Source organism: Lonchura striata, chromosome 34 (genome assembly GCF_050655825.1).
Source record: "Lonchura striata isolate lonStrDom1 chromosome 34, ASM5065582v1, whole genome shotgun sequence".
Classification (NCBI taxonomy): Eukaryota; Metazoa; Chordata; class Aves; order Passeriformes; family Estrildidae; genus Lonchura; species Lonchura striata.
In genome coordinates, this window is record NC_140736.1 from 1,140,418 (window position 1) to 1,211,957 (window position 71,540).

The 71,540-nt window shown below is 49.8% G+C and overlaps 2 protein-coding genes across 2 annotated transcripts; both read right to left on the reverse strand.

Annotated features, from left to right (window-relative positions):
* Positions 1-8,305: 8,305 nt before the first annotated feature.
* On the reverse strand, positions 8,306-11,117 carry LOC146764392 (olfactory receptor 14J1-like). The gene has a single exon (XM_085564747.1). The coding sequence runs from the start codon at positions 10,567-10,569 to the stop codon at positions 9,637-9,639; it is 933 nt and encodes a 310-aa protein (XP_085420873.1). The 5' UTR covers positions 10,570-11,117; the 3' UTR covers positions 8,306-9,636.
* A 6,290-nt stretch (positions 11,118-17,407) lies between these two features.
* LOC146764393 (uncharacterized) lies at positions 17,408-20,093 on the reverse strand. The gene is given in 1 exon segment (XM_085564750.1): positions 17,408-20,093. A coding segment is annotated over 1 exon segment (1,695 nt). The 5' UTR covers positions 19,370-20,093; the 3' UTR covers positions 17,408-17,674.
* Positions 20,094-71,540: the final 51,447 nt, after the last annotated feature.

Below are 71,540 nucleotides of genomic sequence, written 5' to 3' on the forward strand. Positions count from 1 at the left end.
CAGCTCCTCTGGAGCTCAGCACAAACACGCTCTGCTCCAGGCACTGCTGCTGCCCAGCCCGCTCCTGGCTGCTTTAGGAGCAGCCCTGGGAACTGTTTGTGTTCCCTCAGTGGCACAACATCCCTGTTCTCACCCTGCCAAAGAAAGCTGCTGATGCCAAGTGCGGCCAGGATGAAACATGGCTGGGACTGCAGCCCCTCTCTTGGGGCCCTACAAACAGCGCTCCAAAAGGAGCCTTGGAGCTCTCCTGGGCCAGCGACTCCCTCTGAGTGGGGCCTCTCCGAGCTGGGAACTCTCCCGTTTGCTGCACTCGGGGATCCCCAACAACGAGGGAGCCTGGGCCGATCCCCCCACTCCTCCAGGCTCAACCCTTCCCCGCTGGGGAGATGCCAAAGCATCCTCAGGGAGCATTTGCCTGCCCTCAGGGGAATTTCTCACAGGTGCCTTGCACTGACTCTCTGTGTCTGTGTGCACACAGGAGTGCCTGTACTGGGGAAATGTGGCAGAAATGCTGATCCCTGACAGCTGAGCCAGTCAGGCCTGTAAGTGAGGTTAAATTATGAGGTCTAAGTTAAGTTAAATGCTTCTGGGAGTTGTTGTTTTGAGAGGTTGTTATGTTTAATATAAGCTATAGGCTGAGTTAAATACTGTCACATATTATTCCTCTGTTAAATTGCTAAGTTGTAGGTAAGAAGTTGGGTTAAATGCTGTTAAGCTCTTCTCTTTTGCTAAATTGTGACTGTGAAACTATCATTTAAGGTTTAGATGTAAGTTAAGTCCTGTTAAGTTGGAGCTCTGTTAAGCTTTTAGGCCATATTCCTTTTATCCTTGCCCTCACTGCCCTTTTGTCACACACACACACACACACACACACACACAGAGTTCTCAGTTCATTTCTGGTGTGATTGCCTGGATTTTGTTTGGTTTTGTTGTTGCTTTGTTTCCTTGCTGTGCCTAAAGTGTCTAGTCAGGAGCAGAGTGACTCTTGCCAAGGAACTTTGTGCTGCTGTCACTTAATGTTAAATCTGGTTTTTGCTGGGGATTTTTTCAGCGCTCCCAAGCCCTCGTTGGTCACAGGGCGAAGGAGCCCTGGCCCAGGCTCTGGCCCTGAGGGACACAGGGACAATGCTGGGGGGTCCCTGTCCCCCTGTCCCACCCCCACAGCCCCGGCCCCCGGCCCCGTGTCAGGCTCTGGGGTCGATCTCGTGGAACATCCTCTGGGGGAGGCTGCGGCGCCGGGGGCGGGGGGACCCGGGGGGACAGGGGACCCCGCTGTGCACGAGCAGCGTTGGATTTCTCTGGGGGAACTGGGGGGGGAATGGGGCAGAGTGACCTCCCCAGTGACCTCGCACAACCTCTGAGATGTCACACAGCCCCTGTGATGTCACACAGCCCCTGTGACATCACACATCCCCTGTGATGTCACACAGCTCTCTGTGATGTCACACAGCCCCTGTGATGTCAAACTGTTGCACTAGGACACAAAATACCTCGCACACTCATATTAAGATTAAAAGAGTAAAAGGACGTAACTTTTTTTTTTTAATTTCTATAATATATGAAATTTACAAAGTGGCACTGGATTGGAGGATTAAATTGCTACTTCTCTAACTTATTCTCCCTTCTTATAAAGAAAAATGCACAACAATTATTATTTACATGAACAGTGCATGACAACTCTAGAAGAAATATGTAAATCTTCGGAGGCAACGAAAACTTAAAAGAAATTTAAAGCATTTAAAACAGCAGGGTGATATTACACAGCCTTCCTGTGATGTCACATGGGCATTTCTGTGATGTCACACAACTTCCTGCGATGTCACACAGATCTCTGCAATGTCACATGGACATTTCTGTGACATCACACTGACATCTCTGTGATGTGACACTGACCCTGTGAGGTCACACAGCTGTTTGTGATGTCACCCAGGAATTTCTGTGTTGTCACACAGACATCTCTGTGATGTCACACAGACTTCTCTTTGATGTCACACAGCCCATTCGATGTCACTCTGTTCTACTAGGACACAAAATAATTCACTCACCCTTATTAAGATTAAACGATTAAGAGGAAGTAACTTTTACTTTGATATTTGTAGTATATGAAATTCTAAAAGCGGCAATGGATTGGAGGATGAAATTGCTACTTCTCTAACTTCACTGGTTAAAATAACAGTCCATCAATTCTCTCTTCCTATAAAGAAAAATGTACAATGATTATTATTTACATGAACAGTGCAGGAGAACTCTAGTAGAAATATGTAAACACTAGGAGGCAAAGAAAACTTTCAAAAGAAGTTTAAAGCATTTAAAAGAGCAGGGTGATATTACACAGCCTTCCTGTGATGTCACACACCCCTATGACATCACAGAGCCTCCAGTGATGTCACATGGGCATTTCTGTGATATCACACTGACTTCTCTGTGATGTCACACAGACCCTGTGATGTCACATAGCTTTTTGTGATGCCACACAGACATCTCTGTGACATCACACAGACATCTCTGTGATATCACACAGATCTCTGTGATGTCACACAGACATCTCTGTGATGTCGCACCAACATCTCTGTGAGGTCACACAGTTCTCTGTGATGTCATACAACCTCCTGTGATGTCACGCAGACATCTCTCTGATGTCACAATGCCTCCTGTGATGTCACACAGCCTCTGAGATGTCTCACAGCCCCTGTGATGTCCCACAGGCATTTATATGATATCACACAACCTCCTGTGATGTCACCCAGGCATCTCTGTGATGTCATAATGACCCTGTGATGTCACACAGCTCTCAGTGATGTTGCACAGTCATTTCTGTGATGTCATACTCTCTCTGTGATTTCACACACCCCTCTGTGATGTCACACATACATCTCTGTGATGTCACACTGCCCCTATGATGTCACACTGCTTCCTGTGATGTCACACAGCCCCTGTGATGTCATAGAGCCAACTCTATGATGTCACCCTGTGATGCCATAAAGCAGTGCTGTGATGTCACAGAAGACTCCATGATGTCACAGTCACCCTGGAATGTCACAGTCTGTTCTGTGATGTCACAGCCTGCTCTATGATGTTACACAGCCACCTGGTGATGTCACAACCCTGTCTCCCATGCCACAGAGCCACCCTCGATGATGGCAGAGCCTGGTCTATTGAATCACACCATATGCTGTGACATCACAGCCAGCTCTGTCATGTCACAATTGCCTCAGTAATGTCACAAAACCCTCAAGAACTCAGTTACATTGAAACACTGAAGTTTCTTGTACTTTGAAAATATCCGTGTCATGGAAACAACTGAGACAGTGTCCCCAGGTTCCAGTCAGAGCAGAACACTGGGGGCAGTGATGACAGCTGGGCACAAGCAAGGGAAAGGTGTCTCTGGTGCTGAGCAAACCTGGATGTGTTTCAGGAGTGCAAAGGGCCCAGGCCTGAGCCCCAGCCCCTGGCAAGGCAGATCCTGTCCCTCCCTCATTGCTCAGGGCTCTTCCCGGGATGGGCACTGGCATGTGGGGATGTGCCATGCCAAGGGCAGGACCATGGGGCGGCCCCTGCCAGGCTGCTGAGCAGGGACAAGGAGGCACTGAGGCCCCGGGCTGCAAGGGTCACTTGTCCCCTCGTGGCCTCAGGCCCAGGGGCAGCAGCCATGGCCAAAGGGCTGCACAGGTTGGCTCTGTCAGGGCCTTGCAGCTGCTGCACATCCCTGAGCCCTTTGCAGCCCAGGCTGTCCCACGGTGTCCCTGCCCTGCGCCTCTGTCCCTGCAGGCTGTTGTCATCCCCCTTCACATGAGTCTTTTCTTTCTCTGGCTGTTCTCTGCCATGTCAAAGGATCCACCACCTCTGGAACCACCCTTCAGTCCCTCCCAGGGCTCTCCTCAGCTGTCCTCAGCCTCCACCCCACTGAGCACAGAGCTCCTGTGTCCTTCTAGAGTGGTCAAGTGCATGAAGCCAAGAGAACCCGGACAAGAGGGACAGTTCTTTTCTACAGGAAGGAAACCACAGGGCCCCAGGGTTTTGAAAGCACATGAGAAGCAGTCACCAGAGGCCAAGGCAGGCCAGACCTGTCTGTCCTTGCAGCTTTTGTCTGAAAGGAGCCTTTAGATATATGGGGAGCTGTTGCAGAATTTCTGAGAGAAAGAGGGCATGATTTATGTCTGGATTAAGAATTGAGCTACCCCTCAGACTAGGCCCCTGATAAGTGGCCTTGGTGGGGCCTAGGAGCCTTTGATGCAGTAGGAATTTAATTGTGGCACAGTTTAGAAATTATGTTAAGGTAACTACAACGTAATGAGCTATCTGAGTGTGAATTAGGGTAGAGTTGCAGTGTGAAAAGCCTGACCACCTTAAGGCAAAGGTAAACAATGTTAACTTGCCAATGAGAGTGCCTTTGTAAACTGTAAACTGTATGGAAGTGTATATAAACCACCATCTTCTCACTAATAAAGGGAGAACGTAGCTTTAACCATATTGGTTCGACCAATGTTCGTCCTGTCCAGCTTTCCTGTCTTATGAATACCCTGGCTTTGGGGAGTTTTGGGGGTGGAATTCCATTTCAGCCGTGGCTCCTGGAGTGGAATGACAGTTCTCCACAGGAAGGAAAGGGTGCAGTCCCAGTGTTTCAAAGGTTGATTAGAGGCAGCCCCAAGCAGGCCAGGGCCAGCCAGGCCTGTTGTCAGGTCCAAGGAAGGAATCCTTAGACAGACAGAATTTGGGAGGCCAAACCCCACTGTTTTTTAGGGGCATCTGGACGAGAAGGACATTTCTGTTCCACAGGACGGAAAGTATGGAGCCCCAGTGTTTCAAAGGCAGATGAGAGCTGTTCCAAGGGAACTTGGACAGTCCTGGCAACTTCTGCCTGGGAGCTATCCTTGCATATAAGGAATTTTGGAGGTGGATTCTCAATTTTGCCATGGATGCCTGGATGTAAAATATGTTTTTTTTTCCATGGGAAGAGAAGCGCAAGCCCCCAGTGTTTTAAAGGCAGATGAGATGTGGCCCTCAAAAGGCCAAGGCCAGCCAGAGCTGTCTCTCCTGGCAGGTTTTGTATGGGAATAATCCTTGGATATAATCAAATTTAGAGGAGGAATCCTAATTTCAGCCATGAACCCCTGGGGAGAAAGACAGTTCTTTCCCACAGGAAGGAAAGCATGAAACTCCAGGGGTTCAGGGGCTGATGAGAAGTGACCCACAACATGCCAAGGTCAGCTGGACCAGTCAGGCAGCCCCCAGGAGGCCCATCCAACCAGACCTGTTCCATGTTCTTGGATCCTTGGGGCCCTGCAGCATCACAATGGCCCCTTGGTTCCATCAGGCCCTGTAGGATCACAACAGATTTTTGGTTCCATGAAGCCCAGTGATATCACAATGGCCTCCTTGGCTCCACAGTGGCACAATGGCCCTTGCTTCCATGAGGCTTTGCAGTGTCACTATGGTTTCCTTGTTTCCGTGGGACTGTGCAAAGCCACAATGGCCAATGGTTCCATGAGGTTGCAGAGTCTCAAAATGGCCCCTTGGTTCTATTGGGTTCTTCAGGATCACAGTGGCCCCTTGGTTCCACCAGGTGTGGATGTGTTACACTGGCCCCTTGCTTCCATGGGGACCCGCAGTGTCACAGTGGCCCCTTGATCCATGAAACCTTGCAGTGTCACAGTGGTTGCCTTGGTTCTGTGAGGCCCTGTGGTGTCACAATGGCCCCTGGGTTCCTTGGGGACTTGGAGTCTCAGAATGGTCTCATTGGTTCCATGGAGCCCCACAGTGTCACAATGGTCTCTTTTGGTTCCACAGTGTCACACTGGCACCTTGGTTCCCTGAAGCCCTGAAGTACGGAATGGCCCCTTGGTTCCACTGGGCTCCACACTGTTCCACGAGTCCTCAGTGCCACGGAGCCCTGCAGTGTCACAGAGCTCTCCTGGGTTCCATGGTGTCACACAGGGTCACAAGGGCCGCTCAGTTCCACAAGGCCCCACAGTGTCACAAGGGCTCTTGCTCCCACGAGGCTGTGCCATGTCACAATGGTCTCATTGGTTCCATGAGGCCCTGCAGTTCCACAATGGCCCCTGCAGTGTCACAATAGTCTCAGCGGGTTCCCAGCTGGTTCACAATGGCTCCTTGGTTCTGTGATGCCCCGTTGTGTAACAATGGTGCCCTGGGTTCCACAGGCAGAATGGCTCCATGGTCTCATGGAGCCCCACAGCCCCTTATGGAGCCCCACAGTGATCCTCTTGATTCCATGAGGCCCTGCTGTGCTACAATGGCCCTTTGGCTATACAAGGTCCTGCTGTGTCACAATGGCCCCTTGGCTCCAGTGGGTCCTGAAGTGTCAGAATGGTCTCCATGGTTCCATGAGGCCACACAATGTCACAATGGACTTTTGGTTCCATGAGCTTTCATACTGCCAACAGCAGTCTCCTTGGTTCCCCAGTGTCACAAGGGACCCTTAGTTCTGTGAAGTTCGGTAGCATAACATGGACACCCTGATTCCATGAGGTTGTGTAGTGTCACAATGATCTCCTTGGTTCTGCAGCCCTGCTGTGGCTGCTGTGTAACAATGGACCTGTGGTACCATGAGGTTCCACAGTGTCACCATGGTCCCTTTGGTTGCACAGGGCCTTGCTGTGCCACAATGGCCCCTTGGTTCCATGAGGTTTGGTACTGTCAACAATGATCTTCTTGGTTCTGCAGTGTCACAATGGACCCTTGGTTTCATGACACCCCAAAGTGCCATAATGGTCTCCACAGTTCCTTGAGGCCCCACAGTGTCACAGTGGATCCTTGGTTTGATGGGCCCTCCTAGTGTCACAATGATCCCTAAATTCCATGGAGCCACACAGTGTCAGTACCGTCCCCTTGGCTCCATGAGGCTCAGCAATGTCCCAGTGCTCTCCATGATTCCATGAGTCCCCACAGAGTCACAATGGTCCCCGGGTCTCACAGGCCCCACATTATCACAATGGTCCCTTGGAGAAGCCATGCTATGATCTGATCTTCCTGACAGTCCTGGTGGAGGTGAGCCTGTTGGCCAGCGCTGCCTCGCTCAGCTGCCTCCCAGCTCTCTGCCCTCTCGCAGCCGCAGCTGCCTGGGACGGTGTCCACGCCCTGTGCTGCTGCCTGGTCCCCGCCCTGTGTGGTTCTGGGCTCCTGCTGGCCGGGTCGCCTGTCACTGCCCTGTGCCTTTCAGGTCCTCGAGTGCCTGGACTTGAGTAAATGTCGTGGCAGCGCTCTGGAGACCATGTCAAGGTACCTCTGGAGTGAATGCTGTCACAGGCATTACCTGGCGTTACGAGGCCTCGCGGTGCTCACCAAGGATCCTTGGATGGTGAGAAGGGGACAGTGGCTGAAGCTGCGCTGGGCAAAGCAGCCCCTTGGGCTGGCAGGGCTTCAGGAGCTGAGGCAGCTGCTCCCAGCTCTCCTGCCTCACCTGCCCCAGTGCTTTGGGACAGGACTGCGGCCACTCTGTGATGTCACACTGACATCTCTGTGATGTCACACAGCTCTCTGTGATGCCACACGGACGTCTCTGTGATGCCACACTGACATCTCTGTGATGTCCCACAGCTCTCTGTGACATCACATTGCGATCTCTGTGATGTCCCACTGACCCTGTGATGTCACACAGCTCTGTGATGTAACACTGACATCCTTGTGATATCACACAACCTCCATTGGATGTCACAGTGACATCTGTGTGATGTCACTCTGCCATCTCTGTGACATCACACAACATTCTGTGATGTCACATTGACCTCTCTGTGATGTCACTCAGCGCTCTGAGATGTTGCACTGACATCTCTGTGATGTCACACTGATGTCTCTGATGTCACAAAACTCTCTATGATGTCACACTGACCCTGTGATGTTACTAAGCTTTTTGTGATGTCACATAACATCTTTGTGAAGTCACACAGACATCTTTGTGATGTCACACAACCTCCTGTGATGTCACGCAGACATATATATGATGTCACACGAACATCTATGTGATGTCACACTGACCCTGTGAGGTCAGAAATCTTTTTGTGATGTCAGACAGACATCTCTGTGATGTCACAGATCTCTCTGTGATATCACACAGCCGCCTTTGATATCACACTGACATCTCTGTGATGTCATACCGTTCTCTGTGCCATCACACAGGTCTCTGTGATGTCACACAGCTCTCTGTGATGTCACATTGAAGCCTCTGTGATGTCACTCAACTGAGATGTCACACTGACATCTCTTTGAAGTCACCCTGAAATCTCTGTGATGTCACACAGCACTCTGTGATGTCACATTGACATAACTGTGATGTCACATTGACATAACTGTGATGTCACAAAGCTCTCTGTGATGTCACAGAGACATCTCTGAGATGTCAAAAAGACATCTCCGTGATGTCACACTGAAATCTCTGTGATGTCACAATGACATCTCTGTGATGTCACAAGGACAGCTCTGTGATGTCACAAAGCTCTCTGTGATATCACACTGTCTCTGTGATGTCACACAGCTCTCTGTGGTGTCACACGGACATCTCTCTGACATCACAATGATATCCCTGTGATATCATACAATCTTGTCCAAGATTTAAAAAAAAAAGTTTTCCAATTCCCATCTGAGTAGGAGTTGCCTTGGGGCAGTTTTCCTTATCTGCTGTTAATGGCCCCATCAATGCCTGGCCACATGACTCAGAAATAACACTGTCCAGGAGGAGGAGGTAATTAAGGACACACCTTGTGACTCATAATAACCCATTGTGAGATGCTCTGCCCAAGGGGAGGAGCTAGGCATTCCCACCTGGATAAAAGTGGAGATTTCTAGACAGAGGAGAGCCTTTTCACAGGTTCTCTGAGAAAACACAGCAACTACATCTGCCATCCCAAGAGGACTGCAGCTGCTCCAATTCAAACTGCTACCAGCACGCTGGCCAGGTTGTATTCTGACTTTGTCAGTAGCCTTTCCCTTTATATTATTGCATGTATTTTTCCCCTTTTCCCAATAAATTGTATTTCTGACTTAGAGTCTCTCACTGGTTTTGCTTTCAAACCAGATCAAATCTCCTGTGCTGTCACATGGACATCTCTGTGATGTCACACAGCTCCCTGTGATGTCACACTGACATCTCTGTGATGTCACATGGACATCTCTGTGGTGTCACACAGCTCTCTGTGATGCCACATGAACATGTCTTTGATGTAACATAAACCGCCTGTGATGTCACCCAGACATCTCTGTGACGTTACACTGAACCTGTGAGGTCACATGGCTTTTTGTGATGTCACACAATCATCTCTGTGACTTCACATTGACATCTCTGTGATGTCACACTGACATCTTCGTGATGTCACACAACCTCCTGTAATGTCACAGAGACATCTCTGTGATGTCACACAGGTCTCTGTGATGTCATACGGACATCTTTGTGATGTCACACAACCTCCTTTGATGTCACACTGACATCTCAGTGATGTCACACAGCTTTCTGTCATGCCACACTGCTCTCTGTGATGGCACCTCAATGGCACAAACAATGACATATCTGTGTGGACAAGCTGAAAAAACTAAAACAACGAAAAAGAACCTCTGAAATGAAACAAACAAGAAGTATCAAAAATTACTTTTATTACAAGTGATTTGCAGAAATTGGCCAGCAGTTTAATGTTTCTGAAACCATCCAGTCATCAGTCTCCTCACTGCAGCCTTGAGCTCCTGGTTCCTCAGGTTGTAGATGAGGGGGTTCAGGGCTGGAGGAACCACCGAGTGCAGAACTGACACTGACAGATCCAGGGATGGGGAGAAGATGGAGGGGGGCTTCAGGTAGGCAAATGTGGCAGTGCTGACCAACAGAGAGACCACGGCCAGGTGAGGGAGGCAGGTGGAAAAGGCTTTGTGCCATCCCTGCTCAGAGGGGATCCTCAGCACAGCCCTGAAGATCTGCACATAGGAGAAAACAATGAACACAAAACATCCAAATCCTAAACAGGCACCAACTGCAATGAGCCCAAGTTCCCTGAGATAAGATTTGGAGCAGGAGAGCTTGAGGATCTCTGGGATTTCACAGAAGAACTGGCCCAGGGCATTGCCATGGCACAGGGGCAGGGAAAATGTATTGGCTGTGTGCATCAGAGCATTGAGAAAGGCACTGGCCCAGGCAGCTGCTGCCATGTGGGCACAAGCTCTGCTGCCCAGGAGGGTCCCGTAGTGCAGGGGTTTGCAGATGGACACGTAGCGGTCGTAGCACATGATGGTCAGGAGGGAAAACTCTGATCCAAGGAAGAACAGAAAGAAAAAGAGCTGTGCAGCACATCCCGTGTAGGAGATGTTCCTGGTGTCCCAGAGGGAATTGTGCATGGTTTTGGGGACAGTGGTGCAGATGGAGCCCAGGTCGCTGAGGGCCAGGTTGAGCAGGAAGAAGAACATGGGCGTGTGCAGGTGGTGGCCGCAGGCTACGGCGCTGATGATGAGGCCGTTGCCCAGGAGGGCAGCCAGGGAGATGCCCAGGAAGAGGCAGAAGTGGAGGAGCTGCAGCTGCCGCGTGTCTGCCAGTGCCAGCAGGAGGAAGGGGCTGATGGAGCTGCTGTTGGACATTTGCTGTGGCTGCACATGGGCACCTGTTCATGGAGAAAGGACAGGGACAAGTCAGGAGAGGCTGCTTGGAGCCAAACCTTGGCCATTCCCTGCAGACTGTCCTGCTGCGACTCACCCACCTTTGTTCCTGCTCTGGGAAAACCTTCACCCAGGTCCCTGCCTGAGCTCCAGTTGTGCTGGCTGAGTGTGCCAGGAGCAGCCAGGGCTGTGTGTGGGGGCTCTCGAGGAGCCATCCCTGCCCTGCTGCCCTGGGTTTGTGGCCATGTTGCAGAGGAACAAGTCTGGATATTCAGGTGTTGTCAGGGGAATCACTCCCAATACAGAAAGGCTTGGTACCATCTGCACTCACATTTCTAAAGGAAACAGATTGCAGGAGTTGGTTTTAGGAATTGTTTTCTTACTCACACATCATTCCTGGCTCTCTGAGGTCAGAAATCCCCAGCATTCCTGCTGAACTCAGAGTTTGCCACTGAGAGCTGTGAGGGGAAAAGAATTCCCTGTGGCCGAGGGAAGGTGAGGGGCTGGATGGGCTTGTTCCCCCAGCACTGCTCTGTCCAGCCCCCTCTGCTTCCCTGAGCATCTCCCTGGGCCTGGACATCCCCTCCTGAGAGGTGCCTTGTCCCTGCCAGCGCTCACAGAGCCCATCCCACCCTGTGTGCCCTTGGCCCAGCCCTACAGAAACCTGCCTGTGTGCAGGGCCCTGGCTGGGGCAGGCTCCGTGTGCAGCTGGGCAAGGGCAGCTCAGGAGAGCCCTGCTGGGCCCTGCAGAGGTGATGCTGCTGCTGCCCAGGGCTGAGGAGTGGCTGAAGGCCCTTTGGGAGGCTCCCAGCAGAGACACTGACCACCCAAAGTCACAGTTCTGGAGTCTCTGTAAATGTTCAAACATTCCTTTGATCATCTCATGTGTCCCTTTCAACTCAGAATGTTCTGTCATTCTGGGACTACAATTCCTGTTCTGCTTCTCTCATCCCCCTGTTGTCTATAATCAAAAGAGAAAAAAGAATCCTTGCAACAGTGTTAGAACAGTAAAGCAAAAATGAGACCTTTATTGGAAGCTTCCTGGTGTCCCAGTGGGTATGGGGCACACCAACCTCTGATTTCAACAATTAATTAAGGTTAATTAAATAGATTATTTAACAGGAAAATCCAATATGAGATTCAGCTGCACCAGTTACATAAACTTGGGTCAGCCCCTTGGCGTATGCACAAAGGCTTTTTGCATGTTTTTTTTAGGACTGGTCACATTCTGGTCAAAAACCAAAATGTTCACCTTGTATGTCCTCTTCCTGATAATAAGACTATACAGTATTTCAGGAATGTATTTAGACAGTTTATTGTTCTAAAATCAAAGAGAAAGGTAAGGAAATGTACTAGAGTAAAAGATGACAGTTATATAAGTATATAATAGTATTTTAATAGAGTCAATTAGGGTTTAATAGTTAAGTAAGGATAATTATTTTAAAACTATATAATAGTAATTTATAGAGCTACGGTCATCTGAAAAATACATGAAAAGCAAAAATCTTTTTCTCAGCAACCACATCTGTGGAAAAAATGACGGGAGACAAGTCCATTCTATAATGTCAACAAGTCTCAGTTTATTTCAAGCACACATGTATAGTTATACCCGTTATAATGAAGCTCATGCATATTGCAAAATTTAAGCTCATCATTGGTGTATGAAAAACAGGTCAACCCCACCTTTGGAGTTTTCTAAGCTTGCTTTGTTTTCCCTTACATTTATCTTTTTGCTGAACATTCTACTGTTGTTGGGAACCAGCTTAGCCAAGGACATAAGATATTATTGCTACATCTGCTATTGCTGCACTGTGCAATTTTCAACTACTGCTTCACTAACTGCACGTAGTCATGTCCTTTCTCACGAAGCCATTCTTCCACAAAACTCTCCATATTTCTCCCGTTTTTGTTTTGGACCATTAAGTTAGTTTTTCACATCTTTTGAATTATGCGTTCCACCAGCTTCTGAAGACAGTTAAATAGGCAGGGCAAAATTAGCAAGAGTAGTAAAACAACAATCAAGATTCCTACTGCATACATGATAAAAGTTCTTAGCCAAGGACTGATTCTTAAGCTTTTAAGCCATTCATCTATTCTCAGACCATCTTCTTCTTTTAATTGATGAAGGCCCTGTTGTAGTTCTTTAATCTTAGCATGTATTGATATAGAATGATCAGAGAGATTTATGTAACACATTCTTTTAAATTCTTTACATCTATGTCCTTGGGCTAACAACAAAAAATTAATGGCTGCTCTGTTCTGCAGTACAGCATGATTTACACTTTGTACATCTATAGTAAGCATAGATAAAACCTCTGATGTTTTGTTAAGTTCATCTTTAGTCTAGCATCCCAATTGTTTAGCTAACACTATAGCCTTTTTGGCAGCTTTTCCTGGTAACAGGGTTGCTACTATTACCTGTTTTAAAGTACTCTAAAATTGAGGTTGTCCAATCTGATCACATTTTAAGTCATGCACATCACGCCTCTTCTTTGTCTTCCCTAGCCTGTCCCATTGCATTAGCAATGATATATTAGGATGGAACAGCGCTAGTTTTCCTAGGTAACAGGGTCCCCCTTGTGGTTTTACCGGTATTTTATTCCAAGCTCTATCTCCACAGATCAAAAATACACCCTTTGGCAATCTTAGGGGTTTGTTTATCTTGGAACCATCACAGTTAGAATATAACTGAGATGATATCTTTTCTGAGTCTAGTGAAGAGTCCAGAGAAGCCCATTTGTTTCTTGGGTTATTTATACTCTGCAAATTCAATGAAACAAAGCTAAACCATCCTCCTGTTGAAACATTCCCTAAACTAGCATTGGCACTTCTAAAGAGATCTAATTCCTCTGGTGGAGATTGCAATGTTTCTTTAAGTGACAGTATCAACAAACATTGCTTATAGCCATCTCTTTGAGCTTCTGTATAACTAATATTCTTGTTTGGCCCTTTTACCTTTGCAAAATTCTTGCAAAGTGTCTGATTCCTTATCAACCCACAAAATTCCTCTGGTCTCTAGACAGGAACACCTGTTAGGCAGGTACGAAATGGATTTGTCACTCTTCCTAAGCTAAGGTATAGTGAACTTTGATTAGTCATGTTAGCCAAGGTTACCCAAATATTTTCTCTGGGCTGATTAAATTGTATTAGTCCATAACAAAGATTAGTCAAAAGAACAAGATAGATTATCCACCTTATCGCTCTCATGATTTCTTCTGCTTGGATTTTAATTTTAATGTCTGCACATATTTAATAAGCTTATCTAATTCTATGTCTGGATTTCCTACTACTGGTTTTCCTAAATAAGATCTTATAGATACCTTCACTTGCTTTTGACACCTTGTTGATAAAACTTTTGAATTTGCTTGCTTAATTAATCTATCACAAGCGTGTTCTGCTTCTCACTTATAAAAAGCTAATATCTTTTGTTCTGGTGCTTCAAATAACTGTAAAGCTATAGCAACTCCTAAGCCTGTGTCTCGTATTAAATCTCTCTGCCAAGAATCTCCTCGTTTTTGAAAGTCACAATGTTTACACCAAAAATGTTGTTTTAAAAATACTTGATCTTCTCAGTATGTTTTTCCACAACCCCCACAAACAAAAGCAATCCAACTGTTACAATTAAAATTCCCACAACTAAGACACTCAGGATTCTTTGGTCCTGGAATATGAACAGTCTGTAAAGCCTCAATAGCTGTAACAATTGCCGTAAAAGTTAACTCTGAAGGCAAAAATTGATCAGTCACTGGGGAAAGTCCTCTTATCTCTTGAAGAATAGGTCTCACTGTGCGAATCAGCTTCTCTTCAATTCTCCTCTGGTCCTGATCCGTCAGGCGAGCTAAGAGACGACTCATCCAGAGCTGGTTTAGTCCACTTTGCTGGCACCCAGAGTGAACCTGTAGGGGTGGAAACACAAAGATATCCCCTTCTCCAATATAGGACCTTTGCTGGGTTCTGCCAAATACCTGTTTTAGGGTCCCTATACCTGACCCATACTTCTTTGCCCTTTTTTCTCATTTCTTTTTGTCCATAATGTACCATTGCAGGTGGTGCCTCTGAATCCCCAAATACACACAAATGATTAAGAACAAAGAGCACTTTCATTAATCTTTCCTGAACATCTCTAATCTCTCTATGTTTTTCTAGATATCTCTTCAAGGTTCCATTTGCCCTTTCTACAATTGCTTGTCCAGTGGGAGAATGTGCTATTCCTGTAATGTACTTAATTCCCCATGATTTTAAAAATCTATTCACCCTGCCACCAATGTATGCAGGACCATTGTCTGTCTTAATCTGCTTTGGCACTCCCATTACTGCAAAACAACTACACAAATGCCTTATAACATGTAATGCTTTTTCTCCAGCTTGAGCTGTTGCCCAGATGTATTTACTATATGTATCTATAGTAACATGAACATATTTCAAGCGACCAAAACTATTTACATGAGTAACATCCATCTACTAGAGTTCATTAGATGAAAGACCTCGTGGGTTAACTCCCCATCCCATGCCATGACCCCCATTATGATGACTACAGATAGGACAAGCTCTCACTATAGCAGTGGCATCTGCATGGGATATTCCAAACTCCTGTTGTAACCTTTTTGCGTTCTGATGAAACATAGAATGTGCCTCCCTAGCAAGCATTTGCCCTGATAAAGGAGAAGTTTGAGTCACTGTGACGAGCTTATCTGCCCAGGCATTACCCTCTCTTAAACCAATTTCCCATTTGTGACTTCTTATATGAATGATAGCATAAGGATGTTCTCGGATTTTTACTGCTTTTTGAAGTTGTATGAACAGTTCAAATAGTCTCTGATTTCGTACTTCCTTGATAGCAGCGTCTTCTATTCTTTCCACGACACCAACTACATACAAGGAATCTGTAACAATATTCAAAGGTCCCTTCAGGACTGTCAGAGCCCAAAACACAGCTGCTAACTCCAAGGTCTGAAGGGTATTTGAATCATTTGCAGTAAGAATTTCATGATTCCAGACTCCCTGCTCCTGCCACGTAATTGCTGCTGTTCTTGACCTCTTCCCTGCATCTGTGTATGCCGTTATTGCACCAGGAATCGGCTCCTTTTCTCACTGTGGCCGAACCATCCAACTCAATTTTCCAATCCACTGTAATGGAGGATTTTTAATACTTTCAGTTATGACAGCACCTCCTATTCCTAGCAGAGCTTCCTGCAATTCTTCACTATTGACCAGATACCATTGTAAAGAGTCCTTTTTCATAGGAATCTGTATTAGTTCAGGCTCTCGCCCATCAACCTGCAAAATTTTCTCACGACCCCGTTTTATCAAAGCTGCTAACAGTTCAATTTTTTGAATTAAAGTTTTTGTTTGCTGAAGTGGAGGGGATAGCCATTCCAACACCCTTATCTCCCCCGTTTTTGTTTCTAGCTGTGTTAAAGCTCCCAGCAAATGTTTTTCACCACACCATATAGTGAGATTAAGCGGGATTCCCAGTATTCGCCGATGTACACGACCCTGAACCACACAGTTTGTAATTTGCTGAAGAGTTCTTTTCTGCTGAGGATTAAGGGTCACTGGTGCTGTTGGGTCTGTGCCTTTCAATAAGGGTTTAAGAGAATCTAACAGTTCATTTGGAAGGCCCACTATAGGTTTAAGCCATTGTAAATTACCTAGTAATTTCTGAGCATCATTTAAAGTAACAATCTGTGTTTTCAGTTCTAATTTCTGAGGCGTTACCAAACTTTGAGACAATGTCCATCCCAAGTATTTCTAAGGAGAAGTTAACTGTATTTTTTCTGGGGCTATAACAAGTTGAAAACGTCCTAGTAAGTTTTGTACATGTTTAACCTGTTGACTTGTAAATGACTTAGGCTGAGCAATCAAAATATCATCTATATAGTGATAAATGATAGCTTGTGGCCACTGTTGCCTCAATGGTTGTAATGCAGAATCTACGTAAAGTTGACATAAAGTAGGGTTGTTACGCATACCCTGAGGCAAAACCGTCCATTCAAATCTTTGATCTGGACCTTCTCTGTTCAGAGCTGGCAAAGTAAATGCAAAACGCTTTGTATCCCTGTTATGCAAAGCTATTGTGAAAAAGCAATCTTTGAGATCTATTATCAATAGAGGCCATCCTTCAGGTAACATTGCTGGATTAGGCAGACCTGGCTGTAGTGCACCCATTGGCTCCATCTGTTTATTAACCTCCCGCAAGTCATGTAGCAAGCGATATTTTCCTGACTTTTTCTTTATCACAAAGATAGGGGTATTCCAAGGACTTGTAGACAATTTCAGATGCCTTTGTTGATATTGTTCAGTGACCAAGGCATGAGCATGTTGCAGACTTTCCCTTTTTAAAGGCTATTGCTTTACTTATATAGGCTCATCACTTTTCTAAATTATGGGAATCGGGAAAGTCCAAGCAATGGCTATTATCCCAAAGGGTGCTCATTTGTCAGGACAACTCCTAACTGTGTCAAAATGTCTCGCCCAATTAGGCATTGCACCGTAGGTGGTAACTGAACAACAGAAAATATTGCCTTTATGACTTTACCATCTATTGAGACAGTAAGAGGTGACGAGCGACTTGCAAGAGTTAAACCTCCAACTCCCGTTACTGCTGTAGCAGCTGGCTGTAAAGGCCAATGTGCAGGCCAACACTGTGGTGCAATAATACTTGAATCAGTACCCGTGTCTAGCAAACCTGTAGGCATGCATTTTTGTCTCTTATACTCTAACAAAACCTCTTTTCTTGGTCTGTCATTCAGATCCAAAGTTAATAGAGTCAAACTTCTTGTAGATCTAAATCCATCTCCTCCACGGCTTTTCCGTGAGGATACAGCCTTAGTAACTTGCTCTAGAGGAACTAATTGAGCAATCCTTTGTCCTTTATTAATCCGAATAGGAGGAAATGGAGTATGAACTATAATCATAATTTCACCAGTATAGTCTGCATCAATGACACCAGGCAGCACAAATAATCCAAGCATAGAGGCCGATGATCTTCCTAATAACAAAGCTCCCATTGTCCTGCCCTCTATTATAATAGGTCCATTAATTCCAGTGGGGACCTTCTGCGGCTGTGGTGTCATTAAAGTCACTTCTACTGCGGCTGCCAAGTCCATCCCGAGGCTCCCTCTTGTGGCTGGACGCAAGGTGTCGCTGTTGGAAAGGCTGGAGCAGCTATTTGTGTCGGAGCGTGGCTGCTCTTGTTCGCGCTGTTTCGGGCGTTTCCCGGTCTCCTCTTACAGGCAGCAATGTTATGAGTATCCGATTTGCACTTAGGACACCATATTCCAGCAGCAGAGCATTCTCGCCGAACGTGTCCTGTCCCTCCACATCGGAAACATCTCATACGGCTGCCGTAAATATTTCCCTGGGTTGCTACTGACGCTTGGAGGGGTGCAAGAGCAGCTAACACCTGTGTCTGTGAAGCTTTTGCCTGCTCTTTTAATCCCTCCCCCAGCTCTTTAATAGCCTCAACTAAAAATGCTTGCTGTCCCGTTGGTATAGTAGCCATCTTCTCTAATGCATCTTCTATAGTCCAATTAGCTCCTAATGTGTTTAACACACTTCTTGTAGAAGCATTACAATTTTGCAAAGCACACTGCTTCAATGATCCACGCATAAACTCAGGCACTCCAGCTCTCTCTATTGCTGCCGCTGCCTTATCAATAAATGCTCCAAAAGTCTCATCCCTTCCTTGTTTAATTTCCATATATGCTGGCAAACCTCCCGGGTCTTTCACCTTATCTATAGCCCTTCGAGCTAGTTGCATTGCCTCTCGACACTTCTCAGGTCCTAGCATAGCTTGTGCCTCAGTGCGAAAATATGGTCCTAAACCCATCAATTTATCCATAGTTACTCCATGAAGAGGATCTCCAGGCTGTCTTTGTATAGCTACAGTTTCATTAACTTCTGCCTGCCAGTGTGCACTAAACAAAAGCCTCTGATGTGGCGAGAAAATAAGCTTAGCAAGACTTCTACAATCTTCTGGTAGCAATATATTAGTACTCCAAACATAATCTAATATTTGCCTAGCCGGTTCACTAGTAACTTTAAATTGACTCACTGTAGCTCGCAACTGTGACAACAACTTCTAATCTAACGGTGTAATCTGAGCTGTTAACCCCCCGCCTGCCTGCTGCTGAAAAATTACAGGACAAGCCAGTTCTGTTGCTAGTTCTAAAGCCTGCCCATCTCCTTTGTCCAGCTCCTCTCTTGCCAAAGTCGCCCAAACTTCCCTCCGTTCCCTGGCCAGAGCCTCCGTTAGGTCAGACTCTGCCCTAGGGGTCGGCTTACTGGCAGACAAACTTTGACAAACTGTCGATTTCTGTTCTGAGGGGGCTGGAGGAGCCGTGGGCTCACAACGCGACTCTGTTTCTGTGTCCTCAGGCACAGGTCGCAAGGGAGGTAGCTCCACTGTAGACACAGCAGGTGGCATGGAAACACCAGGCAACCAATCCTCCCCGCTAAAACCTCTATTTTTCTCTAGTGCTGAAGTTCTCTGCTCGGCAGCTTTCTTTTCTGCCTGATGTTGTAATAATTCATTGTGAACTACCTTCCACCACTTTCCCAACTTTTTAGCTGTCTTATCATCATCTAAAACTTCTTCCCATAGTTTATCCCCAAACTTACGCCACTCAGACAACTCATGTACTGTATGAGGATTTACAAAGAACCCCTTAGAATACCCATATGTTAATAACCCTGGCAGATCTTTTTCCAAATCAATGCCTTTAATCTGCCTTTTCTGCAAGAATGCAGTAAATAAATCATATGCTGCTTGCCTCTCCATACCTATATTGTCAGCGCTGTTGCAGCCCTCCGAGGTCGTCGGCAGCACGTATCGGCCAGGCTTGCCTCTGCAGTCACCTGGGGCACGGTGCACTCTATTTCAATTCAGCACTTTTGCCGTCCTGGCTGCATCAGGACCCGAACCCTTTTTCGTCACTCCACCGTGGCGCCTATCACATCGGGGTCACCATTTTGTGGAAAAAATGACGGGAGACAAGTCCATTCTATAATGTCAACAAGTCTCAGTTTATTTCAAGCACACATGTATAGTTATACCCGTTATAATGAAGCTCATGCATATTGCAAAATTTAAGCTCATCATTGGTGTATGAAAAACAGGTCAACCCCACCTTTGGAGTTTTCTAAGCTTGCTTTGTTTTCCCTTACATTTATCTTTTTGCTGAACATTCTACTGTTGTTGGGAACCAGCTTAGCCAAGGACATAAGATATTATTGCTACATCTGCTATTGCTGCACTGTGCAATTTTCAACTACTGCTTCACTAACTGCACGTAGTCATGTCCTTTCTCACGAAGCCATTCTTCCACAAAACTCTCCATACACATCTTTCACCCCGTGCCCCAAGCAGGAAATTGAAAACACTTCCAGCAAAGCTCCTGACCTTTACAGCAATCCCAGGCTTCCCTTCTTTGGGAAGTGCCCTCCGGAGCTGTGCCCAGGCTGGTCTGGAGCTGGGAGCAGCCCTGCCCCAGCCAGCCCCTCTCAGCAGCAGCACCTGCCCTGCTCAGGGTGGCTCCTTCCCCCCACAGCTCCTGGCCAGCGCTGGGAGCAGCTCCAGGGCCGGCTGAGAGCTGTCCCTGGCAGGCAGCAGAGTCCCTGGCCCAGCACAGAGCCCTGGGCTGCAGGACCCTGCTCTGCAGGACAGCCCTGGGCACCCCTGGCTGCTCTGCACAGGAGATGAGCAGAGAATGCACTCACAGGGTCTGTGGGCATTGGCATGTTCCAGCTTTAGGAGATCTCTCCAGGAGCTGCAGCTGCATTGTCCTGCAGCCAGAGGTTCCTGTGCCAAGGGCTCGCAGTGATTCTACCCTAGGCACTTCTCAGCCCCTTCCCAGCCCTGACTGATTGAAGATCTCTGTGCCTCTGTGCTGTGCCCGGGCTGGCTGCAGGCAGTGCCCCAGCCCTGCTGGGCTGGGAGAAGAGCTGCTCAGCAAGAGCAATGTGCTTTTGAAGCTCTGCTTGGTTACCAGGATCACCCTCTGTGCCAGGAGCCCGGCCCAGCTCAGCAGCACAGACACAGCACAAGGACTTTAATGACCCTCAGGGCTTTGTGCTCAGGCCCTGAACATCAGGCCCTGAGAGGGAGCTGCAGAAACCTCTCCAGAACTCCAAGTCAGAATCCAGCTCCAAAGTTTCTCTGACTTTTAATGGGTCCCACTGAGGGACACGACTGAGAAAGTGGCCCCAGGCCCCAGGCAGAGCAGAGAACTGGAGGCACTGATGCCAGGTGGGGACAAAGAGAAGCCAAGTCTTGGTGCCCTGGGGCACAGCAGGGTCTGTGCCACCAAGGGCTGTGAGGAGACACCTTGTTCTGAGGCCCTGGGGCCTCCTGGCACAGCCCCAGCCAGGCTGGGCACTGTCAGCCCCTGGTCCTGCCCTCAGCATCCCCCCTGGCGCACATCCCAGTGGCCTCAAGGATCTGCTGGAAGGAGTCCCTGGGGTGCCTTGGTCAGGAATGGCCCTGGGGGCTCCTTCATGCTCCCAGGGACTGCAGGTTTTTGAAAGGACTTTGGCTTTTGCTTTTGCCTTGGAGTCTCTGAGAGCTTTGTGCAATCATGGCCTCCAATTATCTGCTGTAATTAGTCCCTGGAGAGGCTTTGTCAGGAACAACACTCAGTGGAGCTCATTAATGCTTCAAGGTACTTCAGTTCTTTAAGGTACTTGGTGTTACCCTTTTGCTACAGACTCTGAGAGAGGTTTGTGCAATCATGGCCCCAATTATCTGCTTCAAAAGCACATTTTTCTTGCTGAGCAGCTCTTCTCCCAGCCCAGCAGGGCTGGGGCACTGCCTGCAGCCAGCCCGGGCACAGCACAGAGGCACAGAGAGCTTCAATTAGTCAGGGCTGGGAAGGGGCTGAGAAATGCCTGGGGCAGAATCACTGCGAGCCCTTGGCACAGGAACCTCTGGCTGCAGGACAATGCAGCTGCAGCTCCTGGAGAGATCTCCTAAAGCTGGAACATGCCAATGCCCACAGACCCTGTGAGTGCATTCTCTGCTCATCTCCTGTGCAGAGCAGCCAGGGGTGCCCAGGGCTGTCCTGCAGAGCAGGGTCCTGCAGCCCAGGGTGCTGTGCTGGGCCAGGGACTCTGCTGCCTGCCAGGGACAGCTCTCAGCCGGCCCTGGAGCTGCTCCCAGCACTGGCCAGGAGCTGTGGGGGGAAGGAGCCACCCTGAGCAGGGCAGGTGCTGCTGCTGAGAGGGGCTGGCTGGGGCAGGGCTGCTCCCAGCTCAGACCAGCCTGGGCACAGCTCCGGAGGGCACTTCCCAAAGAAGGGAAGCCTGGGATTGCTGTAAAGGTCAGGAGCTTTGCTGGAAGTGTTTTCAATTTCTTGCTTGGAGGAGGATGGGAAATTTTGGGTGGTGACAAAAATTTTTTTGCTTTTTATATATTTGTAATATATTTGTAGTTCTGTAAATTACTGTTATATAGTTATAAAACTGTAATCCATACTTTTCTCTATTAATGTCTTAATTCATTCTACTAAAATACTATTATGTACTTATAAACCTGTAATCCTTAATTGATTCTAATATATTTCCTACCTATCTCTTAGATTTTAGACCAATAAGCTGACTGTCTAAATACATTCCTGAAATACTGCATACTATTATTATTAAGAGGACCCACAAGAAGAACATTTTAGTTTTTGAATGTGAGCAGTCATAACAAAAAGTGGGGCAAAGAAGCCTTTGGACCTACTTCAATGGGTAGAGCCCAGGATGAGTAAGTTGGGAAACTGAATCTCCTATTGGATGTTCCTGTTAAATATTCTAATTAATGAACCTTGTTACCTTATTGAAATTGGGGGCTGGGTGTGCCCCATCCCCACTGGGACGCCTGGAAGCTTCCAATAAAGGTCTGGTTTTTATTTACTGTTCTAACACTGTTGCAAGGTTGTTTTTTTTTTCCTCTTTTGATTATAGACAACAGAGGGATGAGAGAAGCAGAACAGGAATTGTAATCCCAGAATCACAGAACATTCTGAGTTGAAAGGGACACATGAGATGATCAAAGGAATGTTTGAACATTTACAGAGACTCCAGAACTGTGGAACAGAACTGTCCTTCTCGTCCAGATGCCCATAGAAAATAGTGGGGTTTGGCCTCCCAAATTCTGTCTGTCTAAGGATTCCTTCCTTGGACCTGACAACAGGCCTGGCTGGCCCTGGCCTGCTTGGGGCTGCCTCTAATCAACCTTTGAAACACTGGGACTGCACCCTTTCCTTCCTGTGGAGAACTGTCATTCCACTCCAGGAGCCACGGCTGAAATGGAATTCCACCCCCAAAACTCCCCAAAGCCAGGGTATTCATAAGACAGGAAAGCTGGACAGGACGAACATTGGTCGAACCAATATGGTTAAAGCTACGTTCTCCCTTTATTAGTGAAAAGATGGTGGTTTATATACACTTCCATACAGTTTACAGTTTACAAAGGCACTCTCATTGGCAAGCTAACATTGTTTACCTTTGCCTTAAGGTGGTCAGGCTTTTCATACTGCAACTCTACCCTAATTCACACTCAGATAGCTTATTACGTTGTAGTTACTTTAACATAATTTCTAAACTGCGCCACAACTAAATTCCTACTGCATCAAAGGCTCCTAGGCCCCACCAAGGCCACTTATCAGGGGCCTAGTCTGAGGGGTAGCTCAATTCTTAATCCAGACATAAATCATGCCCTCTTTCTCTCAGAAATTCTGCAACAGCTCCCCATATATCTAAAGGCTGCTTTCAGACAAAAGCTGCAAGGACAGACAGGTCTAGCCTGCCTTGGCCTCTGGCGACTGCTTCTCATGTGCTTTCAAAACCCTGGGGCCCTGTGGTTTCCTTCCTGTAGAAAAGAACTGTCCCTCTTGTCCAGGTGCTCTTGGCTTCATGCACTTGACCACTCTAGAAGGACACAGGAGCTCTGTGCTCAGTGGGGTGGAGGCTGAGGACAGCTGAGGAGAGCCCTGGGAGGGACTGAAGGGTGATTCCAGAGGTGGTGGATCCTTTGACATGGCAAAGAACAGCCAGAGAAAGAAAAGACTCATGTAAAGGGGGATGACGACAGCCTGCAGGGACAGAGGCGCAGGGCAGGGACACCGTGGGACAGCCTGGGCTGCAAAGGGCTCAGGGATGTGCAGCAGCTGCAAGGCCCTGACAGAGCCAACCTGTGCAGCCCTTTGGCCATGGCTGCTGGCCCTGGGCCTGAGCCACGAGGGGACAAGTGACCCTTGCAGCCCTGGGGCCTCAGTGCCTCCTTGTCCCTGCTCAGCAGCCTGGCAGGGGCCGCCCCATGGTCCTGCCCTTGGCATGGCACATCCCCACATGCCAGTGCCCATCCCGGGAAGAGCCCTGAGCAATGAGGGAGGGACAGGATCTGCCTTGCCAGGGGCTGGGGCTCAGGCCTGGGCCCTTTGCATTCCTGAAACACATCCAGGTTTGCTCAGCACCAGAGACACCTTTCCCTTGCTTGTGCCCAGCTGTCATCAGTGCCTCCAGTGTTCTGCTCTGACTGGAACCTGGGGACACTGTCTCAGTTGTTTCCATGACACGGATATTTTCAAAGTACAAGAAACTTCAGTGTTTCAATGTAACTGAGTTCTTGAGGGTTTTGTGACATCACTGAGTGTCTTGGTTCGACAAGACAAGAGTCTGTGAAGGAGGGCTAAAGCCTCCTGTGCAATGCAGAAGGTAAACCCGCTCCCTCCAAATTTCTAGGAGTTTTAAATTAAAAGGCTCTCAGGCAAAAATATGGGAATAGGAGTAACAATTCTTTACTAGGAGAAAACTAGACAACAATTTAAAAAGGCAAATGCAATCGGTACAAACAAAACCAGTGAAAAAAGTCCACAACCTGAGGATTCGGGGTGCCAGTGGCAGTCCTGCTGGGACGATTGCTCCCCTTGCAGTGGCTGATGAACTGCAGCTACAGTGGTGATCTTTAGAAGGGTATAGTTTTCCTCTGAAGATCTGGTGGCAGTGGGGCCGGTCTTCCTCTGCGCCGGGGTTGCCTCCGAGCTCCGCTGCCGCCGCCTCAGCACGCTCCGGCTGCTTCGCTGCGAGATCCCGTGAAGAGAGAGAGGGAGCTGCTTCTCTGGGAATCCCGCAAAGAGAGAGCGAGAGCTGCTTCTTTGGGAGTCCCGCAGAGAAAGCTGCCTCGTCTCCCCAAAAAGCTACCCCTTTGTTGGAGGGTGCCACGGGAGACAAGACTCATGATATCATGATCATCAAGTCTCAGTTTATTGTGACCGATTACACAGTTTATATATTTTTGTTAATTAGCTCATACATATTGCAAAAGCCAAGCTCATGATTGGTTGCTATGTGACTTGTACTATTATCTTAAAAGTATCTTTGTGAATGATACTTGCCTGTCCAGCTGGCCTTGCAGTTAGAACAGCTTAGTACTTCTTTGTTCTTCTCTATCTATTTCTACATACCAAGCAGTTTCAATATCCTGCTTTCTGCACACCATCTACTCTTCAGGGTCATGCGAACTTTGCAGCAGTCACGTAGCCCTCCCTATTTGGATTAATTTTACAGTATCATGTCCCCTGTTGTACAACCATTCCTCTGTCAAGCTCTCTTCACCCCTTTATACAATAATAGAGTGATTGGCTTCCCCCTCTGGGTGGGACCCCTGACAATGGGATGGTGTTGCGTTTACCAGCCCTGCATTGAATCAGTCAATGGCCCATTAGCAAACCATTACCTCTTAGGAGCAAAACCGGTTCTTGGAAAAGATAACAAACTTGCCCAACTTTCAACAGATGGCAAATAGAATACAAGCTTATCTTACAACCCAGGACACTGAGGCAATTGTGACATGAGAGAGCTGGCTGTGATGTCACAGAATATGGTGTGATTCAATAGACCAGGCTCTGCCATCATCGAGGGTGGCTCTGTGGCATGGGAGACAGGGTTGTGACATCACCAGGTGGCTGTGTAACATCATAGAGCAGGCTGTGACATCACAGAACAGACTGTGACATTCCAGGGTGACAGTGACATCATGGGGTCTTCTGTGACATCACAGCACTGCTTTATGGCATCACAGGGTGACATCATAGAGTTGGCTCTATGACATCACAGGGGCTGTGTGACATCACAGGAAGCAGTGTGACATAACAGGGGCAGTGTAACATCACAGAGATGTATGTGTGACATCACAGAGGGGTGTGTTAAATCACAGAGAGAGTATGACATCACAGAAATGACTGTGCAACATCACTGAGAGCTGTGTGACATCACAGGGTCATTATGACATCACAGAGATGCCTGGGTGACATCATAGGAGGTTGTGTGATATCATATAAATGCCTGTGGGACATCACAGGGGCTGTGAGACATCTCAGAGGCTGTGTGACATCACAGGAGGCAGTGTGACATCAGAGAGATGTTGGTGCGACATCACAGAGATTTGTGTGATATCACAGAGATGTCTGTGTGATGTCACAGAGATGTTCATGCAACATTGCAGGGATCTGTGTGACATCGCAGGAAGTTGTGTGACATCACAGAAATGCTCATGTGACATCACAGGAAGGCTGTGTAATATCACCCTGCTGTTTTAAATGCTTTAAACTTCTTTTAAGTTTTCGTTGCCTCTGAAGATTTACGTATTTCTTCTAGAGTTGTCATGCACTGTTCATGTAAATAATAATTGTTGTGCATTTTTTTTATAAGAGAGAATAAGTTAGAGAAGTAGCAATTTCGTCCTCCAATCCAGTGCCACTTTGTAAATTTCATATATTATATAAATAAAAAAAAAAGTTACGTCCTTTTACTCTTTTAATCTTAATATGAGTGCGCGAGTTATTTTGTGTCCTAGTGCAACAGTTTGACATCACAGGGGCTGTGTGACATCACAGAGAGCTGTGTGACATCACAGGGGATGTGTGATGTCACAGAGGCTGTGTGACATCACTGGGGCTGTGTGACATCACAGGGGCTGTGTGACATCACAGGGGATGTGTGATGTCACAGGGGCTGTGTGACATCACAGGGGCTGTGTGACATCTCAGAGGTTGTGTGAGGTCACTGGGGAGGTCTCTCTGCCCCATTCCCCCCCCAGTTCCCCCAGAGAAGTCCAACGCTGCTCGTGCACAGCGGGGTCCCCTGTCCCCCCGGGTCCCCCCGCCCCCGGCGCCGCAGCCTCCCCCAGAGGATGTTCCACGAGATCGACCCCAGAGCCTGACACGGGGACGGGGACCGGGGCTGTGGGGGTGGGACAGGGGGACAGGGACCCCCCGGCATTGTCCCTGTGTCCCCAGGGCCAGAGCCTGGGCCAGGGCTCCTTCGCCCTGTGACCAACGAGGGCTTGAGAGCGCTGAAAAAATCCCCAGCAAAAACCAGATTTAATATTAAGTGACAGCAGCACAAAGTTCCTTGGCAAGAGTCACTCTGCTCCTGACAGGACACTTCAGGAACACCAAGGAAGCAAAGCAACAACAAAACCAAACCAAATCCAGGCAATCAAACCAGAAATGAACTGAGAACTGTCTCTGTATGTGTCTGTGTGTGACAAAAGGGCAGTGAAGGCAAGGATAAAAGGAATATGGCCTAAAAGCTTAACAGAGTTCAAACTTAACAGGACTTAACTTACACCTTAACTTTAAATGATAGTTTCACAGTCACAATTTAGCAAAAGAGAAGAGCTTAACAGTATTTAACCTAACTTATAACATACAACCTAGCAATCTAACAGAGGAATAACATTTAAAAATATTTAACTCAGCTTATAACTTATATAAAACATAACAACTTAGGAAAATAACAACTCTTAGAAGCATTTCACTTAACTTAGACCTCTTGACTTGACCTTACTTACGGGCCTGACTGGCTCAGCTATCCAAGGCACTCAGACCCCTCAGGGAGCAGCATTTCTGCCACATTTCCCCAGCACAGGCACTCCTGTGTGCACACAGACACAGAGAGTCAGTGCAAGGCACCTGTGAGAAATTCCCCTGAGGGCAGGGAAATGCTCCCTGGGGATGCTTTGGCATCTCCCCAGCGGGGAAGGGTTGAGCCTGGAGGAGTGGGGGGATCGGCCCAGGCTCCCTCGTTGTTGGGGATCCCCGAGTGCAGCAAACGGGAGAGTTCCCGGCTCGGAGAGGCCCCACTCAGAGGGAGTCGCTGGCCCAGGAGAGCTCCAAGGGCTCCTTTTGGAGCACTGTTTGTAGGGCCCCAAGAGAGGGGCTGCAGTCCCAGCCATGTTTCATCCTGGCCGCACTTGGCATCAGCAGCTTTCTTTGGCAGGGTGAGAACAGGGATGATGTGCCACCGAGGGAACAAAAACAGTTCCCAGGGCTGCTCCTAAAACAGCCAGGATCTGGCTGGGCAGCAGCAGTGCCTGGAGCAGAGCGTGTTTGTGCTGAGCTCCAGAGGAGCTGAGCCCAGGGGCTGCTGGCCAAGGCTGAGGCCAGCGAGCATTTCTCATCTGGCAGGGCGGCCTGAGAAGGGGAGGGGGGAATGCACCAGCACAGGAACCATGGAACCAAGGGATCATTGTGACACTGTGGGGCACCATGGAACCAAGGGATCATTGTGACACTGTGGGGCACCATGGAACCAAGGGACCATCGTGACACTGTGGGACCTGTGAGACCAAGTGACCATTGTGACACTGTGGGGCACCATGGAACCAAGGGACCATTGTGACACTGTGGGGCTTCATGGAACTGAGGGGTCGTTGTGACATCGTGGAACCCCATTTAACCAAGGGTTCACTGTAACATTGCAGGGCTACATGGAACCACAGCTTCAGTATGACACTGAGAGTCCTCCCATCATCAATGATCTGTTGTGACGTTGTGGAGCCAGAGGAGAGCATTGTGACACAGCAAATCCCCAGGGTCCAAAGGTCCACTGTGACATTACAGGGCTCACAGAACAGAGGAATAACCTGACATTGTGTGGCCTGGAGAGCCATGGAGACCACTGGGACACTGGAGGGGCTCATGGAATCATTGGGACCATTAGGACACTGCAGGGCCTTCTGGAACCTGGGGTCTATTGTGACACTGCTGGACCCCAGGGAATCATTCTTCCTTATAAGAAGAGAGAATTGCTGGACTGTTAGTTTAACCAGAGAAGTTAGAGAAGTAGCAATTACATCCTTCAATCCATTGCCGCTTTTAAAATTTCATGTATTGCATAAATCAAAATTAAAAACCACTTCTTTTTAGTCTTTTAATCTTAATATGAATATGTGAGTTATTTTGTGTCCTAGTGCAACAGTTTGGCATCACAGGGGCTGTGTGACATCACAGAGAGCTGTGTGATATCACAGGGGATGTGTGAAATCACAGGTGCTGTGTGGCATCAGAGGGGCCGTGTGACATCACAGAAATGTCTGTGTGACATCACAGGGGCTGTGTGACATCACAAGGGCTGTGTGACATCACAGGAATCAGTGTGACATCACAGGGGCTGTGTGACATCACAAGGGCTGTGTGACTTCACAGAGATGTCCATGTGACATCACAAAATGCTGTGTGACATCATAGGGGCAATATGACATCACAGATATCTGTGTGACATCGCAGGAGGTTGTGTGACATCACAGAGCCTTCCAGGTGACATTACAGAGAGCTGTGTGACATCACAGGGTCAGTGTGACATCACTGAGATGTCTGAGTGACATCACAGAGAGCTGTGTATCATCACAGGGGTAATATGACATCACAGAGCTGTATGTGTGACATGACAAGAGGCTGTGTGATATCACAGGTGTTTGTGACATCACAGGAAGGCTGTGTAATATCACCCTGCTCTTTTATATGCTTTAAATTTATTTTAAAAGTTTTCTCCGCTTCCTAATGATTACATTTTTCTTCTAGACTTCTCATGCACTGTTCACGTAAATAATAATTTTTGTACATTCTTCTTTATAGGAAGAGAGAATTGATGGACTGTTAGTTTCACCAGTGAATTTAGAGAAGTAGCAATTACATCATTTAAACCATTGCCACTTTTAAAATTTCAATGTTGGGGAAGATGAATAAATATGATTGCCTGGCAAAAGATTTACAATAGTACAGCCAGGATGAAAATAATCCCCCCTACGGGTTGAACAATGCCCTTGCCTACAGATAGGACCAAAAGTCAAATAGACTGTTCTATCTCACCTCCCAAAATGTATGGCTCATCCCACACCTGTAACCCTCCCCTGAAGCATCAGGCCTCTGTGACCCCATTGGCCCAAGTCTTGTTCCAGCCCACCTTGAAGCCCCCTGGTAAGCGGTCTCCGAGGAGCCAGATGCCCTCTTGGAATTTCACATCTCTTGGGACTCCCCTTCTCTTGGAACTCCTCTTCTCTTGGAACTCCCTCCCTCTTGGAACTTCCACCCTCTCCTGGAGCATCTTCTTGTCTCTCTCTACTCCTTGTCTCTCCCCTCTCCCTCCCCCTCAGGCCCTGCCACGTGCTGCGTCTGGCAGCTCCATGCAGGACCTTTCACCATCCCTAATAAACCTGATATTCTCAGAGCAGCCTTCAGAGATCTCTTGTCTCCGTCCATCCAAACCGTCCTGGAGCACAGCGTCCCGCACCTCTCTGCCACACAACCTGGCAGTCAGCCTGGGCCAGTTCCCCTCTGCCTGAGCGTGCCAGGCAGCAGACGGGGCTGGGTCAAGTCCCTCTCAGCTGTCCCTGTTTGTGTGCCAGAAGCCTCTCAGGGTGGGGTGGGGGCACAAACCCGGGCCCCTCAGAGGCTCACAGTGAGGCCCCACAGCCCCTCCTGCCCACAGCCAAATCTCTCCAGACTGCTCTGCCAGGACTGGCAGCCTTGGGTTCTTCCGCCACCATTTCATGGCTCTGTACCCTGCATTGCTCTACTTCAATTCTTTTGCCATTAGGTAAAACCGAACACACCACCAAGTTCCAAAACAGGGCAACAGAAAGTGTCAGAAAGCAGAGCACCTGTCCTCTCAGGAAATGCGCAGAGAGGTGGAGTTATTCAGTTTTCTGAAGAACGGGCCCCAGGGAGACTTTCTTGCCGCTTTCCAAGACTTCAGAATGGCTTTGAAGAAAGTGGGGGACACCGTTTTTAACAGGGCCAGTTACAATAGAATGTGGGAGAATAGTTTTAAACACAAAGGAGATCTAATCAGAGTAGGTCTAAGGAAGACCTTGTTTAGTCGGAGCATGGTGCCACCCTGGCACAGGTTGTCTCAAGAGCTTGTAGGTGCCCCATCCCTGGAACCATTCCAGGTCAGTGGGACAGGGCTCTGAGCAACCTGATCTCTTTAAAGATGTCCCTGTTAATTGCAGGACACTTGTACCACAGGACTTTACAGAGCCCTGCCAGCCCAGCCCAGCCCGCACTCCTCAGCATTTTCATTTGAAGAGCACCAAGAGTGGAGGAGGTGAGGAGGAAGGGGGCTCATCTGATGCCTCAGACCTCAGTGGAGGAGGAGCCCATCCCTCGGACATTCTTTCACCTGCAGTCCCTTGGCATTTTACCTGCAGGAGCTCTTTGGCAGACCAGCGCCGCTCCTCGTCTCTCTGCAGGCAGCAGCTCAGGAAGTCACGCAGCCAAGCCAAGAGGAGCTTGGGCTGCTGCAGCTGTGACGTCCCTGCTGTGGCTATCAGGAGTTTAGTCTGGAGAAAAAGGGAACACGAGGCTCCACCTGCTTCTTTCCCATCTGTAACTGCTCTCCCAGAGCCCATTGTTTAACCTCCATTCTGCAGTGGCAGTTTCTGCCCTGGCAGAGACCCAGGGATGACTTTACCAACAAAAAACCCAAACTCTGATGCAACCACAGCTTTGCCAACATCCTGCCAATCTTGCCTTGGCAGCCGATTTCATTGACTGACCTAGTTAGTGGGAGCTACATCAGCAAAAGCACATTTCCTTCTCTGAGGATTCACACCAGCTTGACAGCCTTTTTGGAAGGGGGACTTTGCTATACTAACTAATTCCAAGGATTAGTACATGAAAGGCATCTCTGCAGGGCTTGTTGATCCCTTAAGCACAGTTGCCATAGAACAAGACTCATCAAGTTTTTTGTCCTGTTCTTGAAAACAATGGTAATTGGAAGAAAAGAAAGGAAATCCATCAGTTAATCCCCAGGTAAAGAAACAAACATTTACAATCTCATATTCAACACAGACACATTAAGTTGCATGCACAAATATATTGGGATGAAAATGCCTGTTTGGGCACAAAGGAGCCACCTGCAGCTCTGTCTCTCAGCAGTCTTAAAACTTCAGCTTCTCTTATGCAACAAAAGAAAAACTTTTCCTGCTCAGAAAAAGGAGAAATGCCACCCCTTTGGACACCTTCTGCTCATTTGCCTACTCAAGTCAATGAGTGGTAGGCCCATCCCAGAAAATGCCAGGAAACAAACAGGAGGTTTTGGCAGGCTCTCCCCCTCACAAGGCTCCGGCTTGGTGACGTGGAGAACGTGGCTTGGGCTATGAGAGAAAAACGGTCACTGAGTGTTTCAGCAACACTGCACAAGAAGCAGAAGAGACTCTGTGGCCTTGAAGCCTCATGCCCAGGTTTCAGGCATGTTTCCCAGTAGCAGAAACTGCAAAGGGGGTTAAGTTCCCCTCTAGAAACCACTGTTTTAGAAACTTTGCTGGGTTTGGGTTTCTTTCCTTCATTTCTGGAAGGATAACACCAGTTCTAAGATGCTTGTTTCCTGTTATTGGGGTCATCTACACAGACAAAAGAACTGGAACCGCTTATAACCCAAAGGAAAGTGTTGCCTGAGAATGGGGTTTGTTTGCATGTGGTGAGGCTTGAGTTCCACACTGATGCAGCCAAAACTGCACCAGATGCTGATGTGTTGCAGGGACGTTTTTAGGTGGAAGTAGTTCCAGCAGATGGCAATGGGATCTTGTCCAATGTCACGCAGAACACGGGGCAGGTGAGAAAGAGAAGCGGGATCTGTATTTGCTCCTTACCATGGCAGGACTTTGGTTCCAGTAAGGAAATTTTTGTTCTACCATTTCAATTCCCACAATTCCAAAAGACCATATGTCCACTTTGGGGCCACATGGTTTACGCATCACCACTTCAGGCGCCATCCACCAAGGAGTCCCAGCTACCGAGGGCAGTCTCTTCTCCTCAGGGCCGAGCTCAACAGAGATGCCAAAATCAGCTGAGGGGAAAGCAAAATACTGGTTTTATTTTAATTCTGTGCAATTAGGAAATCGAGCAAAAGAATTCCCCAGTAGAACTTTGAGAACATGCTGTTGGAATGTCCTGGACAACTGTCCCTGCTCTGTTTCTTCAGGACTTTAGCCAAGGAAATATGGTATTGGCGACTTAAAAAATCCCCACATTTTTTACACTGCCTTCAGCAGTGGCTTTTGCTCTTTGGAAGCTTTAGACTTGTAACTCCCTCCCTCTGGAAGGGACACACACAGAGCAATGCCACTCGTGGCTGCTTGTTCCTTGTCATACGTCTGTGCACGTTGCAACCGTGTCATCAGCTCAGAGCGGGGGTCCCTGCACTGCCACCAGCACCATTTTTGGGGAGCTGGCAGTCACTCAAAGCAGCCCCTCACCCCACATCCCCACATCCCTGAACGCTGCACCTGACCAAGGATATACTGACCCCGCTTGACAGAGCCGTCGGTTCCAAAAAGGATGTTGCTGCTCTGCACATCTCGGTGGATCCCGTGGTTTGAGTGAAGAAAATCCAGTCCTTGCAGGCACTGAGAGAGAAAACACAAACAGGAGGGCAAAAATTAGCGGTGTGATTTCATCGCACAAGAAAAGAAACAAAGAATCTAAAAGATGCTCTCTGCAGGGGAATGGCGAGCAATGGCAGAACGCAGGGCCATTGAGAGGAAGAGTTGCTGCTCCAACACTTGCAGAGCAGGACCTTTCTAAGGAAAGGCATGTCAGTTTTTGAAAGAGCAACAGCACCTGCTGCTGTTGTACACTGTCCCTGCAAAGCAGCCAGGATGACTGCTGCTGCTGCAGGGGATGTGCTCAGAAGCAAAGAGCATTTTGGCTGCACTGCTGTCCTTTTTAGCTGAGGACTGAGAGAAATGAGTCTCTCCTTTTTTCTTTGCTGTTCATTTTAAATCCTGCTACCAGCAGCTTTGCTTTTACAAACAAGGAATGAAGTGAAGAGAGGCAAAAGTTAAAGGAGGCAAGATGGAGAACAGCAAATACAAGAGGCAGAGTGAGAATACAACAGCAGGAGATAAGAGTACAAGAACAGAGTACAGTGAGTGCAAGGGCACTGGCAGGCATTTCACTGGAGATGCTTTTACTTGCCCATAGCATACTAACAATGCAGAAGCAAAGCTTTATACATGAAACCTCTCCTCTTCTGAGCCCCTGTTTCCCAAACCCTTGGAAGCACAGGTGGGATTGCTGACCCCCTGACTGATGGATGCTATGTCACCTTCACACAGGCAGGTCTTGCTGATGACATTGCTCAGAGTGCCTCCGTCCATGTACTCCATGACCAGCCAGAGTTCCTCACACAGAAGGTAGCTGAAAGAAGGAAACAAGGACATGGGGATGAACATACATGGCTACATTGCTGTTTGGAAAAGACAGGGCTTGATTCTTGTTTTCACGTCCCTTGGAGACAAAGGCAGAATCAAAGCAATAGACATTCCCTCTCGGCGTGCGTTGTTTGCAATCTGTGCAGTCTCAAGGAGAAAAGAACAGCTGTGAAAAAGGAGATGTCCTAGATGGCCAGTAAGCGAAAAGCGTGGTTTAGGAACAGCCCAGATAAAAAGCCTGTCACGCATGGTGTTTCTGGAAATAAGCACCTAGTGTTCCTGGCATGCATAGTAATGGAAAAGAGGGGCAACAATCCAAGGGAAATCCACTTTAGGATGGTTCATCGGCATTTAAGAAACTTTTAAAAATTAATCCCAAAAATATGTGGAGGCAGTGAACTTAGAGGGTATTAATTTAGTAAGATACAGCTGACCCAGGTTTTGAATAATTTCTGAATAATTTTCAAACTATGCGTGCCAGGGAAGACTCATGCAGACAAGATGCACTCTCTTCTCAGACATTGGAGATGAGTAGAGAAATATTAATACATAATAATTAACAGCTCTACTTTCTAAAAGTGACCAAAGTGGGTTTTTAACCACTCATGTTTGCTGTATGTAAACACAAATTCATGGGATAAAACCATGACCACTCACCTGTCTAAATAATTCACAACACTGGGACTCCTATGCCTCTTCATGATACTGATTTCATGAACGGTTACTTGCTTCCTCTTCAATCCTTTAAGTCTTATTTTCTTTATGGCCACCTAAAATGACACTGAAAATCAGTAACTTGAGAAGTTGGTGGCACAAGACCACAAGGCACATGGAGCAAGTGATTTTGCAATGACGCAGCTGAGCTGTGCCAAACTGCCTCGGGATTAGGCACTGCAGTAACTGGAACTGACATTGCAACAGCCCATGGCTCCGCTCCCTTGGGGCCAGTTACAGGACACGGGGCCACTGGGGTTTTGCCTTGTCCACTTGCTAACAGTGGTGTCTCAGCTATCACTCACAAACCTCTGAGCACACTCCCTGCTGCTTTGTATGGGATTCAGAAGAAGTAATCCATGCCTTAATCCTCTGTGGATACATCTTGGGCTATGGCTTTTAGGGACGCCTTGCAGATCTCTCCCAATGTGCAGTTCCCAAGTGCAGCACTGCAGGTGGATAAGGAACTACCAGTAACTTTCAGATGCATTTGCTGGCAGGCAGAGATGAGAATTCAGGACTCTAAAGCTGTAGCCCCAAAGAGCAGTGAGATTCTCTAAGGAACCACCTTTGTTTTAGCCATTGAGAGCGAGTGAGCACATCCTTCTCCAAAATGAACTGCTGCCCTCTGGGCCTTCTTTTTGGCAGCTGAGAAGGACAAAGACTGTCCCAAATGTATTTTGCAGGCTGGCACCAGTCTGTGCTTCTTTTGCCTTTTCAGCACAGCTCTACCCAAAGCTCTGGCCACAGCTGCTCACACCAGAGGGGAAAGCCCCTCGAGTGCAGCAGAGTCTGTGGGGGCTGTTGACATTTACCTCTCCTCCTGTGGCTTTGTTGAGTGCTCTAACCACATGTCCAAAAGTCCTAGAAACAAAAGAGAAGCAGAGAAAAGAGAAGCTGTTTATTTCTTAGAGTGAAAGCCAGCCCACACAGGAGATCTCTGCTGTAAATGCCTAAAACTTGCAGGATGCAGGAGGGCTCTGTCAGAAGGCAGATGATGCATTTTCCTCTCAAATGCATGGGCAGTGCCTGGGCCAGTTGCTGAAGCATTGGGGTTTACTGCCTCAGCCCCTAAATGGAATTTATTCTTTCATCTTGGGTTTCAGTTTCTAAACTGTGTGATTCCTATCCTGACCATGGAGTATTTCCTTCCACAAACCACGGGAAAGAAATGTTCCTGAGAACTGTTATTTCACAGCTTTGATGGGGGTAGCTTGCTCTTTCAGGCAAGCAAGATTCTTCTTTTTTCATTAGTATGGCAGTGTGATTTTGAGACATACAAAAATGCTAAAGAAGTTAACACAGAGCTGTCCCACACTTGAGAGACAAGGAGATCTTCCAGGTCCTGTTCCTTGATGCAGGCAAGACCTCGGCAGCATGGAGATGTCTCTGACAATGCTTTCTGAGCGCACTCTCAAATTCTGAGCAGTACTGAATACATTGGACAATCTATCTCCAGTATCTGAACACGTTTGCAGCTGGCCTGACTTCACGCTGGACAGATATTCCAGTGAAACACCTGATACACCAGCAAAACACCTGGCCCATGGTTTTGTAGAAGTAACTGTGGCTGGACTCACCCCTTGCCAATATATCCAGTTCAGTGTATTTCATCTTGGGATTTTCCACATTCACCATTTTCCCTGAAAGAAACAAAATGCAAGATGCTCACTTTAAAGCAGAGATCCCAGCTTCCAGGAGATAGAAAAGGCAGCCCCAGTGTCTGGGGGTGGTCAGCTGGTTAACAACAACAGCAACAACAACAGCAACAAGACAGGCAGCCCTGCAGTGCAGATGGCTGGCACAGAGACTGATTTTGTACAGTCCTTGGAAGAGTTCTCTTGACAGGAAACAAAGCACAGGGATATGCACTCCCAGGAGAGGAGCACATCTTCTCCACCTTTCAGCCAAAACAATGCTTTTCCATGTGTAAACCAGAGCAGCTCATGCTCTAACCAATTCCAACGGGGCCTTCAGCATCAGGACCCTCACCCTTTATGAGCAGGCTGAGCTCACAGACACCCCTCTTGGGGCCAAGGAAGGCTCCAGCCCCTGCAGTCCCACCAACCCTCAGGGACAGGGCAGCTACCACAGCCAGGCTGGCAAAGCTCAAGCATGAGCACTGACAAGCAATGGGAAGAAGCCACAGGCAGCCTGAGCCCCGTACAAACTGTTGCCCCCATTCAGGACACAACAGGATGGGCTTTGAGATCAGACTCACCGAGGTGCAGATCAATGCCCTTTTTGTCCCAACAGGGGATGGCAGACACAGAATCCACTGGGCTCTGCTCTCAGCCCCACCAGGTCTTATCTGAGAGCTCAGCACTGGCAGCTGCTATAGGCAAGAAGCAGATCCATTGGGCTGTGCTGCAGAATCCCAGAGGACTTGATGTGTTTTCCTAGAGACGGATGTGAGCAGGGCTTGGGCCAATGGGTAGGATTCTAACAGTCATGGGAAAGAGTGGAAATCAGGTATGAAAAAGTGCCATGGATCTGAGGAATATACCATGGCTGGGCTGGAGGCTGTCTCCTGAGAAATGCCTGCAGTACAGTTTTTTCTGTTCATGCCACTTCGATGTGTCTCTTGGACACATCTTTAGAAGTATAAAACTAGGATATGAAATACTGATTGTTATAAAAGTAGCTGTTTTTCCTTTGGGGACACATGGAAAACACCTCCTGCTCTCTGTTCGTCCTTGAAACCAAAGCTCTTTCAAAGTAGTTCTTATTGACAAAAATATGGCATTCTCATTAAAAAATAAACTGTAGATGTAGTAGTAGTAGCAATGTAAAAATGTCATAAAAATGACATCAGTAAGACATGTGGGACAGAAGAGCTCCTTCAGGATGGAGAAAAAGCAATTCCACCAAAAAAACCACCCACAAACAAACAAAACCAAAAACCCCACAAAAAAGCACAAAACCAAAACCAACCCCACAAAACCAAAACAAAACCACACACATCCACACCTCCCCCTGCCCCGACCCCCAAAAAAATCCCCAACCAAAAAGACAAAACTCCAAAACCAGTAAATTTCTGTGAAGATTTTTTTAGCTCTGATGACTGGTTGGAAGTCAGGATTCTAATGGGAATTAAGGAAGCTAAAAAATCTCTTCAGTTTGGCCACTAGCATGCAGGACTTGCCTAGATGATTTGCTAGGTCACAGCCTTCTGCTGATGCAAGAAAAATCCCTGCTTCAGCCTTTAGCAGAGAGGAAATCTCAGGCAAAGCCAAGCCAGTCCAAGCTGCCTCCAGAGGCAGCAGGAACACCCAGAGCACTCTCGCTGCCTCGGAGCACAGCACTTCCTCTGGGGAGTCCTAAATGGCCCTGTGACACCAAACTCAGGAGGAGCATTGGGTACAGCTCTGCTGACAGCTGCACTCAATACACCGACCCTCAGAAAAGAAATAACCAGACGTACACAGCATGTACCATCTGGCTCTGCTGCTGCCACAGCTGTCGGCTTGTGGTCGTCTTGCTCATTTTGCCCGTTTTTTGCCTCTTCTCCAGGAGCAGAGGGAGCTGGGGCAGAAACCGCTGTTCCTTCTGCCATCTGCGGCAAGAGAGAAGCATGAGGGACAGGCCGTTACCTCTCATTTATGACCTCGTTCCTCCTCGCATCCACAAACACCACTTCCAAGGAGAAATCAGCGACTTTGTTAGCGATGGGACTCTAAGTCTCTCCGACCATATTAAAATGGGCTAACTCAACAGAACTCTATTTGATGAACTCTATGAATTTGATAGTCCTCCCTGGCTGCCATCAGCAAGCAATGGTGCCTCTGCACAATGCGGCTTTTAGCTTTTGAAAGCTTTGAAATGGAAAAGCAGGAGATAGCCAGCACAGACTTTGTTACTGCTGTGGCAGAAAAGGAAAACTCAAACTGGATCAGAATCCCATGCAGTGCATGAAAAGGGCAGGAAAGGTTGTGCAGGAGACTCTTTACTTGCTGGAAAGAGAGAAAATGGGCGGGGCTTCTCCTCCTAGCAAACCAACAAACTACAAGTTGGAAGTGTCCCCTCCTCAGGTGGCTAAAGCACTTGGATGAAGTGACACATGTTTGGCAGGGAAACAGCCCTTGTGGTGAGCACTGTCATGTACGGATCTGTGGATCTGAAGGTCCCTCATGAGCCTCCCATTGTCCAGGCTAAAGCTCCCTCAGCACCTCCTCCTTGGCCTTGCACTCCACAGCCTTCCCCAGCTCCCGTTTCCTTCTCTGCACATGCTCCCGTCAAGGACTTTCTGCTTCAGAGGGGCCCACAAGTGGACACAGCACTCCCAGCTATGGCCGCAGAGCTGCCCAGCCCAGGGGGATGGTCACTGCCCTGCTCCTGCAGCCCCACTGCTGCTGACACAGGCCAGGGCATCCTTGGCCTTCCTGGACACCTGGGCAGGTGCTGGCCCAACTTCAGCTGCTCTTGACTGACACCCCTGGGTCCTTTTGGCCCACACAGCTCCCGCACCACAAAGTTGCCTGCTTGACCTCAAATACAGCATCCCCAGTTCCGAGATGTCCTTCCTCTTCTCAGCAACACAAGACAGCAGTCAAGGACTTGCAGCTTCCCCCCCACCATAGGCACTAATGCCATTCCCAAAGCTGCAGGTGGTTTTCAGCTGTCCCTGCAGGATGGTCCCAGGGCAGAGCCCAGCCGGGCTCCCACTGCAGCCCCTGAAGCTTGGGGCAGACAGTGGTCCCAGAGGTTCACGGGAAGCTCCTGGAGCTGTGCCTCGCACTCTGTTGCCGTGTGTCACCGTGCAGGCTGGCTTGTACGGGGTGAATGTACCAGCCCTGGTTTGACTGACAGGGGCCTGGCCCATCACATCTCTCCCAAGGCTGCAGGCATTGCTCAGGTCAGAATCTGAAGGGGCACAGAGATCAGACTGTTATGAATAAATTCAGTTTTATATTGAAAATGTTAATTAAAATGCTCTTAACTGTTCAAACCCCGTTAAAATCGACTTATGTGCACCCTTGTTTTGATTCCCCCTTGCCCCGCTTGCCCTTCACTTTGTGACCGCTGGGATTTTACTGCCGCTGCTCCCCAAAATGGCGGCCGCGCCGTCTCTGGTAATATGCAAATCGCGAACCGAGCGCGAAATCCCGAAAAGAGCCCCAAGGACAACGAGCCACACCAAATTCAGGGCCATGGCCCGGATCGGACAATTGGCAAGAGGTCCCGGACATTGCCAGACCCACGGAGTAGCCGCTGACATGCCACCTGTCCAAGATTTAAAAAAAAAACATTTTCCAATTAGCATCTGAGTAGGAGTTGCCTTGGGGCAGTTTTCCTTATCTGCTGTTAATGGCCCCATCAATGCCTGGCCACATGACTCAGAAATAACACTGTCCAGGAGGAGGAGGTAATTAAGGACACACCTTGTGACTCATAATAACCCATTGTGAGATGCTCTGCCCAAGGGGAGGAGCTAGGCATTCCCACCTGGATAAAAGTGGAGATTTCTAGACAGAGGAGAGCCTTTTCACAGGTTCTCTGAGAAAACACAGCAACTACATCTGCCATCCCAAGAGGACTGCAGCTGCTCCAATTCAAACTGCTACCAGCACGCTGGCCAGGTTGTATTCTGACTTTGTCAGTAGCCTTTCCCTTTGTATTATTGCATGCATTTTTGTCCTTTTCCCCTTTTCCCAATAAATTGTATTTCTGACTTAGAGTCTCTCACTGGTTTTACTTTCAAACCAGAACATATTTTTGGTGCCCAATGTGGGGCAAGAAAGTACTGAGAGAAGTCAGAATTACAATCTTGTATTGTAGAGGGTACCTATTCACTATGATGATTAACATGCTTTTTTGGGTCTTATACCTAGCTCTCCATATTTTCCCGAATGTGGGGAATTATTTGGCAATTGTAATGCTCATGAGTAGACCAGGGTATGGTATAAAAATTGCTTTATTGGTCTACTATGTCTATTGCATTATGACCTCTGAGGCAATGAACATGATTTAGAATATGTACTCAATTCTGTTTGCTTGTCCTAATCTAGGCTGCTACATCTGGGGCCTCGGCAATCTCACCCAGCCCCTGGGGGGAGGGGTAAAGATTGATGTTTTCAAACCTTTCAGGCTTGACACAGCAGCTTTTGAAAATGTTAAGTTCCCTCTGGATGCCAAGGACAGCATAATGTTGTTGTTAGTTCTTCTTTGTCTTCTCTGCACAATCTGCAACATGCTTAAAAACAAAACACTACATAGTGTGCTGCAGCGTCTTCTTGAGGAAGAGGAAACAAAAAGCAAAGCAGCAGTGTCCGTGCCTGTACAGAATACCACAACAGCATCCATGTCAACGCAGGCTGCCATAGAGAAAGAAGGAACCAAAAAGAAAACAAGAGTGTCCGTGTCTACGCAGACTGTCATGGAGGAAAAAACAAAAAGCAAAGCAAAAGTGTCTATGTCTACACAGACCGGCACAGAGGAGGAAGGAACCGAAAGCACCATCAGCATCTCCACACAAACCATCACCAAACCAGAGCAACCTGAACCCATAGTGGTTGCCCCTGTTCAGAAGAAGAAATCGAGGAGCAAATCAGTCCGCATAGTGACTGATGAGGACACTGCAGGACCCTCACACCCAGCGGAAGAGACAGAACCAGAGATCATCACTCGCTCTTTATCCCTGGGTGAGCTACGTGACCTGCGGAGAGAATTCACCCGCCAGACAAATGAGACCATCCTGACCTGGCTTCTCTGCATCTGGGACACTGCAGCCAATGACACCATTCTGGATGCAAGTGAGGCCAGGCAACTGGGATCACTATCCCGGGATGTAGTCATTGACCAGGGGATTGGGAGAACCCAGGAAACTCTCAGCCTCTGGCGGCGACTGCTCGCAAGTGTGAGGGACAGATACCTTTATAAAGAAGACCTCCAGGTGCTCCAAGGAAAATGGAATACCATGGAACAAGGTATCCGATGCCTGAGGGAATTGGCTGTGTTAGAGATAATTTTCACAGAAGACGAGAGATTTCCTAAGAGTCCAGACTGTATCCAATGCACATCACAAATGTGGTTGAGATTTGCACAGCTTAGACCAGAGATGTACTCTCGTTACCTGGCAACACTGCAGTGGAGAGAAGGCGAGGACAGGGTGGGCGTCTTAGCCAATAAATTAAGAATTTACGAGGATACAGTCACTGCCCCATTTCGTACCCATGTCTCGTCCGTGGAAACAAGGTTGGCTGAGCAAGTCCGGGACTTCGGGACTTAATTGAAGAGAGTCATAAGAAACTGAAAAAAGAACTTAAGGAAGAAGGCTACCATATTCCACCAGAACCAAGAAGAATCTCTGCCATTAGAAGCCAGCGCTCCCAAGCCAAGGAGAGAGGATACACTCCACTAGGAAACCTCTGTTTTTTTCTTCAAGAGCATGGAGAAGACATGAAGAAGTGGGATGGAAAACCCACCTCTTCCTTAGCAGCCCGAGTACGTGAACTAAAAAGAACACCTAACACAAAAAGAGTCAATGCTGCTCCAGTCTCTCAAACACAGAGTTCCAGACAATATAAGAATAATGATAGAACTGATCCTCTTGAAGGAACCTCAAGAACCTATTTACCAGAAGAGAGCAACGTGTACCATGACCAGGAATAGAGGGGCCCTGCCTCTAGCCAGGTAGAGGACAGGGACAATCGGATCTATTGGACCGTGTGGATTCGATGGCCTGGCACATCTAAACCACAAAAATATACAGCTTTGGTTGACACCGGTGCCCAATGTACCCTGATGCCATCAAGATATGTAGGAGAAGAATCCATTTCTATTTCTGGGGTAACAGGAGGGTCCCAGCAGCTTACTGTATTAGAGGCTGAAGTGAGTTTAACTGGGAACGGGTGGCAGAAACACCCCATCGTGACTGGCCCAGAGGCCCCATGCATCCTTGGCATAGACTATCTCAGAAATGGATATTTCAAAGACCCAAAAAGACATCGCTAGACTTTTGGAATAGCTGCTGTAGAGACAGAAGACATCCAGAAACTGAATACCTTGCCTGGTCTCTCAGATGACCCTTCTGCTGTGGGACTGCTGAGAGTTGAAGAACAGCAGGTACCAATTGCCATGACAACAATGCACCGTCGGCAATATCGTACCAGCAGAGACTCTGTGACCCCCATCCATGAGATGATTCGTAAATTAGAGAGCCAAGGGGTGGTCAGCAAGGCCCATTCACCTTTCAACAGCCCTATATGGCCAGGGTGCAAGTCCAGTGGGGAATGGAGACTGACGGTGGACTACCGCGGCCTGAATGAAGTTACATCACCACTGAGCGCTGCCATGCCAGACATGTTGGAGCTTCAGTACGAGCTGGAGTCCAAGGCAGCAAAGTGGTATGCAACCATTGACGTTGCAAATGCCTTCTTCTCCATTCCTTTGGCAACGGAATGCAGACCTCAGTTTGCCTTCACCTGGAAGGGAGTGCAGTACAACTGGAACCGACTGCCCCAGGGGTGGAAACACAGTCCCACCATCTGCCATGGACTGATCCAGGCTGCACTGGAAAAGAACAAGGCTTCCAAACTTCTACAGTATATCAATGACATCATTGTGTGGGGGAGCACAGCAGGGGAAATCTTCGAAAAAGGATAAAAAATTATCCAGATTTTACTAAAAGCTGGTTTTTGCCATTAAACGAAGCAAGGTTAAGGGACCAGCTCAAGAAATTCAGTTTCTAGGAGTCAAGTGGCAAGATGGATGTCGTCAGATCCCGACAAAAATAATCTACAAGATCACCGCTATGTCTCCATCTACCAAGAAGAAAGAGACACAAGCTTTCCTAGGTGCCATAGGCTTTTGGAGGATGCACATTCCCGAGTACAACCAGATTGTGAGCCCTCTCTACCTGGTCACCCGAAAAAAGAATGATTTCCACTGGGGCCCTGAGCAGCAACAAGCCTTCACTCAGATCAAGCAGGAGATCGCTCATACTGTAGCCCTTGGCCCAGTTAGGACAGGACCAGAGGTCAAGAACGTGCTCTACTCTGCAGCCGGGAACCATGGTTTGTCCTGGAGCCTTTGGCAGAAGGTGCCTGGGGAGACTCGGGGTCGACCACTGAGATTTTGGAGCCGGAGCTACAAAGGCTCTGAAGCAAACTACACTCCCACAGAGAAGGAAATCTTAGCTGCCTATGAAGGAGTTCAAGCTGCCTCAGAAGTAATTGGCACTGAAACACAGCTGCTTCTGGCACCCCGACTACCAGTGCTGGGCTAGATGTTAAAGGAAAGGTTCCTTCTACACATCATGCCACTGATGCCACATGGAGTAAATGGATTGCCCTCATCACTCAGCGCACCCGTATTGGAAATCCGAATCGCCCTGAGATTCTGGAAATTATAACAAACTGGCCTGAGGGGGAGACTTTTAGATTGTCTTCTGAAGAAGAGGAGCAAGTGGCACGTGCTGAGGAGGCCCCACCATATAATGAGCTACCAGAAACTGAAAGACAATATGCCCTTTTTACAGATAGTTCCTGCCGAATCATAGGCACTAGCCGAAAATGGAAAGCTGCAGTGTAGAGCCGCACACGACAAGTAGCACAAGCTATTGAAGAACAAGGTAGATCAAGTCAGCTTGCAGAGCTTAAAGCCGTCCAGCTGGCTTTAGATATTGCTGAGCGAGAGAAGTAGTTGAGGCTCTATCTCTACACCGACTTATGGACGATAGCTAATGCTCTGTGGGGATGGCTAAGTCGCTGGAAGAAGGCTAACTGGCAGCGCAGAGGGAAAATCATCTGGGCCGCCGAGATCTGGCAGGACATTGATTCCCGAGGAGAAAAGCTGACCGTGAAGATTTGACACGTGGATGCACACATACCCAAGAGTCGAGCTACTGAGGAGCATCACAAAAACGAACAGGTAGACCGAGCTGCAAAAGTGAAAATATCACAAGACCTAGATTAGCAGCATAAGGGAAAACTATTCCTAGCTCATTGGGCCCATGACGCTTCTGGTCATCAGGGGAGAGACGCAACATACCGATGGGCACGAGACCGAGGGGTGAATCTTACTATGGACAGCATCTCACAGGTCATGCACGACTGCGAGACCTGCGCTGCAATCAAACAGGCCAAACGGATGAAGCCTCTGTGGTACGGTAAGCGATAGTTGAAATACAGGTATGGGGAAGCTTGGCAAATTGACTACATCACGCTTCCCCAAACCCGACAAGGCAAGCACTATGTACTGACCATGGTGGAAGCAACCACAGGATGGCTGGAAACCTACCCTGTGCCTCATGCCACTGCCCGGAACACCATCTTAAGCCTAGAAAAACAGGTCTTGTGGAGACACGGCACCCCTGAGAGAATTGAGTCAGACAATAGAACACATTTCAAGAATGGCCTCATCAACACCTGGCCCAGAGAACATGGGATTGAGTGGATATATCATATCCCCTATCATGCTCCAGCTGCCAGGAAAGTTAAACGATGCAATGGACTGCTTAAGACCACCCTAAAGGCACACGGTGGGGGAACTTTCAAGAATTGAGAACTGAACTTGGCTAAAGCTACCTAGATAGTCAACACCCAAGGGTCCATCAACCGAGCTGGTCCTGCCAAATCTGAACCCTTGCAGACAGTGGATGGAGATAAACTCCCTGTGGTACATATGAAAGGTATTTTAGGAAAGACTGTTTGGATTAATCCCACCCCAGGCAAAGACAAACCCATCCATGGGATTGTTTTTGCTCAAGGACCCGGTTATACTTGGTGGGTAATGCAGAAAGATGGGGAAACCCGTTGTGTACCACAGGGAAATTTAGTCTTAAGTAAGAACTATGTGTAAGGTTTCATCATGACGAAGATAGAAATAGAAAAAGGGGTGGATAATGTCCAAGATTTAAAAACAAAACATTTTCCAATTACCATCTGAGTAGGAGTTGCCTTGGGGTAGTTTTCCTTATCTGCTGTTAATGGCCCCATCAATGCCTGGCCACATGACTCAGAAATAACACTGTCCAGGAGGAGGAGGTAATTAAGGACACACCTTGTGACTCATAATAACCCATTGTGAGATGCTCTGCCCAAGGGGAGGAGCTAGGCATTCCCACCTGGATAAAAGTGGAGATTTCTAGACAGAGGAGAGCCTTTTCACAGGTTCTCTGAGAAAACACAGCAACTACATCTGCCATCCCAAGAGGACTGCAGCTGCTCCAATTCAAACTGCTACCAGCACGCTGGCCAGGTTGTATTCTGACTTTGTCAGTAGCCTTTCCCTTTGTATTATTGCATGTATTTTTGTCCTTTTCCCCTTTTCCCAATAAATTGTATTTCTGACTTAGAGTCTCTCACTGGTTTTACTTTCAAACCGGAACACCGCCCTAATGTAAACAGTGCGACTGCGGAATCAGGACCCCAGGCAATGAGCCGCAAATTGCCTTCCTGGGCACGCCCGAGAGGACGGAATCCCCGGTTCTGCTGCCTAGCAGACCCGATCTCCTCCTCCTCAGCGTCGCCAAGTGGGAGCAGCGGTGGTGTGCACAACCCCACGGGCCCCCACCCAGAGTTGGTCACTATTAATAAAGGCCTTAAAAAGGAGCAGGTCTCCTGGCCCATTTATTTCAGTGAAAGCATCCAGACTGGGTATTTCAAAGGCCCTTTGGAAGGAAGGGTTTGGGAATAAACGTGCTCTGTTTGCCACACCAACATTGGGGTGAGTGGTCTCTTTGGCTCCAACCCACTTTCCTCCCTGAGCCAATGTTACCCACTTCCTCACGTGTCCCCCCTGTGCCTTCCCACTGCCTTGTCCTGTCAGGGCTTCCGCAGCCCCTCATCCCTTCGTGGCCCCGTCCCCTCAGGGTCTCCCCAGCCCGGCCAACCTGCCCGGCAGCAGCGCCACAGCCCCACAGGAGCTCCAGAGGAGCCCCACCAAGAGGCACCTGGGAGCCCTCAGCAATCCAGCCAGCAACACATGGGGAGAAGGACACGGATGGTGCTTCCTGGCTGGGACAGGGCTTGTGGCCATCTCCAGGCACCACTCTCACAGAGATCCCTACAGATCCAGCCCCTGCCCATCTGCTCTGTGGGCAGCACAAAGGCTTCAGCAGAGCCACCAAAGGCCAAGGGGCTTCTGGCCATTTTCCCTGCAACCCTGCATACCTGGGCAGCTTGCTGAGCCCAGGAACCCTTTTCTCCCTCTTCCCCTAGGCCCTGCAGAGCCTGGGCAGCAAAAGAAAGATCCTGGCAGTCTGTTTATTACAACACATTCTATATTTATATGTTAAAGAAAAACAAAAAGAAGGAAAGAACAATCTTGAATAAATGAAGCATTCCTGCGGGCTCAGGTGGCCCCAGTAGACAGAGCCTCAGGGATCAGCTCTCTGCAGAGCTCCAGCAGCGCAGCCAGCCGAGCCCCCACAGACGAGGCCATCTCCCCCATGCCCTGCAGAGCCGATCATGCAGGTTGTCGATGATGGAATATCGAGCTCGCTCTACTGCCTGGAGGACATACAATGTTTGAACTGCCAGGCTTCTGATGGCGACACTGATGTCATTTGCCATTCCTTCAAGGGCTGAAAGAGAGAGGAACAGAGCCATGGTCAGTTCCCACATCTGAGGGGACCCGAGGGGACTCTGTGCCAGGGCCATCCCAGCCGGCTCTGGCCATGGCCAGCAGGGAGCAGGGACCAGCTGGATCAGCCCGAAGCTGCTGGCCACGAATCCCCCAGGTGCCCTGAAAGCTCTGTGTGCTCTGCCCACGCCGGCCCTGGTCCGCACAGGGAGCAGAGCCCTCCGCAGCCGGGGCAGGGCTCGCAGCTCCCCCGGCAGCCCCCGCTGGCAGCCCGCTGCCCTCGCTCACCCTCAGAGATGAGCTGGAGCTCTTCATTCCTCCCCCTCAGGTGCCGCCCGGCCGTCCCTGGGAACACAGAGCCTGTCAGCCCAGGGCACAGCTCCCTGCCAGCGGCGCTGCCAGCCCTGTGCCCACACGCCCTCCTGGCCCGGCAGGGCTCGGGCCGGGCCCTCGCCGCTCGCTGCCGCCCCAGGGCACGGCTGGAGAGGGCGGCAGCTGCGCCCAGGGCAGGCGGGGCTCCGCGGCACCGGCCCGGGTGGCGCTGCCGGGGCAGCAGCTGGGGCTGGGGCCGAGCTGCGGCGGGGCGGGGAGGGAGCCCGGGCTCGTGGCTCACCCATGAACCTGACGGCTGCCTCTCGCAGGGGCTCCTGGAGGTTCCGCAGGTAGGGCAGGGCCCGGCGCAGGTGCTCGGCCACTCTGCTCCTGTCCTCTGCCAGCTGCAGAGAGCGGCAGCAGGGAAGGGTTGGCGCGGGCTCAGCCCCTGGGCCGGGCGCTCCCCGTGCCAGCCCCGGCCTCCCCTGCCCGCACAGCCCTGAGGCGCGGCCAGCAGCCGCCGTTGCCGGGCTCTGGAGGGGCAGAGGGCCGGCTGCTGCCCGGGGAGCCGCGGTGCCGCCCCGCAGCCCCCCGGGCCGGGGCTCCATGGGCACCCGGCTGGGGCCGCAGGAGCCTGGAGCAGAGCCCGCGTGGCTTCGGGCTGCAGCAGCAGGCAGGGGCACAGCTGCCAGCCCACACACCGAGCACCGCGCTCAGGGGCTGCTCCAGGCTGGGGCTGTGGCTTCCCGGCCCTCCTTACCAGCCACTCGGTGAACTTCCACAGCTTCTTGCTCTTCACCAGTTTTTGAAGTTCACTCCTCTTCAGGAACTCGGCCGCACCAAGCAGTGTTTCCTGCGAAGCCTGGAGAGCAGCAGAGATGCAGAGATGGCCCCAGAGCCCAGGGCGCAGGACCTGTGTCCCTGTGCCAGGGCCTGGAGGAGGCTGCAGCCTGCGAGGCGCCAGGGCAGGGCCAGCCCAGCCTCCTCCCGGGGGAACAGAAGCAGCCCAGGAGTCCTCACCTGTGCCACTCGCTGATTCTCATCATGGCAGTGGAAGAAGAGTGGCAGCAGGCTCTGGTGCACATGTGTCATCAGGGCCTCTTTTTCCTTTTCCTGTGGATGAGTCACCAGTGTTCCAAGGAGCACTATGGAGAGCAGCTTCACCTGGCTATTGTCCTGTATGAAGGGAAGGAAAAAGACCTCAGCATTGGCTGTATGGGGCTCAGCATGGTGCCTGCAAAACCGCAGGGCACAAAGTGTCCGGGCAGCAGCCAGTGGCCATGGCTGGGGGCAGGGAGCCTTACGTGGTCAAGGAGTGGCAGGAGCGCCTCAACCAGCTGCAGTGCGATGGGGCTGGGTATCAGCATGTCCTTGTCCAAGATGATAAAGTTGAGGAGCGTGGCTGTCATGCTAACTATCTCTCCATCTGCGTCCCACAGGAGCTCCACAAGACCTTCAGTCAGGCTCCACATTTTTTTGCTCTGTGCGGAACACAAGTTTGTGAAAGGCCATCCTGCTGCCGCACGGCCTAGAGGCCAAAGGGCTGTTCCGAAGCACTTGGGCAGCTGAAGCAGGAGGCAGGAGAGCTGGGAGCAGCTGGCCCAGTCCCCAAAGCCCAGCCAAGCCCAAGCGACTGCATTCCCAAGCACAGCCTCAGCCCCTGCCCCCTTCTCACCATCAAGGGATCATTGATGAGATCCAGAAGGGCCCTGAGCACCAGGTGACGCTTCTCCCTGCACCCGCTCCGCAGGTGCCTTGACAAGACTTGCAGGACTCTGTCAGCACCGCGTTCACTCATGTCCAGGCACTTGAGGACCTGAAAGGCACAGGGCAGTGACAGGGGACCGGCCAGCAGGAGCCCAGAACCGTACAGGGCTGAGCCCAGGCAGCAGCACAGGGCGCGGGCTCCGTCCCAGGCAGCTGCAGCTACGAGAGGGCAGAGAGCCGGGAGGCAGCTGAGCGAGGCAGCGCTGGCCCTCAGGCTCACCTCCACAAAGAACGCCAAGGCGGGCAGCTCCCAGCGTGGCTCCTGTGCGCTGAGCAGCCGGAGCAGGTAGCGAGCGATCCGGGAGCACAAGGGGATGGAGACACAGGACATCTCCCTGGCAGGAGACAAAGTAACCAAGACTGTGGGCCAGGGGGACAAACCTCTCCCAGGACTGACTCACAGAGGTCTGGTCTTTCCCCAGCATCCTGCAAGGGCCCCTGGGCTATTTGGGAGGTGGCGCCTTGTGGGCACCCTCCTCTCCCAGCCTTTTCCAGTCTGCTTGGCTGTGCCTCGGTGACAAGGCTCTCTGGCCCATGGCCCCAGGGACTGTGTGGGGCACCCCAGGCACAGAGCACAAATGTCAGAGGCAGCGGGGAGAAGGGGGATCTCACTTGGCCAGCAGACCCACGGCATGGTGGTAGGTGTCAGCACACAGCAGCTTGTCCCAGCCACACTTGTGTTCCATTGCCACCACCGCATCCTCGTGCTGCATTTCGCAGAGCAGGGACTTCAGGGTCTGCACTGCAAACCTGTGTGCAGAGCAAAGGCCAGGTCACGCTGGGAGCACTGGCTCCTGCCCAGGAATGTGACAAGGACAGGAGGACTGGCATGGAGCACCTGTTGGGGCTGGTGGCAAGGCCATATTGCTGCTGGCATCCCTTCCAGAAGGTATCGACCTCCTCTGGCATATCCAGAGTGCTGAAGAGAACTTGGAAGAGCAGATGCACAAATAGGTGGGGGAGATAGACGGTCACCATATGTGGGACACAGGGCAGCTGGAGGATCTTCCATATCACCACAGTTGCCTGCAAAGGACAAAGCCCCCTGAGACAGCGTTCAGTGCTGAGGTGTTCGTGTGGCAGGGCCCGAGCACAGGAGGGAGAGGCCCGGAGAGACGCAGGGGGAGCACCGGGCCTGGTGGCCCTGGAGCTGCCCCGAGGCCAGGTTTCAGCCCAGCGCCTGAGGCAGGGAGACGCCGTGGGGGAGGGAGGATGGAGAACTGCTGGAGAGGTGGCCTTGGGGCCAGCAAAGGCAGAAACTCACAGCCAGGACAAAGACACCCGATTTGTCCCCATCGGAGGTGCATGTGCTGTGCTCTGGCCAGCTCCCCAGCACATCCAGGAGTACGAGCATGGCCAGTTCTGCAGTCCTCACCGAGCACATGATGCTCTTCCACATGGTCAAAGCAGCTCTGTGGGGTCAGAGCTCCGTCTCAGGAGGGTCTGAGACACAGCACCGTGGCCTGGGCAGCAGTGGGGAGCTGAGCTGGCTGCCAGCTCTGCCTCTGCCCACTGCCCCTCACCAGCAGCAGCCAGGCAGCCCAGCCCTGTGGGGACAGGCCTCTGAGGGGCAGTGAGGGAACATGGCAGCAGGCTCGGGGTCTGACGTGCCAGGGCTGGCAGAGGGAGCAGCCAGAGGTCCCTGGGACTCTCTGTTGGTTAGACACCTGGGACAAGCTGTGCAGGCTGATGGCCTGGGGAGCCCTGAGCCCTCTGGGCAGGTGGGCCCCATACCTGTCACAGGATGGGGCCACACGCAGGAGTGTCATTACTACGTCAGCGGGCCGTTCTTCGGTGAGATCCAGCAGGGTCCTGTTCAGCCTGTGCTCAGCAAACTGGTTGGCCTCGAGCCACTGGTGGATGTACCTCACCATGGCCGGCACCTGGAGAAGGCAGGGGAGACTTGGAAAGCCTCCAGAGGAGTGCTTCCCTTGCCACCACACTGCCATGGCCTCAAAGGCTTCCATGGAGCAGCAGGCATGGCTTGGGAGGCCAAGCAATTCCTGGGAGGATCAAACCCTGGCCACAGACTGCTTACTTGCTTTGGATTGGAAAACCCCTCCTCTACCAGCATATCAGCCAGGGCAGCAGAGGTCTTGGTTTTGAAGATGGGTGCATATGCTCTGAGCCCTGTGCCCATGGCGGTCTCTTCCTCCCGAATCCTCTTGATGAATTTGCAAACCAGCTGTAGGAGAAGGGCAGAAAGCCAGGGATGTTCCACGGAATGCTCCAAGCTTGGTGTTTGGCTGAGCGGTGCATGCAGGCCCAGCCCAGGTGGGGATGGCTGCAGGTACCTGCGCTGTTCTGCGGAAGCGGCCATGGGTGCGTTTCTGCTCTCGTGTGCGCTGCACGGCTGCACCTGGCAAAGAGCGAGCGCAGCCTGAGCTGAGGGGCTGCGGGAGAGGCCGGAGAACACAGCCCAGCCCTGCGCTGCCCAGGCAGGGACAGCCCTGCGCTGGCCCAGGGCACGGAGCACGGCTGTGGAGTGTCTGCCCGTCCCCTATTCCATCCTGTCCATGGGCATGGCCCCAGGGGATGGGATGGGATGGGATGGGATGGGATGGGATGGGATGGGATGGGATGGGATGGGATGGGATGTGGCCAAGATGGCTGCAGCCACCAGCCCTGCAGCCCAGCAGCCCAGCTCTGCCACTCACCCTCCTGCAGCTGCTTGGATGGCACCACTTCTTCAGTCTCCTGTGCAGGGGCTGGTCCAGGGCCTTCTTCCTCTTCCTCCACCCAGGCCAGCTTGGGCACTCTTGGAGGTCTCTGCTCCATGTCAGTTGCTGGATTTGTGGCTACTTCCAGGAGAGATGCCTCGGAAAAGCTCCGAGTCAGCAAGTCTTGCAGTTGTGCCAGGAAGGCACCTTCAAGAGAGAAGCCTCAGGAAGGCTCAGGACAGCAAGTCCTGCAGTCCGGTCTCGAGGGATCCTGCCACAAGTACGGGAGATTTCTGTCAAGGATTGTGCTCTGGCCTCAAGGGCACTGGCAGCAGGGATGGGAGATGCCTCCAGGGCACCAAGTCCCACGCTCTGCCCTCGAGGGCACCTGCAGAAGAGAAGCCTCGGGAAGGCCACGGGTCAGCAAGTCCTGTGGTCTGGCCTCGAGGTCAGCTGCAGGAATAACACCTCAGAAAAGCTCTGGGTCAGACACGAATGAGTGCGCTGTGCGGGGGCTCCTCACAGCACTGCTCTGTCCCGTCCTGTCCTGTCACGTGCTCGGAGCACTGTGGCGTGGCCTTGTCACCAGCAGCTCCTATGTCACCACGTGTCACAAAGGGCCCTTTGACACGCTGTTCCATGCCATAGTGACCATGCTGCAGTGTGTCACAAAGGGCCCCTGCACATGCTGCCCCCTGCCCAGGGGCACCCCCAGCCCACCCAAAATGACTCAGGTTGGAAGGAATCCCTCACCCCAAGTGTCCAAGACAGACTAACAGAGTCTTTAGGAACGGCTCAGACCATCAGCAAACGCTGCCCTGCTCTGTGGGCTCAGGGCAGCAGAAGGAGCCCCCAGGGCTGCCAATGCAGCCACGCTGGGAAGGGCACAGGGCCTTCCACAGAAGCTGGCACGGCCTTCTCGAGACACGTCCTGGCTCGTGGCCATCCCAAACCCGCGGGTGTGACACGGACAAGGAACTGTGGGCCAGAGCAGGAATGCTGCTCTGAGCCCTGGGGCCCGGGGAACGCTGACACCAGCAGGTGAGGCAGAGTCCCTGCCCAAGCAGACCTGCCAGCCCCTGAGCCCTGGCAGGGCTGGTGCCATCTCCTGCCCCAGAGACCTGTGCCCCTGGGGGGCTTCTGTGCCAGAGGGAGCCAAAGCCCAGGTGCACTGGGGGCTGTGCTCCTGCCTGCAGGGGCTGTGGGCAGGAACACCTGGAGCAACTGCTGGCAACACTTGGTCTCTGTCAGAAGCTCTTACTCCATGCTGAAATTATTTTCTCATTCAAGTTATTGCCTTCAGCACAAAAAAAACCTTAGTAGCGAAGGCACAGAAGAATCTGTCAAGTAAGAATCCTCAGTTCAGGAAAGCTTCCCCAACACCCCACCAACACCAACCCCCACAATCTCCCACACAAAAGCCCTCAACACCCTGCCAGGAGCCCCAGATCTCTCGTCCCTCTGCAGAGTTTCCCACCCTCCCACAGATGCCCTGGTTCCCTGCACGTGCCGTGGGATGGCACTCAGGAGGATCTGCTCCAAGGCCTTCCCCTGGAGCAAGCTCAGGCTGCCAGGCCTATGGGTCCTGGATCATCCTTCCCACCGAGCATTTTGGTGCACGGCTGCTCCATCTGCACCTTTGTGCTCAGCTCGGACTTCTCCACCTAACCAGGAGTGTTGCAGCGCGCTGTGCGGGGCGTGCTGGGCGGCTGCGGCAGGGGCGCGACCGTCCCCCTGCGAGCTCTGCAATTCCCAGCTATCGGCAGGTCCGGCGCAGGGACAGACAGCGATGACACGGGTCTTGGTGTAGAACAAGATGGATTTATTCCTGGGCAACCCGACAAGACTGGCGGGGGGTGAACAGAAGTTTTTATACAGCAACTCAGGAGGCGGGTGTAGGAAAGTGAACCAGTGAGATATGGTAAGGGAGGAATATAAGGTGGGGCAAATAGCCTATGAGCCTATCAGGGAAAATGTGGGGGAGGGAAATAACACAAAGTAAGGAGTGGGGTATCGAGGACAACAAGACAGACACCAAACTCTCTAGAGACAGGAGTAGGGATAGGGAGGATTGACAGCATGGAAGGGAGGAGGTTAGGGAAGGGCTTGGGAAAATTGGCAACTGGGAAGGAAGTGGATTAGGCAGGAGAACGGGGGGCAACCTTGGATTCAAAGCAAAACACACCACAACATCTCCCTGTTTCTTTTTACAAAAGGGAGGAGAGTTCTGGGGTTCAAAACAAATTTATGAATCTATTATGTAACATATCATATACATAATCTATCATATAACAGATTTTAGCATATGACAAATTATTACAGCAACAGAAAAGAATTCAAAATTATCAGGAAAAAATGAACTACTTGTGACCATAACGCATGGGGTAAGGATCTTCTTCTCATAAGAAATTTAATATAAAATGTACAAAGTTATTATATTCGGAATCAGGGTCGGGGGGAGGAATTGCAGTGGAATTATCTTGAAGTAAGACTGGGCTTGAAGCATGAGTCACCGAGGAATCTGCATTTTCTGGGGTTTGAAAGTGATTTTGGAGGTCACTCCTCTTGTAGGATGTGATCAGCGAATGGAGATGTGGTCTTGCTCATGTTATTTTATGCAACTGTGGGTATTAACCGGACAGAACGATTCCTCTCTCTATAATATATAATTTAACAAGCAGATTATTTTAAAGTATCAAGAATATAATGAACATTTTTTTAGTCAAGAAATTTAGTTGGAAATGTGGGAAAATGGTTAAAGAAAAATCAACAAATATCATGAAGTTTAAATAAAGCCTACAGGTAAATTAATGAACTCTTTTTCCAAAGCATACTGTGAAAACTTTAAGACAATATTGAAATTAAAAGGAACATTTGGTAGGGTATAATTAAGGAAATAGATGGGGAACTTGGGCAGTCACTCTTGAATAATTTTGTTCTTATATTCATTCAATTGTTTATTTTTATTTTCATTATGATGATAGTAGGGTTTTTTTTTGTAATTTGGACAGTTTTTCTTGTGTGATCTTTCTTTTTACAGGTGAATCAAATTTTTGACTTTGATGGGCAAACACTTGGCTCATGTCTCTTTTTTCTATACTTAAAACATGTTTTAAACTGTTCTTTTTGGTTCCCTTTTTTCATTTATCTCAGCTGTGAAAGCTTGTAGGTTAATGATCTTGAACAGTTTCCACAAAGGCTACGAAGGGTCAAGGGCTTTGGGGAGATTCTTCCAAAAATTAAATACCAATTGAATTCATAATTGATTCAGTTCATAAGACGAAATCTGATTACTTTGGTGACTGCCACAAGTGTTATGGGGTATCGGTAAGGGGACGGACCTGGGCGCCGCCATCCTAGGGAGAGACAAAATGGAGGATTCCAGGTGCGGGTTTCCAGCTCCACCTTCCTCTGAAGAGGTCCCTCCATAAAAGAGGGTGATCTCCCAAGAAGGAGGGTCCCCTGATGGGAGGCCCCATAGGCGATCGTCCCCCCAGAGGAGGAGCCGCAATAAGGAATGGGGGTGGTCCAACCCCACCTTCCAACAAAGGGCACTGGCCCCCACAGGCGATTCGTGCAGGGGCCTCTGCAGAAGGGGTGGGGCTGGAGGGAAACTTGGGGCTGGAGAAGAAAGGTCAAGGCAGGAAAGGGGGTTCCAAGCAGCGTGGCCAGCGCCACCTTAGAAAGGAGTGCCGGGTGCACTGCAGTTCCCTCGAGAGCTCTGAACAGTGTCCGGCGGCACGCTTGGGGTGCTGTGGCCAACACCATCCCCAAGGGAGGATAGGGTAGGGCTTTGGGAAGTCCAAGGGACAGAGGGTACAGGGAGCTTCACAGAAGCCACAGGGGAACTTACAGGGGAGGAGCCCGACGCAGCTGGATTTCAACAAGGTGCATGGATGTCAGGAACTTCTTGCAAAATATTAGATTCTCCCCTATTCTTATAAACGTGTCATTGTTTGATGGAAAATTGCTGCCCTATTCTTGTCTTTTCTACTCTCTCAGCCCTCATGGGATACCCCAGCCTTTTGGGGGAGAGCCCAGCTTTGGGTAAGAAAGAGACTAGAAAAGCACCCTCCTGATGAGTGGAGGGTACCCTCAGGGGATGCCCCAACCTTTTGGGGAAGAGTGAGGATCCAAGGGAGTGATGGTGAAGATCCCCTTGGATCAGGAGGGTTCCCTGTGGTCTCCGCATGCTTGGGCAACAGCTTGTGGAGACTAAACCCACCTGCCAGGAAAATACCCTGCATCGGCTCACTTACCAGAGCTGTCCTTTGCTTTTAGTTAGTTTTAGCTAGCTGAGGCAAAGAAGTTCCCTGGACTGTGGCTTTTCCTTTTCTACAGACCTGCTCAAACCTGCTCTGGACTGAGCACACAGAAGAGCAACAGCAGCTCACACCTGTGGCCCACCAGGCCCAGCCTGGGCCGCAGCATTTCCAGTGCCAGAGGGACTGATAAGAGACTAAGTGAGCCAAACTGCAGCCCAGGGAGGGGACTTTCTGAGTTCATCTCTCTTTTGGAGCAGCAAGAAGTTTTATTGTTTAATATTCTTTAGATTTTCTTGCTTAATAAAGAGTTTTTTCCATTTTCCACCAAAGGGGTATTTTTTCCTGAACCAGTTGGGGAGAGGTGCCGATTGAATCTGTTTCCTAGAGGAACCCCTTTGGAGGTTCTTTCCCAAATTTTCCCTGAACCAGGACAGTGAGGAAGATCAGAGCAGCACCCATGCAAGTCACAGGCCCCGAAGTTAGAGCCCAACATCCCCCAGCTAGCGAGAGAGGGTACAGCCCATGGGCTGGCCTGTGATTCTTTCTGTGCGACCATGGGGAAGACATAGAAAGGTGGGATGGGAAACCCACTTCTGTCCTGGCAGCGCGGGCGCATCCACTCAAGGAGGGAAACACTAACCAAGGGAATTCCAGTAAAGTGAAGGTAGCCTCAGCCTCCCATGACCAAGCTCCTGGGTATGATCTGTCAGATCCCCTTGAAGGTACCTCTACCATGTACGGCCAGGAAAGAAATAATAACCAGGGTTAGAGGGGCCCTGCCTCTAGCCAGGAAGAGGCACTGGAAAACTGGATCTTCTGGATGGTGTGGATCCGATGGCCTGGCACATCAGAACCACAAAAATATAAAGCCTTAGCTGATACTCATGTGCAATGTACCCTAATGCCATCGGGACACGTGGGGGCAGAACCTGTTTCCATTGCCGGGGTGACGGGGAGATTGCAGCAATTGACCCTGGTGGGAGCCGAGGTGAGCCTGACTGGGAAGGAGCAGCAGAAACATCCATTGTGAGCAGCCCAGAGACCCTGTGTATTCTGGGCATAGACTTCCTCCGGAACAGATGTTACAGAGACCCAAAGGGACTCAGGTGGGCTTTTGGCATAGCTGCTGCAGAGGCAGGGGACATTAAGCAATTGAACACCTTGCCTGGACTACCAGAAAACCCATCTGCAGTAGGACTCCTAAGGGTGGAAGAGCAACAAGTACCAATTGCTACTTCAACAGTGCACGACTGGCAGTATCAGACAAATCAAGGTGCTGGGATCCCCATCTACATGAATTGGAATGATCCATGATCCATGAGCTGGAGAGCCAAGGGGTGGTCAGCAAAACCCACTCACCCTTCAACAGCCCCATTTGGCCTGTGCGAGCCCCACTTTTCTGACAGAGAATGGAGATTGACTATGGACTTGAATGAAGTGACTCCACCGCTGAGTGCTGCTGTGCCGGACATGCTGGAACTCCAGCACGAGCTGGAGTCCAAGGCAGCAAAGTGGTATGCCATGGATGACATTGCCAAAGTGTTTTTCTCCATTCCTCTGGCAGCAAAGGGCAGGCCTCAGTTTGCTTTCACCTGGTGGGGTGTGCAGTGCCCCTGGAACCGACTGCCCCAGGGTGGAAGCACAGCCCCACCATCTGCCATGGACTGATCCAGGCTGCACTGGAAAAGGGTGAAGCTCCAGAGCACCTGCAGTACATCGATGGCATCATTGTGTGGGGCAACACGGCAATGGAAGTATTTGAGAAAGGAGAGAGGATCATCCAGATTCTGCTGGAAGCCAGCTTTGCCATCAAGAAGAGCAAAGTCAAAGGACCTGCCCGAGAGATCCAATTCCTGGGAATAAAGTTGCAAGATGGATGGCGTCAGATTCCCTCTGAGGTCATCAAAAAGATCAATGTGATGGCTCCACCGACCAGCAAGAAGGAAACACAAGCTTTCCTAGATGCTACAGGTTTTTGGAGAATGCACATTACCAAGTACAGCCGGATTGTGAGCCCTCTCTACATGGTCACCCACAAGAAAAACAATTTCCACTGGGGCCTGTACAGCAGAAAGCTTTCGCCCAGATAAAGCAGGAAATTGCTCATGCAGTAGCTCTTGGCCCAGTCAGGACAGGACCAGATGTGAAGAATCTGCTCTACTCTGCAGCCAGGAACCATGGTCTGTCCTGGAGCCTTTGGCAGAAGGTGCCTGATGAGACTCGAGGCCGACCACTGGGACTTTGGAGTTGGAGCTGCAGAGGGTCTGAAGCCAATTACACCCCAACAGAGAAGGAAATCTTGGTCGCTTACGAGGGAGTCCAGGCTGCCTCAGAGGTGATTGGTACAGAAGCACAACTTCTCCTGGCACCCTGACTACCAGTACTGGGCTGGATGTTCAAAGCAAAGGTTCCCTCCACCCACCATGCCACCAGAGCTCCACGGAGCAAGTGGATTGCTCTCATCATGCAGCGTGCCCATATTTGTAAACTGAATCGCCCTGGGATTTTGTAAGTAATTACAAATTGGCCCAAAGGTGAAAGTTTTGGTGTCACAGATGAAGAAGAAGAACCAGTGACACAGGCTGAAGAAGCTTCACCATACAACCAACTGCCAGCAGAGGAAGCACATTAGGCTCTATTCACTGACGGTTCTTGTCACATCGTAGGGATGAATCAGAAGTGGAAAGCAGCTGTATGGAGTCACACACAACGGGTTGCAGAGGCCACTGAAAGAGAAGGTGGATCAAGCCAGCTTGCTGAACTCAAAGCTGTTCAACTGGCCCTAGACATTGCAGGAAAGGAGAAGTGGCCAAAGCTCTACCTCTACACTGATTCATGGATGGTAGCTAATGCTATGTGGGGGTGGCTGGAGAGGTGGAAAGAGGCTAACTGGCAGTGTAGAGGAAAACCACTTTGGGCTGCGGAAGAGTGGAAAGATATGGGTACCTGGGTAGAGAAGTTACCTGTGAAGGTTCGCCATGTAGATGTCCATGTCCCCAGAAGCAGAGCTAATGAAGAGCAGCAAAACAATCAGCAGGTAGATCAGGCTGCAAAGATAGGGGTATCAAAGATAGACCTTGATTGGGAACACAAGGGGGAGTTGTTCCTAGCATGATGGGCCCGTGATGCCTCAGGTCATCAGGGCAGAGATGCCACCTACAAGTGGGCATGAGACTGAGGGGTGGATCTAACCATGGACAATATTTCTCAGGTGATCCATGACTGTGAGACATGTGCTGCCATCAAACAGGCCAAGCAGGTGAAGCCCCTCTGGTATGGTGGGCGGGGGTCCAAGTACAAGTATGGGGAGGCCTGGCAGATTGACTACATCACACTGCCCCAGACACGCCAAGGCAAGCGCTACGTGCTGACCATGGTAGAAGCCACCACTGGATGGATGGAAAGCTACCCTGTGTCTAATGCTATAGCCCGTAACACCATCCTGGGCCTTGAAAAGCAGGTCCTTTGGAGGCATGGTACCCCTGAGAGGATTGAGTCAGACCATGGGACTCATTTCAAGAACAGCCTTATCAACACCTGGGCTAGGGAACATGGCATTGAGTGGGTGTACCACATCCCCTACCATGCACCAGCTGCAGGCAAAGTGGAGAGGTACAATGGACTGTTAAAAACCACCTTAAAAGCATTGGGTGGGTGATCTTTCAAAAATTGGGAGCAACATTTAGCAAAGGCCACCTGGTTAGTTAACAGCCAAGTTTCCACCAATCGAGCAGGTCCTGCCCAGTCTGAGTCCCTGAATACAGTAGATGGAGATAAAGTCCCAGTGGTACATGTCAGAGGTTTGTTAGGTAAAACAGTGTGGATCAATTCTGCCTCAAGTACAGACAAACTCATTCGTGGGATTGTCTTTGCTCAGGGACCAGGTTGTACATGGTGGATAATGCAGAGAGATGGAGCAACACAATGTGTACCTCAGGGAGATCTGATTGTGGGGTGACACTCATGCAAATATCACTGTTTGCTGGATGTTACTGCCAGTGTCTGTACATGAAAACACACAGACATGTGACAGAAAGAAATGTGTAAGTGTTGAAGATTTGAGTAAGTGAGATGGAAGGAAATGTGTATGAGTAAGTGAAAGATGGAAGTTTTTACTTGATGAAGTTTTTACATGATCTTGACAATATGGAGATAAGTGGTGGAATGTCCTAGGGTGACGTTATGGTGATTGTATCCCCAATAGTGTGTTCTGTTTATGTTTGATATTATGTTCTGTACTTTCAGAACTGACTCAGAAACTGAAGGTTTGTTTTGTCTTGTTATCAGCCGGCTCACCTCTCCCATGGTCTGTTGTCTAGATGAGGCTGGTGCTGGCTGGCTTGGTTTTGCTTTGCTTGGTGGCTTTCCTTTGCTTGCTTGCTTCTGCTTTTGCCTTTGCTTTTGTATGTTAGTTAGTTTAGCTAAGCAGTCCAATTTCTTCCCTAAACTGTTTTTTTTTCCTTTCCCTTTCCTGAATATCACTCCAGCCTGCTCCGGACTGGGACTGGGAAACACCGAGGAGCACCGAGAGCCTGCGCTCTGTGATCTGCAGCAGCCATCCCCAGTGCCCAGAGCAATCCCCAGTGCCCAGAGCAATCCCCAGTGCCCAGACCCGGGCGACCACTCCCAGGAGAGACTTTCTGGATTTGTCATCTCTTCAGAGTTGTGAAAGAGTTTTGTTGTCATCTGATGTTGTTCATTTTTTTAGTGCTGGGAAGGGTTTTGTTTGTTAAATAAACAGGTTCTTTTCAATTTCTGTCTGAGAAAATTCTTCCCGAACCAGGTGGGTGGGGATGGGCTGTGGGGGTTTGTTTTCTGAGGGCTCCTTTCAGAGGTTTTCTCCAAAATTTGCCCTAAACTAGGACAAATATTTTGCTGCCCAACTTGTGGCTTGAGAGAGTGGAAAAAACCCCGTTGTAATCATATTTTGGTTCCAATTACTTTGTCTTGGTATGGAGCAGTTACTGGTTATGTTGTTTGAATTCATAGTGTCTCTTGGGGTGGAGGCCTGCATGAGTTTCTGGTCCCTAGGGTCTTCTGAGATCTTAATCCCTCTCTGGTCCCTAGGGTCTTCTGAGATCTTAATCCCTCTCTGGTCCCTAGGTTTATTTTTTTATCCAGGAATAGCTCTGGTATGGTCCCTAATATGTAGTTTTTGCAGTAGAAGGGCACTGACCAGAATATCCATCAGGCTGGGCTTGGGTGTCATGGCTTGCAGGGGGTTTATAAAGGTGCTGAGGTCTGTTCCAGGAATGCATGGCTCATAGTCATGGTTGTGCAGCTAGTTTGTTAGAGGGGAAGCAGGGGATGAGGCTTTTCAACCTTTGCTTTCCTTCTTCTCCTCTGAATCTCTTAGCTCCCTATTAGAGAATGTTCAGTTTCCCCTGACTGTTAATGAGACCATCTTCCTGGTGTTTAATCTGGTAAGCTTTCTCTATACAGTCTGCAGTCTCTCTAGAATGAGGGCTGAGATTTCTAGAGGGGCTGAAGAGACCCCTGACCCAGGAGTAGACCCAGGTGTGAGAAATCCTGAGTGGTGTGGGAAATGGGGGGATGGGAATTGGCACATAGACCGTTTTCCCACATTCAAATCGATTTTACTGATTTGCCTAAAGTAGGAAGGTATAAGCACTTATTGGTGATAATAGATCACTTGACTCACTTTGTAGAGGTATTCCCTACCTGCAGGGCAACTACACAAACAGTAGTAAAAATACTATTAGAAGAGATAATCCCCTGCTAAAGACTAGCAGAAGTAATAGACTCTGACAGAGGGCCACACTTTGCCTCCAAAATAATTAAAGAAGTAGTTACAGCTCTAGGAACAAAGTGGCAATATCATACTCCCCGGCATCCACAAAGCTCAGGTAAAGTGGAAAGGGTAAATGGGAAAATTAAAAAACAACTAACTAAATTGATGTATGAAACACAATTATCTTGGGTAAAATGTTTACCTTTAGCCTTGGAATATAGGAATATAGGAATATAGGAACTCAGCCCAGAACTGATATTGGAATTTCTCCATTTGAAATGCTTTATGGGATGCCGTATGACATGGATTCTCCTATAGATCACCCTGAAATAAGTAATCAACAAATTAACCAATATGTCAGGCAACTTATGAAGGCTCGGGAAGGGCCTAGAAGAGCTGGGTTACTAGTGCAACAACCTCCTTTAGACCTAGCAATCCACAATATAAATCCAGGTGATAAGGTGTTAATAAGAAATCTAGAAAGAAACCTCACTAACCCCAAATTGGGAAGGCCCTTATGTTGTTTTACTCACTACAGAAACTGCAGGCAGAACCGCCGAGGAGGGATGGACCCATGTGAGCCAAATAAAGGGACCAATTCCTGCTGCTGCCGAAGAGCCCTGGAGAATAACCAGCCAGCCCAGGGACCTTAAGGTCACATTTAAATGGACTGAATGGACTCAGTAAGAATTGTACGAACCAGCTGGTAGAGTGAGATATTGGACTATGGATATCCGATAACTAATGATTTAGAGTATATTGTACAAATAAGGATTGTAATTGTTACCTTTTTGTATGCTCTATTTGTAAAATTTGCCAGGAACGGTGGTGGGTCCATACTTATAGAGGCACTCCTCCTAGGGGTATTTGTAAAGGTGCTATCAGTTAGAACTGACAGAGTCAGTCCTAAGGATTGGAGAAGAGAACGGGACCCTACCAAGGGAATCCCAAGAGTGGTGGGAAGTGTTTATTAAGGGGGCTACACCCGAAAATTGTTGTTTCCACTCCAACGAACCAATTCCCTTAATTGTTCAAATTATAAAAGGGAATTGCTGGAAAACTTTACCTGGGATTCAGTGTGACTCACTACAAGTGAAGGATAAAATCTGGAAATCATTCAAAAAGAGGCAACAAAAACAGAGTAAGGGTCCTCCTGAAGAATATCCTTGCTGCCGAGAAGATGGTGCGCCTCGCGGCTCGGAGCAACCGAGTCGGTGCGCGAGGTAGAAGGATAAGAAGCGGTGGAGGAAAGAGCCCTCAGAGTGGGACAATTCAAAGGTATTTCAAGAACTGCCTCAAGGATACTGATCTCCCAAGGATAAAGGTGAGCCCGGCAATAACATGTCAAAACAAACACTGGGAATGGGGAGATAATGATAATCAAACCCTGGGGCACTTTGGACTCCACCCTTGCTGGCAAATTCTGTGCATATTAGTTATATCTTGTACCTGGCCTGGTCAAGGGGACTATGCACACCACCCAGTTTTCCCCAGCAGCAGATGCAGGCAGTGACCCTAATTAAAAGGTAGGGATGGTGTTTGCTGGTTATAGAGCAACTGGTAGGGGTTGGTTGGACTCTGACCAAAATAGACCAAGGGAAAGTTGTTAAGCATAATGCCACCACTGTAGCTCCCATTTTTTTTGTTACTAATGAGGACTTGGTAAACTCTATGTGGAGATGGAGTAAACCTGAACTCCGGGCTACCTATTGGTGTCCTATTTCCAATCCTGGGGGGGTGGATATTGAAATTATCCTGGGGAATATCTGTGAGTATTAGGGCTGTAAAGCCATAGCAACCGCCTAGGCTGTCACCCATCCAGATAAACTTCTAAAGGTCTCATGGTACCCTGAGAGGTGCAAAATTCTGGAGTATGGCACTCAAGGAGAAATTCTGTATCAGGGAGATTGCAGGTCCCATAATATTGTTGTTACTAAGTTTAACTTTAAAACCTTGCATTTTTAATAAAATCATAGTCATTATAAAAGGAAGACTAGAGGCAGCTCATCTAATGCTTATTAGAGATAGGTATGAAGCATTGCCCAGAGATTCAAAAGTAGATAAAATCCTGGTCTTAAGCTACCAAAAGTTAAAGTGTTTTAATGAACCAATTGGTAAAGAGAAAAAGGAGGGATTGTAATAAATAAAAAGGTCTTTGTTCATCAAACGAGCATCAAAGGAGATAAGAATTTGAATGGAGTAGGGAATCTCAAGATGTGGGAGGAGAAGGAGAAAGGGGGTAAACAGCAAGTATTCTGCTTAAGAATTGTGCAGATGCAACTAGCATAGAAGACTGTGTAACTAATTATATACAAGTTAACTTTTAGGCCAAGGACCATCCGCAAGGAAGATGAGGAGCCTTCATTCCTATGACCACCAAGGGCAGAAAAAAGACCCCCAGCAACCAATTGCACCGGCGAAGAGTACATCGGGAGAAAACACGTCAACCAGAAAAAAAAAAGGGACTATAAAAACAAAAAGGTAAAAGGGGGAAGGTGCGCCGTGGCAGAACAGAGACTCCCCAGCCACCCAGAGCTGTTCTTTTGCTTAATACCGCTTGCTAAATAAATTCTTGTTAATTGATTTATCTATAATTGGCCTCCCCAATTGAATTTGTCCATAACAATCCTGACTAGAGAAATGAAAAAAAATAAACTTGGTGTATTATCCAACACACATGTGCAGAGCAAGCCCCCGGCTGCTGAGTCTCAGCAGAAGGCTGAGGGAAATGCACCCACTACATCCCCTCTGCGACTCACTCGGCATCTGGTGCAGAAGTTTGGATGCCTGCAGGGGTTGCTTGTCTCCTCTGGGTGTGCTCTTCCTTCCCTCTGGGAGGGCCTTAATGGAAATTAGTTCCATTTCTCCTGCAGACCAGAGTGGCAGGGAGTCACTGCAGGCTGGTGATACTCTGATACAAGGAAACGGGTGTGCATACAAACCACGCTGTGAAAAGCCAGTGTCCATAAGGGAGCCAGAGGAGCCCTGCATCTTTATTTGAATAAAGGGAGAGAGTCCATGGGAACATCTGCTGCTGGGGTTTTCTCTCTCAAAGTTTTGGAGGACACAGCCTCCTTTTAAACTCCTGGCCACATGCTGCCCTCTTCCTTTCCCCACTGGCTGGATTACCAGGCCAGGGGACTGCAGGGACCTTTGTACCCTCTTTTCCTTTTGCAAGGTATTAGTTCTGGTCTCCATCCAAACTGTAATAGATAGATAATGAGATGATTGGCTCTTGCAATTAAGGGATGAATATTGTGTGTATCTTAAGAGAAGCTTTACTAATGCAGAGTTATGTTTTTGTGATTTGTTGTTTAGATGTTCTGTCTTCTCCCCACAGTCCCCTTCCCCCCCACTCCCTATTGTTCCCACCTGGAACAGGTGGGCTTTCTAGGACAGGTAGAAAGAAGGCATGTGTGGTATTCACATATCCTTTGAATAGTGAGAGACACAGACTTTCCCAGGAAAATCCTGGGGAAGGCTGTGAGAAAGCTCAGAGAAAGAAAAACAATTATCTTCATTTGCTGCATCTGTTGTTTGGCACATGTGGAATGGAGATTGTTTACCAAAGAGGGATTTCTTCATTGGACTCTGGTGATGGTGTTTTGATTTCATTTGACCAACTGGAGCCACTCTGTGTTGGACTGTCTCTAAGTGTCATAGGTTTTTCTTCAGTATAGCAGTAGTATAGTTTTTAGTATAGTGTAATATAGGACAGCTTAATAAAGCTTTTGTTCAGCCTTCTGCAAACATGGAGTCAATGCATGTCATTCCCTGAGGTGGAGGTCCACCACAATAGGTGTCGACATATACCCCTTGCATGGGAGAGTTAGGAATGGAAACGCTTGTTGCTGGGGGGACGTGACGTGACAACACCTGACCTTCAAATGCAGCTACAAGAAATAAATTCCACCAATAAAGGGCAAAGAAGGGTTGACTGACAGACTTTGGGAGGGGCCAGGGTGGCTGATGCACCCTCCAGGAATGTGAAAGGTGAAGCATCAATCTTGAAGATGAGGCAGCCACCTGGCAGGCAGCCATGGGGCAGGGGGCCTTCCCAGGCCTGTTCTTCCTTATTAGTCCTTCTCTTATGTTTTTGTAAATGTTTAATAAACATTTAAAAAATTTTAAAGTGAGCAGTTGTTTCTCACAAAAACCAGTCCTAAGGTGGGATGGTCATGTGTCGTGGCTTGACACGGGAGAAGAATTTTCTTGGAAGGAAGAGGTCAGCCCAGTCCGGGGTCAGGTTTGGATACTGACACTTGCAGTGACCAATTGAAGGTGGACACTCTTCTGAGAACACAGAGGGGTTAAAAGCAGAACTCCCAGGAGAACTCGCTCTCTTTGGTTCCGGTCATTGGAGAGTGCAAACCTCTCCTGCCCAGCCATGAGCTGGGTGGGGAAGGGGAAGCCATGTGGCCTGCAGAGGTAGGCCAGGGGGTGAAGGGTCTGAAACCGAGCTGGGCCAGTTCCTGCGGACGGAAGGGTGGAGAATGTCTGAGATGTCTTTGTTCCCCCCCCCCAGCCTAGAGGAAAAGACAAAGAGAGCCTGCAGACACCCGGGAGTTTGCCAGCAGAGGAGAAGGAGGAGGAGGGGGGAATATGCCCAGCCTGGGAGACAGCACAGCGTCCTGGGCTAGAGATTTCAGCCATCTGTGGAGTCCAGGAATTTTAACCCTTTCCTGTGAAATGAAGGCTTTGTGAAATATTGCTCCTCCTCAATTTGAAGGAAAGAGAGACAGCCAGGGACCTCACTTGTTAGAGAAAGAAGGCTGGGGGCAGATGATGGAGTGGCTGTTGGCTGGAGTCTTTTTGTCAGCCATAGACTGAACCAATTCTTCCTTCAAGAGAGACTGCATTTTAGGGGGATGCAATGGTGAGCCAAGAAACTCCTCCAGCAACTACCAGTTCAGGGATGAACAGAGGAAAGCGGAGGAGGGTGTGAGGCTGCCCTCCGTCTTCAGAGAAGAAGAGAAGGCGATCTCTGTTCTTGGACCCCCAGCCCCAGGGGAAAATGGGGGGGACTGTAGTCCTAAAATGAGACACTGTACAGTTGTTCCTGTTGGTCCTTGGCAAAGCATCCTTAAAGGGGCCCTATAAGCAGTCTCCGTCCATGCACGGTGGTGAGAGCACTGTGACATGGAGAGGAGAGCGTCACACTGGCTCGGTGTGTTTGGGCGGTGCCATGTGTGACATGGAAACACAAGAGGTGGCAGCTATGTTTCCTGGGGGTCTATGGTGCTAGGGGGACTCCCCTCTCCCCCAATGGACTCAGTATTGATTATATTGAAGGGTGAAGACTTGATTAAGGATCCGATCGTGTCTCGCTGTGGTTTGTTGGAGGTGGGTGGTGGGAGGAGGAATGGTTTGAAAGGTTTTCATTTCAAATTTTGTGTGTGGTTTTTTCCTCCCTTTTTTTTTCCTTTTATAGTAGTAGTAATGTAATAAAGTTTTCCCCTTGTTATTAAGTTTGGCCTGCTTTGCTCTGTTCTCGATCACGTTTCACAGCATTCAATTGATAGGTTACATTTTCATGGGGGCGCTGGCATTGTGCCAGTGTCAAACCATGACATCGTGTTACTCCTGACAGGAATGGGCTCCCTGCAGTTCGAGCTGCTCTGCAGCCTGTGCTTTTCCGTACCCTGCTTTGCTCTTCAGGTGGCAGATGCCTTGGGCAGGTTACTCCAGACACACGAGAGTGCCAGAGTAGGCCCAATCCCTAAAGCTCTCACAGAGCTGTGCTTCACTCCAAATTAGGTAAGCATGAAACGGATTTTAAAGACCGTAGCACATCTGCAGATTCAAGGGATAGTAAAGCCACTGCTGCACTCTGAGAAGTAAGTCCACAGTCTGAGTTGTTGATGTCATTTAAATAATTTGCAGTTCATTGTGATGATGATGATGATAGTATCATAGAACATTTTCTCTTTTTTCCCTCCCCCTAATAAAATGGTGCCATTCAGCTTCTGGAGAAAAGAACTCTCAAAGGTGCAGTTTGGCAGTCATGGAGGCAGAGGTGGGGGAGAGACAGATATGCCCTGGAGGGATTCTCTGGAGGGCTCCAGCATTTAAACAAGCTACTTTGATACATAGACTCGGACATTTTCAATACTAAATGGCTGCATTAAATGGTTTTCCAAGCCTTATGCTGGCCAGAAAGCTTTTAAAGCCCATGGGAGTTTAGCCTCCATGAGAAAGGCAGCATCAGTTCCTGTGCCAGGTGAGACATAGCGTTCAAAAGCTCAGCTTGTGTCTAGAGAAGCCACCAGCCTAATGTAAGCAAGGCCAGAAAACTTCTCCAGTCCTGCTGAGCAGGTGTGGTAGAGCTGTTGTGTTTCACAGCAGCTCCATGGCAGAGCAGCAGCTGCAGGAGAGGGCTCAGGACAGGCTTGGGGGGAGCGGGGCGGCAGGAAGCTGAGCAAAGCCCCCGCTCTGTGACACAGGCAGAAGCAAACAAAGATGGTGACTTGTAGAGATTCCTGCTGTGCTCAAAGTTTGCCTCTGAAGACTGAGAGGTGAGCTTGTCCGGAATCCCAGAAAACATCAGAGAAAAGGTTTTAGGTTAGTTGTTGTGATTAAGCACAAGTCTCCAGTGAGAAAAGAGCCTCTGAAGCAAGCTGTGAGTCATAGGGTGTCTTAGTTTTTAGTAGAGCATAGATTACCAATTAAATACAATTTTAATTTTTATTCTAGAAGTGTAAAAATATTCTAAATTTTTCTGAATTCTAAAACTACTTTGAAAAATATAGAACTGTTGTGGGAAAAGGGACAAAATATTTGGAGAATTATCTATGAAAAATATTCATAAATCTTGCAAAATGAAAAATAAATGCAGTAGCTGCTGGTCTCAAGAGCCCAAAGCCCAGCTGCCGCCTGCCCAGCACTGGCTGTGCCCAGACAAGCAGCTCCACCAGTGCTTGTGGTAGCAGCCAGGGACCAGAGCTGAAGCACAAAGATGCTGCTGGAGTCAGGCCCTGCCCTGGCAGGAGGGCTGCACCTCCTGTCCTGGCTGGACACCAGGGCCAGCACCTTTGGGAACAGAGGGTTCTGTTACGGGTGGTGGCAGCATGTCCCCAGCAGTAAGTGGGCAATGCAGCTCTGGAAGGGCTGTTGGAAACTGGCTTGGGGACGGCTGATGACAGGCACAGGTCTCCGTGGCTGAAGTCCTTGTCTGGTCTTCTGAAGCTGCAGAGGCGCTGCTGTGGAGAGAGGAGTGGCTGAGGCCCCAGCTGCCAGTGGCACACGGGGACCCTCGTGCACAGCAGGGCCCAGAGCTGGCAAGGCTCCCCAGCACGGCTGGAGCGGCTGGCACACCTTGGCCCAGCTGCACAGCTGCCCCTCGAGGCCCCGGCGAGCAGGGGACGGCTCTGGGCAGCTCCCTGGCCAGGAGCAGCCCCCGAGCACCTCTGCCTTTCAGGGGCCATCTCGTCCCCGCTCTTTCTCCTGCCCACCTTGCTGTGCCTCTGCCCTGTGCCCCTGGGGCTGCTCCTGGCCAGGCAGCCCCAGGGGGAGCCAGCACTGGCTGCAGCCCCAGCGGCCCCCCAGGACAAGGCCCAGCAATGAAGAGGCCAAGGAAAGCACTGGGCAGCAGAAGAACCCTCAGCAGAGTTCTTTGGACAGCCATGGACTGGCCACAACTCCACTGCAGCTCACTGTAAATGTTTCCCATCTACATTAGACTTTTAAAAGAAACTGTTTGAGGGAAAGATGATGAAAACACTCACCGTTTTCTCTTCCAGTAACACCAGATTCCAACACAGGGCAACATGAAGATAAGCTCCAAAAAAAGCAGACCTGCAATTAACTGTAGCACACAGTGTGTTTCCCAATAGCAACCACTTCTGAGGCTGTTCTGGGCATCGGGAACAGTTGTTGTGGGGCCGGCTGCATCTGTGGGTGCAATGGGGAGCGTGAGCCCGCGCTGTGCTGCACTGCTGAGCTGGCAGCACGGTGCATACGGCCAGGACGTTCTCTGTTTGCCCAGAGCTGGGGCCTGCAGGCACCTTGCCGCCCCTTGGCACAGGCTGTGCCTCCCAACACAGCCCAGCAGGCCGGGAGGAGAGCCCGGGGCCAGCGCAGCTGCTTGGGCCGTGGCTGCTTGGAGGGACAGGGGCCAAACCCATCCCTGAGCAGCCCCTGCCAGCCCTGGCCATCCCTGCCCTGGGACAGCTCCCCCAGCCCCAGGGGACAGAGCCAGGCCCTGTCAGGAGCCAGTGCAGCCCCTGCCCAGCCGGGAGCCAGGGCTGGCTCTGGCCCTGGGCTGGCAGCAGGGCTCCCGCTCGGGGCTGCTCCTGTGCCTGGGGCCTCTGGGCACTCAGGGCGGCTGCGGGAGCAGCTGCAGCGGGAGGGACGTTGGTGCAGAGTCCCGATTCCCCGGGGCTGCCAACAAGCTCCAGCGGCCTGGAAGCCCAGGCGCCTCCAGCTTTGGCTGCTGCCGGGCCGTGCAAGGGCAGAACCTGGGGAAGAGCTGCTGCCACACAGCCCCGCCGAGGGCTGAGCCCGGCTGAGCCCGGCACAGCAATCACCTCCTGTGCCTGTGCCCGTGCCTGGCATTGCCTCCCTTCCTTCAGGAAATGCTGCCTTCCATAGAGCGCCTCTGTCCATCCCTTAAGAAAGGAAGAGGCACAGGTGAATCAGATGGAACCATTACACATCAGGGGGCTGGAAACTTCCGGAGGCAATCCTTGTCAAAGGCATGGATAAGGATCAGGAAAAGGCCCAGGCTCTTGGGGCTGTGGCAGGTCTCTGTCTTTTCCAAACCGCCACCCCTCCTGATCTTCTGGAGACTGGGAAATTGCAGGGGACATCAGGGTGTGTATGGCCCGTGGCGAAGTTGGGGCTCCCTGTCTGCTGGTGCCAAATGCCTTCCTGCAGAGGCTGGGGAGAAGCTGCAGCCAGGCCAGCCTGGGAAACAGCCCTGCAGGGCATGAGAGCAGCAGCGGGCAGTGAGGCTGCCATGGATCCCTTCCCGCTGTGCCGGCCACGGCCTGTCCAGATGTGCAGGGAAAGCCCCCAGCTGCTGAGTCCCAGGGGAAGGCTGAAGAGATGCACCCACCTTGTCCTGCCTGCAGAATTTCCTTCAGCATTTGCTGCATGTTTTCGGATGGCTCATGGGGTTTCTTGCGTCCTGTAGCTTTGTTCTTTCCTGTTGCAGGACCTTAGAGCAAAACAATGCCGTTTCCCAGGAAGGGATCCCACAGAACCCATGCTCAGCCTGTGGGATCAGCAGGGACACACTACTCACCCCTGAGATGGGAGCTGGGCTTGCGAGCAACATCCACCAAAGGACCTGGGAAAGACCTCCCTGCAGCCACACCTGTAACTCAACAGCCACAGAAGCTTCTGCCATCTCTGCAGATCTGCACGGGCAGCACTGAGCCGCAGGAGCAGTGAGGGGATGGCTCAGGGCGAGGGCACACACGTGCGTGATTCTGTCCTGGCACCTGCAGCGATGCCCCCCTGGCCCAGCTCTGGGC

What these genes read in the sequence shown, in the direction of transcription:
- LOC146764392 (XM_085564747.1), bottom strand. Translation starts at nt 10,569, where the DNA reads ATGTCCAACAGCAGCTCCATCAGCCCCTTCCTCCTGCTGGCACTGGCA.